The sequence below is a fragment of the Amborella trichopoda genome, chromosome 3 (genome assembly GCF_054954075.1).
Source record: "Amborella trichopoda isolate Santa Cruz 75 chromosome 3, AtrichopodaSantaCruz75HAP2 v2.0, whole genome shotgun sequence".
Taxonomy (NCBI): Eukaryota; Viridiplantae; Streptophyta; class Magnoliopsida; order Amborellales; family Amborellaceae; genus Amborella; species Amborella trichopoda.
In genome coordinates, this window is record NC_142338.1 from 7,146,344 (window position 1) to 7,218,432 (window position 72,089).

Sequence of the window (72,089 nt, forward strand, 5' to 3'; positions counted from 1 at the left end):
TTTTAAACCATATAAGACTTTTTTCAAATGACATACCATAGATTTATCATTACAGTAACCAAGAGGAGGTCACATATATACTGTCTCATTCAAATGTCCATGGAGAAATGTATTTTTTATATCTATTTGAGATATAGTCCACTAACGAATAACGGAGAGGGCAATTACGGTTTGTACAGTAGTCATTTTAGCAACAGGAGCAAACATTTCATCATAGTCTATGCCATATGCCTGTTTGTAACCTTGAGCAACTAATCGTGCTTTATATCGCTCGATCCTTCCATCAGATTTAAGCTTAACAGAAAAGACCCATTTACTGCCAATAATAGATGTGTGAGGAAGACACGGAACAAGATCCCAAGTATCGTTTTTCAACAAGGCACTGATTTCTGCATCCGTAGCCTCTTTCTAACAAGGCATAGTCAAGGCTTGCTGGTAGGAGGGAGGAATATCCACCGAATCTAAAGGGAAAAATAATGATTTAGGGAGTAAACATAGATCTAGGTCTTTAAAATGAACCTTAATTGTATCAAAAAAAGTAAACAAAACTCTTGGTTGTAGTGAAAAGTCAAAATCATCAAGGGAGAAACCATATCGATCAGGTGCGTAAGGTACACGTGAAGAACGTCGTAACAGAGTAGAGCTATCAATAGGAGTAAAAAAAGAATCACTTGCAGGTAGGGTGGAGGTTTGACCTTGCTCTGGTTGGTGAGATGGAGTGTGCGTGGATTGGTGTTGTTGGCCTTGCTATTGAGGCACTAAAAGGTATGATGGTTTATCAATGGAGAAATCTGGAAAGAAAGGAGTAGAGGACCCTGATGATTTTACAGTTGAAGAGTAATAAAAGATGCTTTTCAAAAAAACAACATTGCAAGAAATACGTATACGACGAGCTGTTGGATCATAACAAAGAAACCCCTTTTGGTTGGGGCAATAACCCATAAAAACACAAGTGACTGCTTAAATCGAAAATTTTGTTCGTTTATCTGGTGGAAGATAAACGAAACATACAGACCCAAAAACATGCAAGAGTGAATAATCAGGATGAACATGAAATAAGAAATAATAAGGAGATTGTTTATGCAAAACCAAGGACGGGAGGCGATTTATGAGATAAGCAGCTGTTGATACAACTTCAACCTAAAAACTATGAGGAATACAAGAGTCATGCATAAGGGTCCTCACAACTTCTAAGATGTGGAGGTTTTTCCTTTCAGCTATGCCTTTTTGTTGTGGAGTATATGGACAAGTTTTCTATGATTGAATACCATGTGTCTTCAAAAAGTCTTAAAAATCATTAGATAAATATTTCCCCCGGAGTCTGACCGTATTAAACTGAGTTCCATTCATGGCTAAAAACGTTTTAAAATGGGAGAACACTTCTGATTTATGACGCATAAAGTATATCCAGGTATAGCGCGTACAATCATCAATGAACAGAACAAAATACTTATATCCCATTCTAGATAAAGTTGGAGCAGGACCCCACACATCACTATGAATGAGATGGAAAATTTGCAGTTGTTTTATCTACTCGAGTCAAAAAAGGCAAACTGGTGCTTTTATTTAAAGAACAACTAATACAAGATTTATTGATAGAATTCAAATCAAGTACTTTATTAAGTAATGAACCAGAACGAAACAAAGTATCTAATTCATTTGCATTCGGATGACCAACTCTCTGATGCCACATATGCCATTGTTTATTGGAAACAGAAAAATCAGAATTCGATGGTGAAAAGAAAGAAGTACCATGATGAAACTTCTGAATCCTCCAGGAAAATCATTGTGTATTCATTAATTATCAAGAATATACAGTGTCCCCTATACATATAGGGCTAATCAGTTATTGATAATAATGAACTAATCTAGGCTTATCAAGAGAGATATCTAGGCTTAAGAGAGATATCTACATCAAAACAAGATAAACTTAAAATTAAAAACTATCTTCAACTATTTATATCTCTTCGACTGTCTCTAGTATCTCTATCTCTACACGAAGGAGTTCTTCTTTGCTCATTTCAGAAGTTTTATGGTCTACAAATCTTATCTTAGACCTTTGAGATTTGTTTGGAAGCCTCCCCTTGTGGGTTGGGTCAAGCATAATTTCAATGGGAGCGTCAGGGGCCTGATCGCAAGATATAGATGCATCCTCCGTGACCACTTGGGGAACACGATCTCGTCTATCTCTGGTCGTCTTCATTCTTGCGAGATTAATGAGGCAGAGGTTTGGGCCTTAAAGATGGGTATCCTTCAACTCAATCTTTGCTTCCCACGAGTGGTTATTGAAGGTGACTCAGCCAATGTTATAAATTGGTGCTTTGACCCTGACTCCACCAAGTGGCGCCTTTATGGCCTTATGGATGAAATCATGCTCTTATGAAGAATATTCAAGTCCGCTTTAGCCATGTTGTCAGAGGGTTCAACTCAGACACTGATTCCTTAGCAAAATTAGCAACCTCTTAGTTGGTTTTTGGTGCTCTTTTCCCTTGCTTTCCTTTTTGGTTTTTGCTGCTTGTATTTCTTTTCATTATCTTAATGAAGCTATAACCTTATCAAAAAAAAAAGACATCTTATGACGAAGTTTTGAGGCGTACCTTGCTTTGATTGTTTGAGGTTGCAACCTTATGCAAATTGCACCCTTTAGTAAATTACCATTAGCTAAATTTATCATTAGTAAAATTTAGTAAGTTCATCATCATCACCATCATCAGCAGAGCCTTTTTCTAATTATTTGGGATCGATTACGCCGGATCTGCTATTTAGCTTTATCAAGGGTCATACTTTTAGTAAAATTAGTAAGTTGTCACTAGTAAATTTGCCATTAGCTAGAAATAGATATAACAAGTCATTACTTAGATATAGCCAATAAAAACTCCCGTTAAAGAAAGATAAAGTAATGGCATCCGTCGATTTCCAAAGAGACAAAAATAACTCTTTTAAATAAAAAGAAAAGGGATTGTATACAATGAGACCATTTATCTTTAATACAAAAGAGGTCACAATTAGTTACAACCACCCGATATGAAATCTGATGGCTTGGATGTGTCTCAAAGTTCGAAAAAATTTCTTTTGAAGTTTAAGCTTGGTCAATGGAATAAATGTAACCATCTAATTTCACTTCCAATGGTCAAGATCAATTGTGATCACCTTGTACCAAAGGTAAATATTCTCATTGAATACTTTTCCAAAAAGAAAAATGGAGCAAGAAAAGAAAGAAAAGCATGACAATGTAGAAAGCACCAAAATAGTTTCCTTCTAGCCATTTAGCAAGACGATTTTTTGACCAAATTCGTGAGATTTTTTTGATAAAGTATTTAGAAATAAAAATAGGAAAAAATTTATATAAGGGCGAGATCCTAAACAATCAAAGTAAGGTGCACCTCATAAATTCATTAGCAGATGGTGTTTCAATGCCCAAAAATCCTCAAATTGATCATCTCAACCTCCAGATGTATGAACATGAAAAAACAAAAGAAAAGGATTTTAAGTCTTGGAAATAATGCATCTTGTAATGTATTTTTGGACTGTTAATTTTTAAGATTTAAGTGTTCATAAATATGCTTGATCTACACTATTTTTTAAGCTCTAAACTTTATAATTAGAGATGAAAATAAAGTTTCATACCATCACAAAGATTTCTAGTATTGAAACAACATCTTTCAATACTATTCAAAGCTCGCCTTACTGTAGCGGTTTAGAGCATCAGGCAAACCACACCCATGAAAATATTATGTACAATTAAAAAAGATTGGATAATAAAAGGTCAAAAAGCAAGCCAAAAAATAGAGAGAGATGGGGAAAAGATAGAACTGGCTTATCAAATAAAACGGACCACACCCATGAAAATCTTATGTACAATTAAAAAAGAATGGATAATAAAAGGTCAAAAAGCAAGCCAAAAAATAGAGAGAGATGGGGAAAAGATAGAACGGGCTTATCAAATAAAACGGACGATCAAATCGGTCAAACCAATCAACCATCGGTTTTGAGTAACTCTCAACAAATACTGATTTGTTGCTTGTATCTGACTGGGCAAGGGTCCGATCACCAATTCAGCTGCCGAACTGCTGTCTAGTCCAATCTTCGTAAATTTGGTTGAAAATGCTAACTTGAAAGAGTTCAGAGAGGACACGTTTGTACACTATCTACATAAATAAAAAAAAGAAAAAAAGAAAAAAAGAAAAAAAAAAAAAAAGCCTTTATGAGATGTTGCATCAGTGTTGACGTGCAAAAAAAATATCATGAAAACAAGGGTCCATAAATTACATAGCACAGAGACATGAGTACCAACTTATGCATGACACTTTGGAAGCATTCTCAAATGTAACCAAAGACAAGGGGACTATGCCCAAGTCTCCCAAGGATCGGTTGAGTCAAGCTATTTTTTGTTTTGTTTTATACAACAAATCTGGAAAAATATTGGTTTCTCTTTCTTCTCCATCAAAATCTCTCATATCTTTTCCAATTTGTTCTGAATCTTGTTCATCTACACTAAAACATAAAGAAAAGTTTCCAATGGAAGCCCGAAATCTATGGCATCTCAAGATTGACTCTTTTTTTCCTACTATTTTTTAGGACTCGATCTGCCTGTCTTTTCATTTCTCCCTCAATTCTACAACAAATTATTTGAAATTTGTTTCAGAATGATATTTTTGGATCCATATTATTATTTATTTAAGACCAGTCAATATTTTGGGACTTTTCAAACTTGATATTGGATATGTTAAATTTCTCACTAATTGTTTTACCAAATTCATTAAAATTTGTCCCAAAATGTTCCTATTACATTGATCTACAAAAGCCCTAAGAAAACTTTTGGGACCAAAACCACAAACTCTAAGATCAATTTTTTGCTTTGTTAATTATTTTTGTGACATTTTTTCCCCAAATTGTTTTATCATTTATATTTCTGATTTTGACAATGATTTACAACTCCCTTTAGATGAAATCAAATATTTAGTCTTTATTATCATGTTATCGATTTTCTCTTAAAAACATTTTACGGACCTCGAATGTAGGTTCTAGAATGTAGGTGAGAGAGAGAGAGAGAGAGAGAGAGTTGTAACATGTTACGGTCCTAGAATGCAGGTGCTCTTCCATTGCAGGACCTCTCACGCAATCAGTCAGAAGAAAAGATGACGATCCTCCCCAATACACAAGAACAAGGATACCAATGACCATTAAAAACTTATTACTACAATTCTATCAAGATGAGAGAACAAATGGCACATCCAAACACATCTATAAACAAATCTCAAATTTAAGGAAATACCTCCTTAGTGAATATTCATAACCAGCTACTGTAACTTTAGCATTACTCTGCAAGAAAACGGTCTTTTGTGGGAACACTTTGAGTTCCTTTGCCTTCCAGTGGTGAGCTTATGAAAATATTGAAGAGTACATTGTTGACAATAGTTAGGACAAGGAGAACAACAACAGAATATGCAAGAAATGAGCTTGAAAACTGTGGCACGTCTTCAGTTCCGAAACCAGCTTCTCTCAAAATCCTCTTACGGTCAGAATCTGAAATCTCAAGTTATGCCAAAGAGAATCAACTAAAAAACGAGATGATGTGATCCCAATAAAGGCCAAATTAAGAGTCATAACTTTTCATGTATATTTTGATTAAATAACTTTTCAACAATACTTTTATTGACTTGAATTATGGACATTTCCAAAAAGTCGAGAGAAACAACCACATGTTGTACAAGGTAGCAAAAATCCGTAATAGGATTTCAAGAGGTTGCTTGGTTAGAAGAATATTCTCAGATATAAAGTAGGTTAATTTCTATAGATAATTATAGTTGCTTCAGTTCAACATGGGCATCTCCAAAAGTTTAAGAGACTGACAACCACAAGTTGTACTGCCTGTGCGAGGTTAATTTAAACCGCTGTATGCCAACAGAAGAGGTTGCACGGCTAGAAGATCATGGAAGAATCTTTCTCAGATAAAGTCACATAAAATTACCAAAGAAATGAACTTGAAGACTTCTTCCAGAGTCATCTTTTACTGATCAGTATAAAAAAGTGCACATGGGAGTTATCACAATCATAATTTGATAATAAAGGGCACAGAATAATTCTAAGCATTTTAGCCTTAGAGACCAACCATTCAAACAGCCAGCCGATAATGCTTTAGTTCTTCAATTAATTACCTTATTTTCATTGTGATACCCTTGCATTCTAGCAGTACTATTATAGACTGCATGGTATAATGAACAAAGTATATGGTATATGTACAAACGAGCATATTCATAAATGTATTGAGTAAATAGATCTGAAAGGCATTTTTGTAACTTATTGGTGTTGAAATTGTATATTAGCGTTTGACTCATCAGTGCCAATGTGGGATTCAGGATATAGTAGGAAATTTTATCCTCAGTCTCTGTGCTATCTTCTGTCAATCTATATTCTATCGAAACCCTTATCTTATTTCTTCTATATGAGAAAAAGCTGGATTTCACCAAAATTATAAAAGTAAGGAAACATAGTTCCCATAAGGGAAAAATCTAAATCTTGAGTCTTCTTCTTAGTTTGAGCCATATGTGAATATACCGATCAAGCATTTTACAAGAGCCACAGGTTGGGTCTATACTCCCATTCATTAATTGTGTGTCATATTAAATCATTTTTTATTTATGCTTTCTTTTGTTGGAAGAGTAGTGGAACAAAATTGTGAAAGGAATATTTTCCCCCAACCGTTCTATGGTGCAATATCATTCAAACAATGAATATATCGATCAAGCATTTGACCAGAGTACTCTCATTTATTGATTGTATGTCATATTAAATCATTATTTATTTGTGTTTTCTTCTGTTGGCCCAACAGTTCTATGGTGCAAGATCATTCAAACAATGAAATATCGATCAAGCATTGACATGAATATTCTCATTTATTGATTGTATGTCATATTAAATCTTTTTTTTTTGAGAATTTATATTAAATGATTATTTATTTATGCTTTCTTCTGTTGGAGAAGCAGTGGAACAAAATGGTGAAAGGAATATTTTCCCCCAATGGTTCTATGGTGCAAGATCATTCAAACAAACAAAATTAACTCAGAGAAGGAAAAAGGGACAAATTCCAACAACTTTCAGTTTAGTTAGGGCAGAGAAACAGCAATGTAATGACAAGGGTTTCAATACCACCACTAACCGAACTGCTTAAAAAGAAAAAATTGTTCTCCCACACACTAAAGATATTAAACCTACTTGTCTTTGCATGGATTTGGTGTATTTTGGAACACATTAAATCCAAACAAACTCAAACAGAAATTGACCAAGGTCAACACATGCCTGCAAGGCTGCAAGTGATAAGACTAAAGATTAGTGATATGTGATCAGCCCCATGGTACAAAGCTTGAGAATCAATGTAACATCCCTTTGGATGTAGCTCACAGGAAGCCACATGAGGTGTCGCAACGGGCACACTGATGGTCAATCATGGCCACTAAACCTGATCACTGGTCAATCTAGAATCTCACCATATTGGATTCAGATCCACTTGATACTTGTGTGGTTGATTGGCAGTGGCATGATAAGATTAGGATCGAAATTCCAAAAAGATTAGATCACGTTTGACGCAGCACCGAGGTTCATCGGTGGTCAAACATGACCATTAGTGTCTAGAGTGCTGGTCAATCTTGAAGCCAATGAATGAATCAAGGCTAGATAAATTTGAAGCCTCATGGCATGGGCAATTGGAGTTTTATTCCAAGAGGCAAGAGCCCATTGATGCGAAATGAGGGTGAGAAGCTAAATCCACCTTCTTTTCAATCCTCAAGCCAGCAGAATTCAGCAACAAAAAGTAGAAAAAATGACCCAAAATCAAGCAAAAAACTTCTTCTCTTCTTTTCTTCACACCAAAAAACAAAAAAAACAAACCATTCAAACAGGTCCGAAAACCTCTTACCTGGGACATCTAATTCTTTATACAAGCCAATAAAATGATAATAACAACCCAAAAAAAAAAATCCAAAGTTTCCTAACTCCCTTGAAGAAAAATTATGTAACTCCTTACTTCTTTGCTCCACAAGTTTAGGAAAGACTCCTCTCTCTATCCCATATACTCTGTTTCCCAGAATGCCCCTTTTATTTAGGACTTCTAGATAGCCTATCAAAACAGGCTTTTCACAAAAACTTCTCACCTTTAAGGGAAACTAATCCATCCTAATGAAATAGAATTGTCAATTACTACCCTCCCCCATAACATTCAATAAAAATCGCAATTTAATCCCCTCTCACTATGAGTCCTAAATCAACTAACTTTACTTAGGACATCCTCGAAGAGATGTCTTCTTATAACATCTTTGGAACATGACGTCCTCTAATAACATCATGAACTCACTTAACTACTGTGTCCATCACAAGGCATCTTCAGAGATTTGTCAAGAATAAAACCCATTCCCCATTAACAAATCACTGGCAACACTCACAAGTGATCCAGCTACCAATAGATCAACTGCCTTCTTAGGTAACTACGACAGTTAAGTTTAATATCGATTTCCTATAGCAATAACCAAGATATTTTGTAGATAGGATATTTCGTCATTTTCGGAACAAATCAGGTACCCATGAATTTTTCCTATGGTGTGCATGTTTTGTGGAAATCCTCATTCTTGACATGGGAATCATTACATGAATATGGGTTACCTCCTCTTCAACAATAAGCGAATAAAACTCCAGAAATCAGAAAGTACCAAAACAAAATGATATTAGGATAAGCATATACAACGTACAACATCCACAGTAGAGCAAGGTAATGATGCCTATGAATATAAAAAGATGCATAGGAAACGCATGAAAAAGAGTAGAGAAAATTCATATAGACAAGCTAATATTTTTTATTTTTTATAGTAAACAATAGTGGAGATTTCAAGCTTCAAATAGTGTTGTTTCCATTTTGTACAAGGGAAGTGGAGATTTCAAGCTTCAAATACTTTTGGGCATTTAAACCAAGCTTAACTTCCAAAAAAAAAAAACCAAAATTCAGAGTACAAATCAACATGTACATGGAGGCTCAGAAATCTCCCTATGAAAATGTGAAAATAATCAATGACTGAAAAAAAATCTGAAGATTCTATCATCATCTCCATTAAGAATCTGAATTCTCCATATGACTCGTTAAGAAGATATAGTGATCAAATGATGTTTCATTTCTAAGCAGATGTATCTAAACAACAAACTTTGACAAAAACTATCCGGCAAATCTTTCAGATTTTTAGCAGAAATCCACAGAAATTGATGACAAACCACCATTTTGCTTTTCCAATTTCTCTTCATAACCGTGTCTATTTCTTAAGAAATCTGGCCAAAGTTGGGAAGCAATGGCTGATTCAGTTTGAATTTTAAGCAAAATTGAACAAAGCATTGGGCCAAAAAAGAAAAAAAAAAAAATTTCTTGACTACTGTTACTTTCAGACTCCGCCAATCCATCTCCATGTTTTTAGCTTGTTTGTTAGCATCATCGGAAGTGTTTTGTTCTATCAATCATATCATCGTGTTGCCAAACATCAAACGAACATTCTAATGCTGTTGATTGGTGAAGAAAAAGTAGTGTAATCACCTATATATGCTGTGCTCCTTTTTCTTCTGGTTTCTCTTTGTAATGAGCTCTGAATCTGGTTATCGAGCTGTTGCAGAGCCTCTAGTGCTTTTTCTCTCTCTACATTCAAACTCTGCGTTGTCTCCTCCTCTTCACCGTTCCTTGAAAATTTAGTTCGCAGCCCTGATATGTCTCCTCCGGAAGAAATCAATCTCCATGAATTTTTCTGTTGACGTGTGGAGCGAGAAAGAGGGGTCGAGAGGAAGAACAAAGGGTGAGTGTACGGAAACCCTAAATTGAGAACAACCATTTCAGGTCACAGAACGGCTCACTGGGTAAGGCGTGGCAGTTCGAATACTAGAGAAGTGGAGATTGAAAAAAGTCAAAACAAAAATACAGAGAAGGGAGGAAAAAGAAATTGTGCGGGGGTTCCGATAGATATAGTCTTAATTTTTATTCCGTACTAACGAATCCCGAGCCGACCTTAGCTCAGTTGGTAGAGCGGAGGACTGTAGTGCTGCAGATTTGATCCTTAGGTCGCTGGTTCGAATCCGGCAGGTCGGACTTTTGTTTTTTGTTTTTTTTGTCTTTAGGGCAAGGATTTCATGCGACCGAGTTATTATTATTATTATTATTATATTTCTTTTTTTCTTTGGGGCAATGATAAAGAAGGCGATGATTTCATACAACCGTGTTTTTTTTTCTTTTCTTTAGGGCAATGATTTCATGTTTTTTTTGTTTTTTTTTTTTTTTCTTTTTAGAGCAATGATTTCATGCAACCGTGTTATTTTCTTTTTTTTTCTTTTGTTTCTGTTTTTTTCTTTAGGGCAATGATTTCATGCAACGGTGTTTGTTTTTTTTTTTTTTTTTTTCTCTTTAAAGCAATGATTTAGGGCAAGTCGGACTTTTGTTTGTTTGTTTTTTTTCTTTAGGGCAAGGATTTCATGCAACCGTATTATCATTATTATTTTGTTTTTTTTTTTTGGGGCAATGATTTCATGCAATCTTGTTTTTATTTTTTATTTTTTATTTTTAAGGCAATGATTTCATGTTTTCTTTGTTTTTTTTGTTTTTTTTTTTTTTTTTCTCTTTAGAGCAATGATTTCATGCAACCGTGTTATTTTTTTTTTTTTCTTTTGTTTTTGTTTTTTCTTTAGGGCAATGATTTCATGCAACGGTGTGTTTTTTTTTTTTTTTTCTCTTTAGAGCAATGATTTCATGCAACTGTGTTATTTTTCTTTAGGCCAATGATTTCATGCAACCGTTGGCAATGATTTTATGCAACCATGTTATTTTTCTTTAGGGCAATGATTTCATGCAACCGTTGGCAATGATTTCATACAACCATGTTTTTTTTCTTTAGGGCAATGATTTTATGCAACCGTGCTATTTTCTTAATTATTTTTGTCTTTTAATTTTTCATATTATTATTTTTTCTTTATTGTTTTTGTTTTTTTTTTCATTACTATTTTCCATGTGCAGCATTATTATTATTTTTGTTTTTGTATGTTTTTTCATTATTATTTTCCATATGCAACATCATCCTCCATTTTTTGTTTTTTTCCTTACTATTATTTTTTTCTTATTATTTTTGTTTTTTGTTTTTTTCCTTGTTATTGTTTTTCATGAGAAAAATACCCCTTTGTTTTTATATTTTCCATATTATTATTTTTTCCTTATTATTTTTGTTTTTGTTTTTTTCCTTGTTATTATTTTCCATATGCAACATCATCCTCCATTTTTTTTTCCTTACTATTATTTTTTCCTTATTATTTTTGTTTTTTGTTTGTTTCCTTGTTATTATAATCCATGAGAAAAATCACCTTATGTTTTTTTTTTTCTTATTAATTTTTCTTTTTCCTTATTATTTTTGTTTTGTTCCTTATTATTTTTATTTTTGTTTTTTTTCCTTGCTGTTGTTTGCCATGCACAACATCATCCTCTAAGCCTTTTCAAACTATTTTTAAGTTCGACTAGAGTCGACTATACAAATCTTTTTTTCTTTTTCTGATAGAAGTTCAGAGCTTTATTAATCAACGATTAAAATGAAATTACAGAGTCCGAGACCAAAGTCTTAGTTAAAGCAGTACCTCCTTTGGCCAGGAAATCTACTAATACATTGGCCTCACGGAAGACATGTACAAAGGAAAAAAGGAAAGGCCTAGACAAACCCCAAATTTAAAGATGGACCGAAATTCCGAATGTGAGTTTTGCTCGCTATTACACCACTTTATGACATTCAACGAATCACATTCTACAACACAGTAAGACCCTAAATTTCTTGCCACGAAAAGTTTTAAGCCATTGAAGAGAGCCACTAGTTTTGCCCAATTTACAATTTTCTCTCCCAGGGGGTCTGCATAAGAAAAGACAACAAATCCATTCCAATCCCTTACCACTCCTCCATACCAGCAGGACCCGGGTTTCCTAATGAGCTATTATCAAAATTAAGTTTAAAAGCCCCTACCGAAGGGGGTACCCATCTCCCCTGAGGCCTGCACTTAACTGATCTCAAATGGAAAAGATTCGATAAGTTTCTCCTACCATCCACTTCAAGAAAATCTTTCCCAACTTTTGTAATTGAGCATGAAAGGCAAATAGAATATAAAATTTTCTCCAAAATTCTTTCCATAGGCATACCGATCCCCTCAAATTCTCTTATATTCCTTTCCTTCCAAACTTCCCAAAGAATCGGCCCTCTCGCAATTTGCCAAATCGTCACTCCAGTTTGTGGAAGCAAAGATACCGCTAAGTTTGAAATAATCCCCTTGACGGCCGTAGGCATGACCAAAGCGATCCCAAGCTGGTAAAAAAACCACTGACAAATTTTAAACGTAAAAGAACAATGCAAAAACATATGAGCATGTTTCAGCATCATTCTTATCCAATAAGCAAATATTAGGCAAGATCTTACCTCTCTTGATAAGATTATCAACAGTGAGAACCTTATTTTGCACTGTTCGCTACAAAAAAGCTGGAATTTTAAGCGGCAAAGGCCACTTCCAGATAACAACAATTTCAAGCATCGACCACCTCCAACGGTCATGAAAAAGTAAACTATACATTGACTTCAGGGAATATAAACCATTTGAGTCAATCTCCCAAACAACTTCATCAGATGTATTCTACGAAATATACACCTCCTGAAGAAGAACTATTAGACCAACGTCGTCTTGAAAAATCTAGCTTAAGTTCTATTATAGTGGAGAACTATATTCCAAATAACCTAATTGCCCTTGATTTCAAAAATATCAAGGATGACGGTATTGGGATCATCCATACGCTGAAAAACTAATGGGAAGACATATTTCAAAGGAGAAGAACCTAGCCACTTATGATGCCAAAAGGAGATATTACGGTCATTTCCCAAATTCCATCTAATATCCCTATGTATTAAAGATTTACACGAGTTAATGGATCTCCAGCAATAAGACATCGCCCCTGTATCATTTTTCATTCCAAACCACATTTTAAATCTATCATCTCCATACTTGGCATAAATAATTTGACACCACAACTGATCTTTGAAGTTTAAGCTTCTCCACCACCATTTACAAAGCAAGGCTTGGCTAACAAGTCTAATTTTCATAATACCCAATCCTCCTTCCTTCCTATGAGTGCACACCCTATCCCCTCATAGAAGATGGTACTTTTTGGAGTTTTCAAACTAACCCCAGAGGAAGTTTTTCATCAGCGACTCAATTTTCTTAGCAACCTGAGGAGGAATCTGCAATAAACACGTATGATAGATTGGTAAGTTTGACAAACAAGCTTTAACCAAGGCAATCTTACCTCCCAACGAGAGGTATTTATACTTTTATAAATCAAGCTTAACTTGTATCCTTTGAATAACTTTGTCCGAAACAGCCATAGGTAAACGTCCATCTGAAATTGACATCCCCAATTGGAAAAGCTTCCACTTTATAGCCAAGCAACTCAACAAGTTAAAGGACCAAAGAAGCATTACAGTTAATACCATTCATTGCAGATTTCTCAAAATTAACCTTAAGCCCCAAAGCTACTTCACAACATTTCAAGAACGTAGCAATATTTATAACCTGATTACATTTAGCCTCACAGAAAAGCAATGTAACATCTGCATATTGTAAATGCGAAATACAAAGACCATTATTAGGCGTAAGAAAGCCCACAAAATGCCTTTTTGCTTCAACATTTCGAACAAAATGACTGAAGCACTGTGCATAAATAGTGAACAGAAAAGGGGACAAAGGATCACCTTAACAAAACCCACGTGAGGCTCCAAAAAAACCTGAAGGGCATCCTTTGAATAATACAGAAAAATATGCAGATAATAATACGCACCCATAAATCCAACTTCTCTACTTTTCACCAAAGCTCATAATCTTCATAATTTCTAGAAAAATACTCCATTCAATCATGTCGTAAGCTTTTTCTATATCCAATTTGATCACAATCCCAGAACTACCACTCAGAGTTCTCGAATGAATGCACTCCTGTGAAATGAAAACACTGTCAGTAATCATTCTATCCTTGATGAATGCAGACTGGGGCCCAGTGATAATCTCCAGTAAGACCACTTTAAGTCTTTCTGCCAATACCTTATTGATAATTTTATAGAGGCTCGAGAGGAGGCTAATGGGCCTAATATCACTAAGGTTCGCAATTACAGACTTTTTTGGAATAGGAGCTATAAAAGTGGAATTAACTCTTCTAAAGAGCTCACCACTGCACAGAAAACCACAGACCATTTCTAGCAACTTACCACAAACAAAATTCCAGAATTTGTGGAAAAGGAAAGAGGAAAACCGTCAGGGTCCGGTGCCTTATCACCAATAAGCCCAAAAACAATTTTTTTCAACTCTTCCATAGAAACATCTTTATCAAGAAATGCTATCAATTTCGCCAGAAGATATCTAAAGCCCACTCTGGTTAACCAAGTTGTAACCTTTACCTCAGTGGTGAAAGCTTATTTGAAATGACTAATGATCGCATTAGACATTCCATCTGCATCATCATGATTAATTCCATAAATCAAACGTCCAGAGACATCATTCTGACGTCTCCGAGCATTTGCAATGGCATGAAAAAATTTGTATTTAAATCACATTCTTTTAGTCATTTGACCCTGGATCTTTGCTTCCAATAGACATCTTATATCCTTCGAAATTCATGTAACTCATTTATTTTAGAGTTCCTCTCCAAAACCAACTCCTTAGACAAAACTCCTGTATTTTGAACAATTGAATCCACCTGTTAAGCAATTAAGCACTTCATCAATTTTTTTTCCACATTAAATCTCCTATTGTTTTTCTAAGCAATAAGCTTATGCTTCACACTTAAAAGCTTTTTATGGAGTTGAAAATCCAAAGATCCAATGGAAATAGAATTTTCCCAAGCACTTTAAATAAGGTCGGTTACCTCCTTCTTTGCAAGCCAACCAGTTTCAAACCTAAACGGTTTAGGTCTTACAGGAAGAACTTTAGAACATAGCAAAATGACAGTATGATCAGAGGAGAGTCTGGGTAAAGCCTTGACCGAAGCAAGGGGAAAAAAATGTGATCACTCCCCAGACACAAAAAATCTGTCAAGCTTAAACATGGATAAATTTAAAATGCTACCATTTGACCAAGTAAAAATTGTGTCTGAAATCGGCAAATCTAACAAGACATGGGACTCAATAAATCTATTAAACAGACGCATAGTTGTCGTAATGGGTCATAACTACTATTATCAGGCCATCTGATAAAATTAAAATCCCCCCAAAGAAAATCGGGGTGATTAAAATTATTAATAAAATCTAATATCTCATTAATAAAATTATCTTTTTGAGCCAAAACTTAAGGATCATAAACATTCATTAAACACCATCGAAAGTCAGAATCAGGTCCCGCAAAACCAACCATAAAAAAGTTTTCTTTTTTAAGAGAGCAAAAAAACTGCAAAACAGTAAGATCCCACAGAATCCACAAACCCCCAGAAGCACCCATTGAGTCAATCCCCAAAAAGTCAACTTACCCAGGTCCTCAAACTTCCCCGACACCAACAATGGTGGGGCTAGGAAGTTTAGTTTTCTACATAATAAGTATGGCAGGCTTAAAGTGAGAAAATAAAAACAATATGTCTTTCTTACGATTGGAATTAGCACGCATGATCCCCCGAGCCCTCAACCTCATCGAGGACCTCGTACTCTTCACCGGAGATTTTCCTTTTTCTTTGGTTTTACCTCCTACAATAGGGTTATTACTCACATTCACCAACTTCTTGTTCCCAGCATCTTGCTTTCGAACCTTCTTCTTCGCGAGAATATTATTAAAAATCCCTCCAATTGGAATATCAAAATCTATTCCACAATCAGAGACGATGAAAGAAATCACCTTCTCCTCTGTGTTACTTTGGGATTTCATCTCAGGAACAGACTCTGCCTCTGGACCACCAATCGAACGGGTATCATCAGCATGGAATGCAACAGACATATGCAATAGCAGAGGCCTATCCTCTTGTTGAATGACATTAAGGGGGGCTGGAACCTGCCACTTCCACTAAAGCAAGATCAGGATTTTGAACCACAGGCTCCTCAGGCCCATCATCAAAATCAGCTTAAAACTCTTGTTCCATCAGCTCATGAACAAACTCCCCATCCTCTAACTCCAATAGCACATCCCCTTCGTCGAGCACCACCATAGCCAAAGGATCAACCTCAAGAGGGTCAAAAGCAGGCCTAGGTGAAGAGCGAGGCTTCCTAGCAGCACGACGATGGAAGAGGGGATACATATTGGCCACCGAGAGCAGCACCAGATTGAGGGCTAATGAAGAACACTGTCTTTGACCTGCCACAATAATAGCAGCAAACCAAAAAAATCAGCTAAAATTTTTAGTTTTACAATCACCAGTGATCGACTTAACTTCTTTCACCAGGAGGAGATATGGCAAAGAAAGGAACGCCATTCCCCAAATCGAAGCCGCCAGCGAGAAACGCGGGGAAGCCTCCACGTCTACCAAAACTTTTCCCAGGGATGGTGCCTCGATACGTGGCCGAGATATGCCGCTAATCTTTTCTCCCTCAGAAAAGTTGATAGGTGAGGCCATCCGAACTACATTACCGCATGCACCCTCATGTTTATCAACAACGGTTGACTCCACAATCGCCAAACAATCTGTGAAACGACCCACCGGGATCCAGCGTTTCATAATTTTCAAATTTCGAAACCCCTGCTTCTTCCCATAAATTGCGGCGCTTCCTCCTTCTCGAAAAATTTCTGGTAAGGCTTGTCGGAAAGACTTGATCATGATTCACGGTAGCAATTGGACGGCGAGAAACCTCTTGATATCCCCTATTGTCACTAAAATGGACCCCAACAACCTCCAGTTAAGGACAAACCTCCTTCACCTCTATTGAAATCTTAATAGAGAAAGATTCTTGGCCTACCAATTGGGAATGGAGCCTCCTTTCCACTTCCAAATACCAACCCGCACAAAACTCAAATCAAACCCCTGAAGGGAATCCTCATCAATATCACAAAACTCACCACAATAATTAGCCAGCTTTCGAAAAGTATCTATCGACCAAGCATGGAGTCGAATTCCTGACAATTTAATCCAAAGACTCTCCTTTCGTAAGTAAGATAGATGAGAAAAGGGTTTCCAAAGATCTAAAGGTAAAAGATTTCCCCGGATTCTGACAAAACAATGAGCTAAAGCCCTCGTAACATCCTCCTTAGCACACAAGAGAAACGCAATCTTATTTTCCCCCAGCACTTTGACCTTTGGAGCATATGTTAATCCCCAACCCCTTTTGGCCCAGTCACTCAATACAAATATATCATTCGATGGTGGGGAGAATGAACCCACAATAGGCAAAAGAGCATCAGAGAGCAATCCACCTAACAGATCATACCGAACTGATACCACCGGTGCCTCAAAGCTGTCCTCCTCTCCATCTCCATCACCCAAGTCCATCTCATTAACCCACAACTCTACTCTTGCCATTCTGCGCTACTAATATTCATGCAGTTGAATGGGTAGAAATTTCAATTTCATTTCATTAAATATACAAAATATCAGAAAGCGGGGCACATTGCCATCACAATGCTTTGGAATTATAATTTCTTTTCTTTATATAAGGTGCATCTCTATAATGTAGAGGTAAGATGCGCCTCGAAATTCCAATAGAAAAGAGTGAGCACTTTGAAGTTGGAAAACCTCTCAATTAATCATCTTGACGTCAAGATCTACAGATATAAAGAAAAAAAAAATTAAGCCTTAAAAATAGTGCATCTTTTAATAAGTTATGTAGACCGTCGATTTTTAGGATTTTCATACATTAATAAATATGCTTGATCTATAACATAAATGGAATTTGAAATATCAAACTTAGCGTTAAACATAAATTTTCGAGCCATTATAAAGTGTAGGATATTGAAACTACGTCATTTGGCAAAATTTGGAGGTGCCCCTTACTCATACAGTATAAGGTGGTACCTTGTACAAACTTCAACCTCCTATATTTGTTAGAAGCTTATAATTATTTTTTACCATCAATTGTAAAATCGGAGGGCTCAAAATGAAAAAGGAAAAAAAAAGACAAGGCGTCTGTGTCACGCCCCAAGATTTCTAACATTCCCGAGGTGGGACAGACTATTCTTATACTAGGAAAAATTCAAATTCCTATTAATATATATTGTAACAAAACAAATTTTTCTATTAATTAAAATTTGTACAAAGTTTGCTCACAACTGGTATTAACATGAAGGCTAGGTATATATTTGTTGATAGAACAAAAACTTACAGTGGTGAAGTTAAACAAAAGATACAAAGGAGAATTTAGTTATGACATGACTATATCTTCTTCACAAGCTGAACCTAATGTGCATTTAACTATGATACTACAATTACCCTGAAAAATATTTACCATAGTTTGGTGAGTTTGGCTACTCAGTAAGTGATCATCATGGTCCTAAAAATAATCGACGTTGGAAGATATAAACATTTTCTGAAGAATGTATGTAAAAAAAAAACAACCTGAGGAAAAATTTCGAGCAAAAGGATTTATAGATAACAATTGCACTTTCATAAATCCACAGTTAAACATAATTCAAATGATGGAAATGCATATAAACATTTTAACAGAGATGCATAATTCAAAGGATTTCACAAAAGACCCTACTAGCGTCCCAAGTAGGTCACCTATATACCCCACCAGCTTCATGATGGGTCCAAACAATCCCTGCAGGTCCAAACATACCTCACCGGATAAGTCCAAATAGCCCCTACCGGATAGGTCTAATCAATCCCTGCAGGTCCAAACATACCTCACCGGCGTCTCGGATGAGTCCAAATAGTCCTTACCGGCGTAACCGGATAGGTCCTAACAATCATTGCAGGTCCGATTATAACTCACCGGCGTCCCGGATGAGTCCAAATAGTCCCTACCGGCATAACTGAATAGGTCCTAACGATCTTTACAGGTCCACTTATACTCAAATTATCTCTGAAACTCTTTAAACATCAAAAAGCAACACTATCATATATCCAAAGTATCATTGAGAACATTAGCATAAATTCACTTGAAGCAATTTAATAACAATCACTTCCATTGAAATATCTCTAAGTAGCCATTTAAACATTTTGTGCAATAATTTCTGAAGGTAACAGTTCTGAAGGACATTCTTGAAATCTAACATGATAACCGTCTAGTATTAATAGACGAACTTTTATAAGAATCCAAAATTAAATACGGAATTATCACAATTTATGGAGTTGCCAATTCGTAAATAATCATTTTATAGGCAATACTACAATCAAGTGCAGAAATATCAGTTTTTCAAATAATGCGGCTGTCATTTGCATATGAATTTTATAATGTCTAAATATTCAAAACAGTAGGAGGAAATCTCACAATTTTACTAAAAGCGGAAATATCACATTTATTTCTAATAATTTATAGTAAAAAAAATTCTGAACAATAGATAGGAAAAATAAATTTATTTCTAAGAATTTACAGCATTTAAAATTTCTAATAATAGATAAAATATCATAATTTTACTAAAAAGATTATTTTTCAAGAAAATAAAGTCCCTTACGCATAAAATTTAAATAGAAAGAAGGTAAGGACTCTCGCCCTACAGAACTTCCTTTCTCGCTCTCCCTCTTACAAACGCAGTGAACTCCTTCTCTTTCTAGCCGAAATTTATCGAAAGTTCCCTCTCAAATATTATAGGTAACTGACTTCATTATCTTGAAAAATAATTTGTTCTTTTTTATAAAATGAAATAATTATTTTGTTTATTATCATGAATTTTAAGTACGATAAAATCTTTAAAACTTATTATTATATTACTTTATTAAACTCCACCTCATAGAGGTATAGTATTACCATTAAACGTGTAATGTTTAAAACCCATGACGTGGCAATGGCAATTGAAAAGAAAAGGTGAAAGTTAAAAAGGCCTAAGAGTAGTGATGGTCCCTAAGGATCATAATGCCTATATAGACCATCATACTATAAAGAGCTTTTTTTAATTATTTTTTTTATTTTTAATTTTTTTCGTTCTACAGTCTTGCCAGCCGAGCTTTGACATGGCCCTAGCCTAGTCCCGGACTTGGCTTGACATCCCAGCACATGGCCATCCCTATCAACCCTACCCAAACGTATTTTCACCCTAAGGGAGAGAGCCTGGTTCACTCAAGGGGTTTTGTGGCCAATTTGCAGTAATGAATATCGTGAGCATCTTCCAGCCTTTCTTGCCCGTCTCCAACAGTGGCCGGTAAAAGCCACGCGATTTCCATACCATTAGCAATGAAAAAGCAATCCAACTAACGCATCGAACAGGGCCCGACATACCGACCCACATGAGGCAAGTGAAGGCCAAGACAATGGACAATCCGGCCCCCTCCTTGAGGGTCAAAAGGTCCCCTCGAATGAAAGCGGCAGAAGCGAAGAAAGCCATCACAATGGCTACTTGGCATAGGGCATAGAGGTGAGAGTGATGAGTGAAGGGGTGTTTCCCCAGTGCTTGGAATTGCAGGCCAAATAAGCCCATTCCAAAAGCAAGGGCCGAGCCTATAATGAATCGGGATGACTCATTAGCCATGAGTGAGCGAGAGTATGAGACCAAGGGAGGGTTAACTTGCGGGAGCGATCACACAGATATCTAGGCTTTGGCAAAATAAAACTGTTCATTATATTATAAAGGGTGCGGTTTGTGTAAAGCCTAGGCTCTCAAATTAGAGCCTACCTTCAAATAGTGTTGAAAAATATGGTGTTAATATTACAAATCTTTGTGATAGCCATAAAATATATTTGTATATTTATTTATGAAGTCTAAAGTTTCAAAAATATTGTAGATCGACAGATATATAAAAACTTGAAAATTGATGGTCCAAAAATACGTTATAAATTACACTATTTCCAAAATTTGAAATCTATTTTTTTTTCTCATGTTCATGCATCTTGATGTCAAGATGATCAATTTGAAGATATTTGGGCATCAAAATAACCTCTTCTAGTGAAATGTTTAACATAAGTTTAATTTGATTGTTTAGAGCCTCGGCTCTATGAGCCATAAATTGCTCATAGTTGAGTACCCTAATGTTTTTATTTTTTAACACCACAACCGTGACGTCCATGGGTGCCCTTTCGATCCTCTAGCCTGACGTTTCTATTTTTTGACACCACAACCTTGATGTCAATGGGTGCCCTTTTGTTCTTTTCAACTACCCTGATGTTTTTATTTTTTTACACCACAACCCTAATGTCGATGGGTGCCCTGATGTTTTTATGTTTTTTGACACTACGACCCTGATGTGGGGAGCTACCACGACGACCCTGAGGTCCCGATGCCTTTTGTTCACCATGTGCCTTTTTTTTTTTTTTTTTACAATGTCATCATGTGGCTTTCGTTCACCACGACTAGGGGTGGCAATAGACCCATACCCGACTCGGGACTCAATGAGTATACCCAACCGGGTTCGAGTATGAGTCCAACATTTGGACCCTACAGGTCGGGTCCGGATGTAAAACTTTGACCCAAACACTATACGGGTCTGGGTCTGGTTGGACCTAACCCCATACCCGTAAATTGGTAGAAATAAAATATTCTTCAAGCCCTATTTGTTTGGGTGTATTATTGATTGTATACAATAAGAATTCATAATCATCTTTAGCTATTAAACGACAAATAAGACGGCTTGAAATCTAATGACGGGTTGTGACCTTGTTGCCAATAATTTGAGTATATAATAGCACAAAAAAAAAAGAAGTCATAGTGATGGTGGTAATGGACCAGACCAGACACGGGACTTGATGGGATAAACCCGAGACCCGATGGGCATAGGTATGTATCCAACTTTTGGACCCGACGGACTGGATCTGGGTCCAAAACTTAGACCCGAATACATTCGGATCTGAATCCAAGTCCTACCGGACCTGTTACCACCCCTAGGCTTGGGGATGCTACACCACAACCACCACAACCCTGATGTCCATAGGTGCCTTTTCTTCTTTTCCCTTATAAAGGGGTGCTACTACTGCCACGACCCTAATGTCAATGGGTGCCTTTTGTTCTTCTTGATCTAGATATCTAACCAAAGAAAAACACGGTCCAGATATAATTTTTGCTAGAAAAAGATGGTCCAGATATCTACCCAAAAAAAAGGACGGTTCAGATCTAATTTGTTTTTATTGTTGGCATCGCCTGGCAGTCTTCGCTGCTCGTCGCTTCTAGTGATCAACCTTCGCTCCTTGACTTTTTTATTCTTTTTCTTTTTCGCTTCTAGTGATGAACGTTCACTTTTTTATTCTTTTTTTTTTTCTGAGTTAGTGGTTATTTTTTATAAGGAAAAAGGTTATATGGAGCTGAGGCTCTAAAAAATCAAATTATAGCCCACTATAAATCTTCTTTGGTAACCATTAATTGTGAGGCCGATGTAACGGTGAATCTGGCAAGAGTTGTGCGCTGTAAAATAGCAAGTATCCCCATTTTCTATTTGGGCTTGCCTATTTCTGATACCAAGTTTCTTATTGCTGTATGGGATAAGGTTATTGAAAGGGTGCAAATTAAACTTGACTTATGGAAGCACAAGTATCGATCTCTTGGGGGGAGGGTCACTCTATTGTGGTCCTGCTTAGCTAATCTCCCTGTGTATCAAATGTTATTGATCTAAATGCCGGCTTCGGTAGGAAGAAAGCTCGAGAAAATGATGAGAGATTTCTTTTGGGGCTCGAATAATGACCATATGAAATTCCACTTGGTTAAATGAGACAAGGTTTGTACTCCCAAACACGAAGGAGGCATGGGCATTCGAAATGTTAGAAAGTTTAATGAGGCTCTTTTATGCAAATGGTGGTGGTGGAGAATTATTTCTAAGGACCAGCTCTGATATAATGTTCTCATTGCTAAGTATAGCTTGGACATTCATAGTCTGTGGATTGGTGGAGGTAGAGGGAATGTGACTTCTTTTACTTGGAAAGCCATCTATAACTACAGGTCTATGATCTCTGGCTATTTCAAATGGAATGTTGGAAGTGGTAGCCAAGTCATGTTTTGGCATCATAAGTAGATTGGTGAATTTCCACTTAAAGTCGCATTCCCTGAACTTTTGCGTATGATTTCTGAACCAAATGTGCTCATTGGAGATGTTGTGCAGAGAAGAGGGAATGGTTTCTCCTGGAATATAAAGTTTAGATACAAGCGACTAAGTGAAGTTGTTTTTACTCAATGGTGTACTCAGCTGGAATTGCTGGACAAAGTATATATTTCACATGATGCGGTTGATGAGTTGATTTGGGAGATTAAGAGTGATGGATTTTTTTCAGTTAAATCTTGTTATAATTTATTTTTCCACGACTGTTATAGATGGTCTTTCTTTGAGATTGTTCAAATTTCGAAGTGGCTTATCCTCCATAAAGTACAAATCTTTATTTGGTTGGCGGCACAACATAAGATCTTAACCATAGACAATCTTATGAAGAGGGAAAAATTTTTGCCTAATATTTGTTTACTCTGTAAACAAGATGGTGAATCGGTTGCACATCACTTGATGCATTGTCTTTTTACTTTAGGGATTTGGCATTGGCTCTTCAGATTGGTTGGGATTTCTTTGGTTATGCCGCAGAGGGTTTCAAGGATAGTTACTCAGTTTGTGCTTCCTTTTCTGCCCAAAACTGGGAGAACAATTTGGAAGATAGCCATAGGTATGGTGATGTGGGAAGTGTGGAAGAAGAGGATAGAATAACCTTTGAAGGTGTGACTTTGCCCCAACAAAAAGTGATCCTTTTAGTTAAGCAGTCGATATGGTCCTGTATTTATGTGACCAGGGAGGGATGGGGCATCACAAAAGTAGATGTGATGGTCAATCTTTTCAATCTATTTTCTCTTGGGGTTAAGAGGCATCAACCAAAGGCTTTGTGGTTAGCTCCACCCTTAGGTTACCTTAAGATTAATTTTGATGGTAGCTCTCTGGGTAACCCAGGTCCGGCGGGTATTGGGGGTGTAATCCATGATTGCTATGGGAATATTGTGCTCTATGCGTGACCGATTGGTGTTGCTACTGCAAATTTTGCTGAGATGAGTGTTGTTCTTAGATGTTTGCTCATTTTTATAGACCATAACTTGGGGACAACCTATTTAATTGAAGGCGATTCTTTAAACGTTATTAGATGGTGTAAAAAGGAGCAGTCTATTCCGTGGGAACTTCGATCTTTATAGTTGCAGATTATGGATGTTACAACAACCTTGATTGCTACTTTCTCCCATGTTTATAGAGAGGTTAATGAGGTTGCTGATGCTTTGGCAAAAGGGGGCGTTGCGCTTGTTTCTCTCTTTATATCTCCTGATGTAATTTCCTTCTAATTTATCAACAAAATTTTGAACATTGGTAAAAAATAAAAAAAAATTCACTAGAAAATGTTTTTTTTTATGTCAAAATATTCTCAAATTGATCATCTCGACATAAAAAATGCATGGACATGGGAAAAAACTGGATTTTAAGTTTTGGAAATAGTACATCTTGTAATGTATTTTTGGATCGTCAATTTTCAAAACTTTCAAGTTTTTATAGATTCCCTTGATCTACACTATTTTTGAAGCTTTAAATTTTATAATTAAAGATGTAATTAAGGTTATCACAAAGATTTCTAGTGTTGAAACCATATTTTTTGGAGCAATGATCCAATGCAACGGTTGTATCATAGTATAATGCAACCATACTTCTAGAAAACCATATTTGTGGTATTTGTATGACCTCAAATTTTGCACATACACTCTCTTCATCTCAATAATCAATCCCCCCAAAAAAAAAAAACGTTCAATTTGAACTCTAGATATGGTCAAAATGAGTCCCCTCTAAAAACAAATCTATACCATTCATTTTGTGAATTTCAAGATCTTAGACTTTATAAACTCAAAATCATTTTTTTCTTTTTTAACATTATTCATCTAATGATAATAAAACCATCCAAAAAAATTGGAAATGAAAAAATCCTTCTAAGGCCTAGATCTAAGCTTCTCACCAAAATGAACAGCCTATGTTAATTGGGCTAAAACAATACTGTCTAGGTTGTATTTTCAATTTTTTCTTTTTTTGTAATTGTTCATTAGAATGAAAAGAGTGTATATTTCAAAATTGGGAAATGATTTCATACAATGGTTGTATAGCAGTATAATGGAATCATCTTCAAAAACCATGTTAAAGACATTTGTTTGACACAAAATTTTAAATGTACACTCTTTCATTCTAAAGAACAATCACTAAAAAAAAAAATTTGAAAAAGAAAGTTTTCATTCTAGCCCAATTAATATAAAGTGTCCTTTTATTGAGATGGTTAGATATAGGCCTCATAAGGATTTTTTTATTCCCAAAATTTTTATATAGCATTATCATCACTTGATTAATAATGCTAAAAAATAAAAAAATGACTTTGACTTTGTGAAGGCTTAGATCTTGAAATTCACCAAATGGATGGTCGAGATTCATTGTTGGATGGTACTAATTTTGACCATATCTAGGGTGCAAATTGAATTTTTTTTTTTTTTTTGTAGGATTGATTATGAGGATGAAGAGAATGAGCGTGCAAAATTTGAGGTTATACAAATACCAAAAATATAGCTTTCTAGAGGTTTGGTTGCATTATACTACTATACAATAGTTGTATTAGATCATTTCCCTTCAAAATTTGGATCAAACAAATGACCATAAAAATAATTTTTTGTATTTTTGTACAAATGTTACATGAAATCATTGCCCTAATTTTCAACACTATTTGAAAGTGCTCGTCGGCTCAATACAAACCGCACCCTTCTTCAAAAATACTCTAAAACAAGCTACCGCACCCTTCTTCTAAAATACTGTAAAACAAGCTAAGGATCCATATGGATTCACCCGTTAATAAATTAGGAAAAGTTCATGCGTGACCTCACTTGTGTATAAGGTATGCCTATCAGCCCTCCTAATTGAGTAGAATTAGTTATTTTCATATCTTGATTCGATAAGGTACAGTATTTTATTTTTAGTTTTTACTCTATAATTTATTTTCTAATAAAATTTAGGACATGCATATATCTAATAGGGGAGCACATTAAAAAATAATATAAGAACGTTTCTGGTGATAAAAAAATTATCTGAATACCTCTAAAACTCACAAGTACGTTTTGGTCAATCATTTTCTTTAGAATTTTTTTTAAAATTTTTTTTAGGTGGCCTCCAATGAAGGGATGCCCCAAATTTCACTCACAAATATTTTATAGAAAAAACTAAATATCAAATGGTATTGTATCATGACATTGTGATATGAACAATCCTAGCCATCCATTCATATCAAATAGCTTAGAAGTAGGGTCACATACAATTTATGTGTTAATGGCGTCCTAAATTATTTTGTGCTCCCGAGGGCAAACTGTCCATTTACTCCCTCAAGTAAAAGCCATGCAAGGGGTACTTTTAGGACCACAATTTTATGGGGCTTCCCCAAAAAAAAATAAAAGCCACACTCTATGGCCACTTCTTTTATAGACATGTCTCTCAAGAAATATGTTAAGAGGTTATTTTTTGCCTTAGGCAACTAATTGAGAAGTTTAGAGTGAAGGAAAAAAACCTTCAAATGGTCTTTAGTGATATGGAAAAAACTTATGATAGAGTATATTGAGATTTGATTTGGTGGGTGTTGAGCAAAAAATGAATCTCCAAAAACGGCATCGACGTGGTGAGAGACATGCAGGATGGAGCGCTAACTAGTGTACGAACAAGTAGTGGAGAAGTGAATAAGTTTTTAGTGACAATAAGTGTACATCATGGGTCAGCATTGAGTTCATACCTTTCTGTCTTAGTTATTGATGATTTAACTAGGCACCTACATGACAAGGTACCGTGTTGCATAGTTTTGATCGATGAAACCCAAAATGACGTCAACACAAAGTTAGAAATTTGGAAGGATGCTCTAGAATCTAAATGTTTTAAAATCAAACGAACTAAGGCAAAATATATGGAATGCAAGTTTAGTGATAATAGAAGTAGAGATGAGAAAATAATTAAAGATTAATGGCCAGAAAATACCAAAAAAGCACTCTTTTGATATCTTGGACCAATAATATAGGAAAATGAGAAATTGAAGAATATATAAATATCTCAATATTTTTTAAAAACAGTGATAAATTCTTTTATAAAAGGTTAACTTCTTTTGAAAAAATTGATATCTAAAACAAGGGAGATTCAGCAAAGTATCCATAAGTCATGAATAATACCGAATTCAATTTTCTATTTAAAATTTAAATATCTGATTAATTAAATAATACAATTTTGAAAAGTATGTTGTGTAGAAGTATTTAATTCAAGAAATAGTTTGCTCATGAAAAAATAATATATTTTATTTGAACTACAATTTATACATATCAAGTTCTTCCAACTATATATTTGTATAACAATAGAAAAACAGATTGTATATTATGAGACCATTTATTATTAGTACAACGAGGGCACAATTATTTTTAGGCTTTAGTCATTGGATGTGAAATCCAATAGATTGTACATTAAAAAAAAATTATTTTGGACTTTGTGTCCAATAAATGACATATCCTCAATCGTCCAATTTCACATATCTAATGGTCGATAACAATTGTGACCTTTTTATATAAGTAAATAATATCAGTGAATACATTTCAATAAAAAAACTCCAGAGAGAGAGATTTTAGGTCATTAATAAATTCTCTTGAGATTATACCACTTTTGTTTATTGTCAAAAAAAAATAATTTCACATTATGAGATGCATTCAACATATACATTTACACATTAAACACAAACACACAGTGAGAAAATACTTGTTTAAAGGGGGCAGACAGGGGTTTCGAGAGAGAGAGAGTTGAAGTTCACTCTTTCGATCGAGAGAGAGGTGGGGTTGGAGAGATAGGGTTCAAGAGGTCTGAATTTGGGTATGGGTATATACTAATTTCTTGAAATCAGCTTTTATGCTCGACTACTAAAAAATTGGATTGTCTCTATTCAATATTAGGTTGTTATTATTATTTATGCATATACACAGAGGTAAAATTTAAGCTTTACCTATGCTCTCCCATGGAAGTTTCTAAGTTTTCAAGAAAATAACTACATCATCTCTTAACTTGGTACCAGAGAAATAATTTTTTGTTGTTTGATTTCCCTAGAGCAGTAATTTTTTATGTAAATTGGTTGAGATGTGCAAAAATCTTATTTATAAAAGTCCAATTTGAATAGAAAAGATTATTTGTATTGGTAACTTACAAAAATTGAAAGAGAGAGTAAATAAAGAAGCAAATAGCAAAAAAAGAGAAATCAAAGGAAATATATGGGTCGAATCATTGGGATTCCACCAGACAGAGAAAACCTTCACATTTAACAACCTATTAGTCTACATTGAGAACTTTAAATGTGCCTTTTGGGACGTTTGTATGTATAAAATGTTCATGTTAAAAGTTGTCAAACTTTTCACACTTTTTGAAAAATAAAAAAAAAATAAAAAATAATAAATAAAAAATAAATAAATAAATAAAGGGAACTGTAACTTATAAAAATAGCGCGTGTTAAATCATGCAACTCACGTTCCATTACTGGTAGTTAAGGACGCGAGGGGTACCTAATGTGTATCATTTGTAGCAGTACAATTTGTGTCTTTCTCTACCGATTGACACTGGTGTGGGCTCAGGGGACATGGAATTAATACTTTTAGAAACTAGTTGAATTAGCCCCTTGTGACCGTACGAGTCCGGATCGGTGAATGGAGAATACATCTTTGAAAGAATAAAAAAGAAAAAGTAAAGTAATCTTTACGGGTTGCATTTATTCCATTGACCAAGCTCAAACTTCAAAAGAAAAAATTTTGAACTTTGTAAGATACCCAAGCTATCAGATTTCACATCAAATGGTTGTAAGTAATTGTGACCTATCAAGCATGCTTTAAATAATAATTTAATAAAAAATAAGACTTTCTCAAAGATATATCACAGCAAAGTTAGGGTAAATCAAAATTATACCAAATAGCAGCATATTCTCTTTATGATTTCATTGGCAAATTAGTAGTTCACATCCCTTGACAAATGTAACATATCGTATTTAAAAGGTGGTAAAGATAAATGGTCTCATAGCATAACACAATACAACTGTTATACAATGATACAACCATTGTACTTTCCAATCAATCATCTCAACCTTAAAATGTATGAATATAACGAAGAAAGAGAATTTTTAATTTTAAAAATAGTATTTTTTGCAACAAATTATATAGACCATCTATTTTCAAGATATTCAAATGCTATGGATCTGCACTTTTTTTTAAAATTTTAAATTTCATAATTGAGGTTGAATATGGATTTTCAAGCCATCATGAGGTTTTCAACGCTGAATAATATAACGTGGGCACCATATACAAACCTCACCATGTGTACGTGTGTGCATTGGGGGAGAGTTTATGTGTCAACCTTGTACTATCAAAGTAAAGCGCACTATAAAAACCAATAAAAAAAAGTTCTTCTGATGCTTACAAAACCCCTCAAGTTGATCATCTCAAATTCGAGATGCATGAATAAGAGAAAAAATATGATTTCAAGTCAATAATAATAGTGCATCTTATAACGTATTATCGGGACCATTTATTTTCATAATTTTTAATTGTTTATAGTTATGACCAGATCTACATCATATTTTAGCTTTACATTTTATAATTAGGGGTAATAAGAGACTTTTCATGCAATTGCAAGTTTTTCTAACACTAAAATTACATCTTTCGGCATTGTTTGAGGTGTGCAATAGTATAAGGCTGTACTTTATACAAATTTGACCAACCTTTAAATTTCATAATTAGGGATAATAAGAGATTTTCCATGCCAAGACAAGGTTTTATACGAATTATATATATATATATATATATATATATATATATATATATATATATATATATATATATATATATATATATATATATATATTTTGCAACGCTATTAAAATATTTTCCTTCTAAAAAAATATAGTGAAAATCCATTTTTCTTTCTATTAGACGGCACTCTCCAATTAAACAACAAAAATGCCCTTTATACTCACATTAAGCACTAGAGGAAAAAAACAAGAAAATTACTCCCTAACAAGTATATATATATATATATATATATATATATATATATATATATATATATATATATATATATATATATATATATATATATATATATGGAAAAGTTTATACAAGGTTGCAACCTTAAAATGTAGAATCACATATGCACCTCGAAAATCTATTGGAAATGTTGTTTTAATGCTCTAATCAATCATCTTGACATCGAGATCTATGAATATGAAAAAAAAAAGTTTTTAAATCTTGGAAATAGTGTATCTTGCAACACATTATCTAGACCATCCATTTTCATATATTTATAGATCTACTTGATTTTAACCATTTTTAGAATTAAATTTTTTTAATTAGGTATGAAAATAGATTTTAAGATAATACTAAGAATTTTTTACACCAAAATTATATGTTATGATAAAATTTTAAGGTGTGCCTTAATTGGATTGTTTAAGGTTGCAACCTTCTAGAAACCATGCATGTGGTTTCTATAAGGTTGCAACCTTAAACAATCCAATTAAGGCGCACCTCCAAATTTTATCATAACATATAATTTTGGTAAAAAGAAATTTATTAGGATAATCTCAAAATATATTTTTATATCCAATTATAAAATTATAAGCTCCAAAACTAGTTAAAAGCAAGTAGATCTATAAGGATATGAAAATCTTGAAAATGAACGGTCTAGATAATGTATTGCAAGATGCACTATTTCACGGTCAAAATCTTTTTTTTATATATTCATACATCTCAATATCGAGATGATCAATTAGATTTTTTTCAACATTAAAACAATCTTTTTTGATGGATTTTTAAGATGCATATGTATTTCTACATTTTAAGTTTGCAACCTTATATAAACTTTTTCCATATATATATATATATATATATATATATATATATATATATATATATATATATAGCATGAGGTTTGTATAAGGTTGCCTCCTTATACTGTAGAGGTCAAGTGCACCTATAAAATTGACTTAAAGGTATCGTTTCAACATCGAAAATCTTATGATGGCTTCGAAATCTCTTTTTAAATTCAATTCGAAAATTTAAAATTTTAAAAGTGGTACAGATCGAACATATTAATAAAAACTTGAAAATCTTGAAAACAAACGGTCCAGATGACTTTTTACTAGATGTACTATTTTTTAACTTGGAATTCTTTTTTTTCTTCTTGTCCATTCATCTCAAGGTCTAGATGACCAGTTGGATGGTTCTCCTATGTAGGAACACTCTCCACTGTACGTTTTTGAGATGCACATTTCCTCAACAGTATAAGGTTGCAACCTTATACAAACTTTTTCCATATATATCTGAAAAACACTACCCAACACCTATAGGTGAAAATGAACAGTGATTCACATATGCTCATCATTGTTCAAAGTTCATCGCACGGTCACAGTTATCCGATAGTGTTTTATTTTTCATTTTTTTTTCTACAAATCGGAATGATCTGAAATTCAGAACGTGTGTTCATTAAAAATAGAAGAATCTAATAAAAATATAAAAAAAATAATTTACAAAATATAAATTGATCAAAATATCCTAAAATTTTATGGGGGTATTTTGGTTAATTTATATTTTACGAAATAATTTTTTCACATTTTTATTAAGTATACCTCACTCAGATGTACAAACGCTCCAAATTTCATATCATTCAGATTTATATAAAAAAAATGAAAAATGAAAAACTACCGGACAATCATGACCATACGATGAATTTTGGACGGTGATGATCATAAACGAAATCACAGTTCAATTTCACATGCATTGGGAAGACTTTTTTTTTCTCTCTCTCTCTTTATATATATATATATATATATATATATATAAGAAACGATATTATCAGCCCATGGGCTGATGGAACGGTGTAAGCTCAATGGCTAAGATTGAATTTGGACTATTCCGACCAACACAATTGCATTTTGTATTTAAATATTTTTTTCTACAAATCCGCATCCAATCTTCTCACCAAAGGCTCATCTAATAAAAATATTAAAAAATTATTCACAAAAAATTAAATTGACTAAAATAGCCCTAAAAATTTTCAAATATATTTTAATCTATTTACTTTTTATGAATTTTTTAAAATATTTTTATTTACTCAATTTTTTTTTAAGAATAGGCACTTCAAATTTCAAGTAATTTAAATTTGTATATAAAAAAAACTAAAATTCGAATACAAAATACAATTGTGAACATTGGATTTACCCAGGTTCAATCTGGACCATTGAGCATTTATTGTAGTTGCCAGGTAGAAGGCTGACCTTAGACTCTCCCTATATATATTCATGCAATGGTTGTATAATAGTATAATGCTGGATACATTTGTTTGACACATTTTTAAATGTACTCTTTAATTCAAAAGAATAATCACAAAAAAAAGATTGTGAAAGAACGCATTACAAAGTGTTTTTTTAGCCCAATTAATATAAGCCATCCATTTTAGTGAGATATTAGATATAGACCTCAAAAGGAATTTTTTCTTCACAAAAATTTAATATAATATTATCAGATTAACAATAGTAAAAAAGAAAAAAGTGATTTTGAATTTGTTAAGAACTAAATCTTGAGATTCACCAAATGGACGGTCGAAATTCATTGTTGGAGGATACTAATTTTGATCATATCAAGGGGTACAAATTGAAATTTTTTTTATAAGATTGATTATGAGAATGAAGAGAATATGTGTGCAAAATTTAAAGTCCAATGCCAAAAACATGGTTTTCTAGAGGTGTGATTGCATTATACTCCTATACAACTGCGGCATGAAATCATTCCCATATGTGTTACATTTAGCAAGGAATGTGAATTGCTTATTTACCAATAAAATCACAAAGATAATTGCTTCAATTTCCTCGAATATATAGATATATACATATATATATATATATATATATATATATATATATATATATATATATAGAGAGAGAGAGAGAGAGAGAGCTAACAGAAGCAGCTATAATAAATGATAATATAAGTGAAATCTCAACCGTCAGATATTCATCATGTGGTTCAAAATGTATATCACTATATAAATTTTAATAATTTTTCTAAAAATCTGATTATAATGAAATTTTAAACATGTGTACTAAAAAATATGGCGCACAATTAAAAAGTATTTCCCAAAATATAAAATGGCCAAAAAACCCCTAAAAATTGACGGGGTAATTTGGTCATTTTAAATTATTAAAAATAATTTTTTTTATATTTTTATATGGTGCGCAATAGTATTAAGTATATACATCCTAAATTTCACCTTAATCAGATTTATAGAAAAAAAATTAAAATTCATAAATTGATATGCACATTCTAAACCACTCCATGAATATCTGACGGCTGATATTCCACTTATATTACTATTCATTATAGCTGCCCAGCTATATATGTGGGTGCAAGAATTTCTGCAGTTACATATCTAGACATAATATATAAATATAGGCACCTCCGGTGATCCCACCAAAAGTTAAACTGGCATACTTAGGCCCAATGAGTTGAGTACGACATCATCGGCAGCGACTTGATTCCGAGCAACTCAAAAATACTTTTCAATTACTCAAATAAATAACCAATCAAGCTTCAAATCCTAGTGTATCCATACCAATTATTAGAGACAAAACATTCATATAATCAATGAGAGAGACCTCATGATCTACCATAACATAAAAGTTTTATATGATGAATTATATACAACTGTGATTCAGGCAATAGCCTTGATATACCCATAAAATATTTTGCATACCTTCCCTTTTATGCTGCCATGGAGAGCCTATATTCTCTCCATTCAAGGTTTTGACGTTGGCAGGTCAAATGCATAATTAACTGCAAACAGAAATTAACACTTGAAATATGAGGCAAGAATCTGAGTCAAATTCAGTCAAAACCTAAGTAAGACAGGCCTAACATACAACTAAGATGGGCACGACGGTACGAACCATGATTTAGAAGTCTCTGCGAATGGTAAAATGGCAGTCCCGTAAATGAAAATTCTTATTTCTTCTTTGACATTTTTGGGTTTTTGCACATTCGTATGCTTAAAGGAGTGACCTCCACAAGTTCATCTTCTTGAATGTACTCTATACAGTCATCAAGGCTATAACTCAAGGGGGAATCAAGGACCACTGCAAGAAAATTCCCAATTATCAATATTGCCATCATCATTACCATTTCCACCACCATTACTATGGTTGATAATAAATACTTAATGCTATTACTATTATTGACTTGTTCTCACTATTATTGTTTGTATTTGTAGGGGAAGTTCAAAGACAACCTAAAGGTTGCCAAAACAAGTAACTTGAGCTATGTTCCAGAGTACAATTCTGTTGCTCTTACATTATTTTCAGTGTCATTGTTTGAGTTCTTTCCTCTTGCATGTGAGAAAAAAAATAATGAAAACCTGGATGGACATGAGTTTCCCAAGAAAATATCAAGAATTACTTCAATGAAAAGTTGAAAACCAGATCAGGTTGTCTAGTACTGGCCAGCTCAATGGTTCAGACAGGGATTCCAGCCCCTTCCAAAATATAAAGTTTAACTTTTTTAATATATTCATCGTTTATAAGAAATGATTCTCACAATATTTTAAGTTAAAAGTTAAGATTTTTCAGGGAAAGTGTACTCCAACCCAATTAATTATTGGAAAAGCACAGTTCGTTGGGTCATCATCATCATCCAATGGAGTGATAGATGGTAATGGTGAGAAAGATTGGGTCCCACCATGGGGACCATTTCCTGTTCTGGTGGATCTTACTGTATCCCCATTATTTCAATGGATAGTGATGGCCCAATGTCCAAAGGTTTGGCAATGGTCCATCAGATTATAGTAAAACTTCACTTTCTGTATAAGAGAACGATTTGTTCACATGAGAAAGAAAAAACTGAACGTTCGAGAAAGGGTTGGCAAACTGGGCACTAGTGCCAGCAGAACAAATAAGGTTCAGTTGGACCCAAACTGGTTTAAAGAACTCAATTCAATCTGATCTAGATATCACATTAAAGAAGAAAGAATCAATTTTAGGACCTAATTATGCAATAGATCAAGGAAAAACAATTATTATGAGCTAGTTTGAGGAATGACGATCACAATAGTTGATCACCTGTCTGCTCCTTATTTGAACGTACATTCGTGGCAGCCTTCTTCTTGCACACATTGAGAGACAAATCGCCAGGACGCTGATGGATACCAACAATTTGTCCTTTGTACACATCTAAGCCAGGACTCACAAACATCTGACCCCTCTCTTGTGAACTGGATAGAGCATAGGAAGTTGTGGTTCCATCCTCAAAGGCTACCTGCGAATCAGATTGACATAATTGGTCTCAAGTGATGAAACCACGAAACTCAATCCAACGTATTAAATATAATATAGTCCACTGGATTATGTAGAACTACAATACATTGGTTTCATTACCACCCTGAGGCAGGGGAATCCCAGTCTCTCCATCTTTGATCATCATTCCCTTCGATGGTGATGAGACCAAATGGACTTTAAATTGCATCACCCTTTGGTTTCCTATAAAAGAAACCCAAAAAACTAAAAGGGTAGAGTCTTTACCAGGGATCCTTGATCCCTCGTGCTCATATCTCCAGCCCAAGGTCCATAGCTATCAAATACTGTGTTGAGAATAGCAGTGCCACGGGAAGCAGTTAATATTGCATTCCTCAGACCAAGAAGGCCACGAGTCGGGATCTTATACTTGAGCAAATTTGTGCCCTCGGATCTACAGTGACCAAATCAGTAGTAGTTAGGATTAGCAGAACCAAGGAAAGCCCATGATGATCGGGTACGCAGCTAAATTATAAATGTTTGTGCATGTGCATATGTTTTGTAGACAGAGAGACATCAAATTCAAATATGGAGGAAACATATGAGTGAATTTCAACCAATGTTAAAAAACAAGGATCCGTGACCTGGATAGGCAATGAATTGACCTCTAGCCTTAAAAACTTTTCAAAAAATAACTAAAATTTCTTTAAAAATCTAGGGCCAGTTTGGATATCAAAGAAAAAAAATATTCACAGCGAAAAAAATGCAAGTTTTTTCTACTTCAATTGGAAAACATTATGGTCTTATTTTATTATGTTGGTAAACTGTTTGGATGTCTAATTTCATTGATTTGTCAAAAAAAAACTACCGCATCTCCAACTGAGGATTTTCCAAGACAAGAGACGGGTCCGGAGTTCTTTCTTGGGAGGAAAGGAGGCAGCAAAATCCATTTGCAGTCAATGAAACAAAAACCCATGCCATTCGGTGGGTTTCGATTAGTTCTTATCAGCTTCTCTCTGCACAGGTCTTCTCTTGGTTGTTTTATCAGCTTCTATCTGCATTATTTGCCTAGTCAACAGAGGATATTTATCAGCCCCTCTCTAGCAGTTCCTCTCAGCTTTGCAAAACTGAGTTTCTCTCTCTAGTCTCTCTGCTGCTGGTTGTTCTCAATTCTTCTCTATCTCTCTCTCTCTTCCATTAGCATCAAGAAATTGAGTCTCTCTCTACACTTTCTATTTTGTATAACGCTGTTGTTTTTATTTTTAATCTCTCAAGTCTCAACTTCAAGGAACAATTTGTTTTTTTAAATATGTTCAGCCCCCTTTTTGTTTTGCTTCTGTTTACTTTCTTTCTCTAAACTTCCCTGTTTCTTTTTCAAAGTTTTTTTCTTTTTTACTTTCTGAATGGTATTTTTCTTCGATGCATTTTGTTTCCTCTCTCTCTCTTCCTGTATTCACTCAATATTGGGGAACTTTCTCTCTCTACAATCTCTGTAAATCCCCTCTCTGTCTACAATCTCTGTAAATCCCCTTTGTCTTGCTGTATTGCTCATCAAACCTTTTGGAACCAAGTATGTGTCCCTAAACACTTCGCCAGCCCTTCTTCCCTTTATTCCCTGCATTTTTCTCTCTCCATTTTTGCTTCTCTAACAATGGACAACTAATTTTATCTCGCTAGGCTCTGTATTAAACATCCATTCTTCCAACCTTGGATGAATATACTTCTTTCTCTAAACGTTTCTGGACTTTCTCTCTCTAAAACTCTCTAGAAATCTACTTTGGCCATGTTGCTTCTGTAAAATTTTCAAATCCCCCTCTCTGCCCTGAAGTCTCTGTTCCTACTTCCTCTTCCTCTTCCTCTTTCATCTACTCTCTGCTAAAGATCAGTGGGTTCTCTCCTCCTCTCATTCTCTCTCTGCACCACGGTTCACAATTCTATTGTTTCTTTACTGTTTCTTTACTCTAGAGAGCTTAGGGTTACAAGGAGAGGGAGGAGAGAGAAAGGGTTGGCATAGGAGAGAAAAGGCTCGCATTTTGAACGGGTGAGAGAACGCCGCACTCTCATCTTTCATCAGAAAAAATTCAAATCCGACTTGAATTTTTTTTATCGTAACTTTTTTTTTCAATCTAAAAAGATTATAATTTTGGATGGTTGTCCAAACGGATCAAATCTAATTCACAATATTTTTGGATTGCAATCCAAAAATATTGCAATTTTGGGTACATCCAAACTGGCCCCTAGTCTCCTATGTTTCCAGAGAAATTGGGGTTACAGCAATTTAGATTTTCATTATTTTATTATAAATATATATTGACAACGCATTTCATCCCTTAGTGTTTGATGACCGTTATATCCATTTCACACTCAAAATGAAACTCATAGCAATGAAATGGATCTCTATAACTCAAATTATTTTCTTTGGTATTTTTATAATCTCCACTACCACCTGCACTTTTAAATACAGGGGATCTTGCCTGCACATTCATTCTTTTTCCCTTTTCTTGAAAATTAATTTATTGAATTACTTATTTACTTCCATTCGTGTAATGAAGTTGCATAAAGATGAAAGCAATTTTTTCTGATTTTTGGCCGTCTTTTTTTGGTGGAACTCCCTCATTCGCCACATTCCTCCATTAGTTTTTTTTAAAATTTCTTTTGCTTCATTTTAACTTAAATTGTTTCTTGCCGTAGAGTAGCCGGTTAAAATGAAGCATTAAAATTAGTCTTTTCTTGATTTTTTAACCAGCTCATAAACACCTACCTCTTAACTTTATTTTTTTCTTTTATTTTGATTTAATTTCCCTCGAAACAATTCAATCCAAACAATAAATATGTAATTTAAACAGAAAATCATTTCAAAAGAACACAAAAAGGAGATATTGAAAATACACATGAAGTTTGATTTCACAAGTGCTTTTGGTGAAAGAAGTTTATTTGGTCCACGGAGTATAGGAAATGAGACATTCAAAAAAGTATGGAAACGAAAAGCTAGTTATGGCAAATTCCAGTTAAGACGAGTATCATGTCTGGTGGCAGGGTGAAATCCTCCCTTTGCTCATGGGTGCGATGGGAGAGAAGTGTTACTTATTTCAGCATTATTAAGATGCTGGAAACGATTAACTCCATTCATACTTTGATATTCCAACTCCAAGGAAATGGATTATGCATTATCATAAGAGATGGTGAAATGAAATTTTAAAAGGGAGTATATGACCTGATGCAATCCTATCATTGTTATTAGTAATAACAATAAAAGAGGCCCTTCCTTTTATTAGTCCCACATCGCAGACAATAGGAAGTGTGGAGGGCACAAGCTCATGAAAAGGGCATGTACGGAAACGATGATTATGTGGCTTCCCACTAAGAGGGAGGGGGTGGGCCCTTTGCCACCCCTTTCTAAATGAAAAAATATCAAATTAAAAAATAAAAATAATGAAATAAATTTTTAAAATAATAAAAAATAAAGCTGGGTCCAGTCATCCAGCCAGTTCCTCGACAAAACCCACCAATTCCTGGCCGGTTCCCAATATACAGTGGGAAGTGGACAGGCTCCACCAATTCTTAATCTCGATTAGCTATTTTTAAAACCCTGATTTGAACCATAAAAACTACATTCAGCATGCAAATGACCAAAATTTTAGTAATGTAACAAACACACATACAAAAAGAGCAGAGGTGCAAAATTACTGACCCTGCTCCCTGCATATCAAACATTTGTCCACGTCTCTTCCCTAGGAGTTCGACTACAGGACCCATATATTCTTCCGGTACCTCTACAGTAGCAATCTGCACGGTATATGCAACAAAATTTGGAAAGAATCAGGAGAAGATCTGCTAAAATCAAATTGAAATATATCTTCTAATTGAAAGGAATCTTTCCATTCCTTCAACTTTAACCAAAGCTAAGTTGTTGCAACTTGAAAGTGCCATGAAAAGGAAACCAAATCCAAGTTACAGAAAATGTGGAGAGCAAGTACCTCAAAGGGCTCAAGCAACTTTTCATCCACTTTTTTGTTTATGACCTTTGGTGGCCCCACCATGAACTCATATCCTTCTCTACGCCTGAAAAATCAACAGCTTCATCACAGTTAACAGCTTAAAAAAAAAAAAAAAAAATCAACATCTTCATCAGAGCATGTACCGCAAAATCCTAAGTAACAGGATCCAATAAAAAGCAACTCACATGTTCTCAATTAGTATCGTGATGTGCAAAGTACCCCTTCCGCTGACAATGAATGTATCAGCTGTTTCACCATCTTCAACTCTCATTGCCAAATTCTTCTCAATTTCCCGGTAGAGACGGTCTCTAAGGTTTCTACTAGTTACATACTTTCCCTGATAAAGGCATAGAAATGAAAAACTTTAGCCCAGATCACAATCATAAGGAATAGCTTTGCTTAAAGAAGTCACATACGCACATGCATCTGATATGTATATGACAGCAACACAAATGCGACAAGACTAAGAGAAAATGGAAAGAGTTTTGTTGAACTATATAATGTCACAAAGACATGTATAATACCAAATATCAAGGTAAGGAAAGTTTTATTGAAGGATTTTGAGTAGTGAACAAGCATACCTCCCGACCAACAAAAGGGGAAATATTGATGGAGAATGCCATTTTCACTGTAGGTTCCTCCACCTTTATGGCAGGCAATGGCTTCCCAGTACTTTTATCAGCAATTGTCTCCCCAATCTGCAGGGAATTGAAAGTCATATTCTTTTGCTAGGTATGCTGTAATATTTAGATGCATTACTATTATAAGTATTTTCCTGACCTAATTTGGTGCATTAACTCATGATTTTTTATGAAGAACATGTAGGTAGGACGCTTACAAGTATGTCATTGATTCCACAAACAGCACAAATATCTCCAGCCTCTACAATCTCCACAGGAGCTCTTGAGAAGTTTTGATACACAAAAAGCTCGCTAACTTTACCATATCTACAAGTTTCATCAGTCGTGCATACCTACAATATCCGACAAAAAAAAAAACAAATGTAAACCAAAAGCATCTTGAATTCAATACAGTGACTGGTACAACAAAGTCATCAAAGAGATAATAAAAGAAAAATTAGCATTTTGTTAAATCTCATAATGTATGCATAAGTAGAACTGAACAACTTTTTGCAGCTATGTGGCTTGTATGTTTGGCATAGATACATCTTTACCTTCACTTCCATGCCTTTTTCCAAGACCCCTGAATGCAGACGACCAATTGCAACTCGCCCTTTATGCTCATCGTACTCAACATTTGTCACCTGTAGCTCATAAAGTTTATTCCATGGACATAGGCGGATACAAAACATAAACATAAGGTGCAATCTTCAGACAATATTGTTGGGAAACATGCAGTTATGATCATATGTACTCAAGTTAAGAAAATGTGCAAAGTACAAGTTCTTACAAAAGAAAATGTTCAAAAACAAAATAAAGAACATGGAAATATCAATAAATGATTGGGAAAAAAATATATATATATCCAGTTCTTGCTCCTGTCCAACATATGAATTGTCTGAAGGATTTCAAATATTTACTCTGGGATCATAATACAGAAGCAGAAAGAGGCATAATGTAGATGATGTACACAAGCATAGAGCTAACAAATGGTATCCAGAGAATACATGGTAATAAATGAGGGATGAAGGTAGATGACAAGAGGATTCTTAGATGAAGACGAGAACCCCAGTAAAAGATAATCAAATGACAGTTACTTAGTGGTAAAGTCTGCCCTTTAAGGGCAAACATATTTACGAAAGGGGCTGGGGTCGTGGTGGTAGCATCCCCACACCCAGTTACCACATCGTTGTATCCACTCCTACCTCTGACACCCCCAATTAGCACCTTCAAAATGTAACTCCTCCCAATCTATTGAAAAAACGGGTATTCCCCACTGAATTACCCAAAAGAAAAAAGGACAAACATATTCATTAGATAACTCTTTATGTAAACCCTAGCAAGATGAGCTTCATGATTTGAATATAAAGTGAAACTCCAATAAAGATGATATGAGCAAAGCATTTCATTCATATGTACAAAATACAGATCCAATCAAAAATACAGATTCAATAGAGAGGATCCAAGAAGGGAACTTCACAATATTTCAAAGCATTGCTCAAAGAATATGGCAACGAGAGCAAGTTGCATGAATATCCCAAGGTTAGATCCTTAAAGGATTGAGACAGAAAAACTTTAATCAGAAAGTTAAATGAATGGGCTAGTGAAGAACAAGTGCATGAAACTATACTATCCAGCAAGAAGGTTGAATGTGGCAGAAAAATATGCAGGGAACTTGGATCTGAAAAGGCTGTGTACATAGAAAATGTTTGGGCTCACTAGCACAAGTAACAGCGTTCAAAGTGTTTTGATGTGATGCCCCAAATATTCCAAGCTCATGCTATATTTTATTCCTTTTCTTTCTGGTATTTTAGCCAATCCTCAGAAGAGCTTATCCTATTAGGTGCATCTCTCTCTTTGATATGCAAGTCTTTATAAGATGAAATAAGATAATAACAGTAACATACTTTTTATTTGGGCGAAAAAACAGTGACATACTTGTTATGACCAAAGGCTCTCATGTACCTGAATCACATGTCAAGAATCAAGATTGTAAATTTTTTTCGTGCTTTGATCGTTTAAAATTCTTCTTTATCATCTCTCTGATCTAGGCAAAAGGCATTTATGAAGGAAACGAAGAGTTCATTGGATTAGATTATCAGATGGAATATGGCACAGCCCTGAGAGAAATGGTTATTGGAAACTTCTCTAGGAGATTAAAGATATTTTACAATGAAGATCTATATAAGCAAAAATAACAATGCCTTACAAGCATTTGCAATGCACCATCTCTATCAATAACAGGCTCAGGGATGCATCTGATAATTGCTTCAAAAAGAGGTCCAAGATCATTTGCAAGATTGTCAGGAGCTAATCCAGCTTGACCCTTAAGAGCACTTGCATATATTACTTGAAAATCACACTGAATTGCCATAGACAAAAAAAAGAACAGTTAGAATAAAATTAGATATGGTAAAAAATTGGCTTAACTCTAGTATTCTGTCTTATTAAGAAACCTAGATTGACAGGATAATATGGTATGATAATGGGCACCTGCTCATCTGTTGCATTTAACTCAATAAACAATTCAAAAGTTGAATTGATAACATAATCAGGACGAGCAGAAGGCCTGTCAATCTTATTCACCACAACTATAACAGCATGTCCAAATTCTAGAGCTTTCTTTAAAACAAATCTTGTTTGGGGCATCGGCCCTTCTACAGAGTCCACCTACAAGAAAGAGAAACAATAGTGTCCATCAGGAAATGCCAACTGTCATAAAATGCATGGAGATCATGTGTAATGGAACTTACAGCAAAAGATACATGCATAACAGTCTGGAAGTGTTCAATCCTGGTTGTTTAAAAGATTATTTTAGATTAGATCCTCATCTCAGTAACTACCTTACTCCATTTTTGCACTTATGTAACATTCATGTTACAAAAACATATTTTGTACAATATATTTTCGTAACTTTGAAGCACATAAAGGAATTGACCATGGATTACCAAACATACCCATAGTTTCAACCATGCTATGAGGCTCTAAACCAGTCAACCCATATGAATGTCTTGTTTAAATATTAAACTGCATTTGACCCCCAATAAATTGAAGATTAGTCAGCAAATTAGCTTTACAACCCAATGTTCTTGATTGTCGATTTGGATATAAAAGGATCACTTTGAGGTGGTTTATCTAGCCAAATCAGGCACCATGAGGGAAAATAAAATTTAATATTTAATGAAAAATTGGACTATGCTCACAGTTACTGCAAATTGTTTACAGCTATGAGCACAAGCATGGGTCAAAAGAGAAATACCACCAAAAGAACGCCCTCAACCATGTTAAGAACGCGTTCCACTTCCCCACCAAAGTCTGAATGACCTGGAGTATCGATGATATTGATCTTTGTGTCCTTGTAAGTAATTGATGTGTTCTTGCTTAGTATGGTAATCCCTCTCTCTCGCTCTAGATCATTTGAATCCATTATCCTCTCCTGAACAAACTGGTTTGCACGGAAAACCTGTAAAAGACAGCCAGAGAATAAGTACTACATGCCATTTTGTATTTAATTAATTATGCCATTCAACACACGCTCCATAGATTTAATGTTGCAATCCTAGATGCATGCATTCTTTTATATGTGCACCTGATATTAGAATCTTAAGGACCCAAAAGCGGGTCATAATGTTACAAATACAAAACTTAGCCATCAAAAGCATCTATTGTGGAGTAAGAGTAAGGGTGAGGTCCAACTTGTTCGAGCAAAGCACTGATATGCCCCTCATAGGTGACATATAGCCAGTGAATAAAAATTCAGCCGCCTGGCCGCCTAGGCGGTGGGTCTGGGCGAGCATGCCTGAGATTAGCACCTAGGCAGTCTGGGTGCCCACCTAGTGCCATCTCTTAAATAATAATAAAGGAAATTCAAATCCACCCAAACAAAAATATGGCCTGGTATTGCCCTTCTCTCTCTCTCTCTCTCTCTTTCTCTCTCTCTCAGGTCCATGTGCTCTCTCTATATATGAGAAGAAGAAGAGATGATGGACTCCAAGTGTTTGATGCGCGACCTCTCTCTCTCACACACACACACACATATCCATTCACACACAAAGAAACACATGGACCCATATGCTCCCTCTTTACATGTAAGAAGAAGAAAAAGAAGAAGATTACCTCCAAGTGCTCGATGCAAGGTCCCTTTCTCTCACAAACTCTCTCTCTCTCTGTCTCCATATCCTCCAAATGCTCAAGACCTCTCTCTCAAAAATACACATCCAAAAGAAAAAAAAAATGGAAAAAAAGAAGATCTTTAAGAATTTCATGTGAGACCTCAAGCGCACATAAACGTGCGCATGCACACACACACACTCATACGGCCCCCGCCCCAACCCCTTCCCTTAGGGCCACCTTTGTGTCTAAGGCTCTGGGTGCCTGCCTAGGCGGCCACCTCCGCCTTTTTTAACATTGCACATAGCTAATAATTCCATATCTAAATGCTATTTGCAGTGGTTGCATTCTCAGAGTTTAGATCAATATGACAACACGATGTTTTTAAACTCTTTGCATATTATTTTGCTATTTACTTAGACCAAACTGTTATACTAAACACGGCACCATTTCATTTGTTTCTGTACAGAATTTGGTTCACTACATATTTGATCAAGTTCATAGATTATTACACGTGGGTCAAAGGAAGTCTAACCTAGTCTATTGCTGGACTTCTCAAATGAACCAAGCATCACTCTTGTCTTGAACATATTCTTTTACCATTTCTTTATGGATCCTTACCATTTTCTGATGCTGCATATATTCACAATGTACCTAGGAATCCTTTTCAGCTCATTTACAACATAAGGTGAGCATCTTGTCACTTCTCTCCAACATTAAACAATTCATGTTAGTTACATATCTCCCATTTATCCTTATTGTTGGTAGTGCACATCGTTTAAGATGGATCCACGCCTCCCAATCATTTTATATCAGATAGCCTTTCATAAAGCATTACTTGTTTCTTTTGATTTTTACCATGAAGTGAAATCATATTTTGAAGCAAAGGCAGAGCCAAATTTGGAAAATGATTGTGCGGATGCTGTTGGGCTTAGAAACATAATCCACAAGGAACTTTTCAGTCTAACTGTTTCAAAATGTGAACAACTCTCCATCGAGCTATAAAGGTAAACTAAAGTGATGATATTTTAGCAGGAAGGGGATACTCGTAGGACCATAAATTCAACTATCTTGAGTTTTTGCCCCCATGGTAAAGATTGCAACAGTGTAAACTTTATTCAAACAGTCAAACATACTCACTAATATCACTAAATCTTAATGGCTGTTGTGGTCTATTTTATCATTGAAAGCAATATACTTCAGTTTAGTGTAGACTTTTTAGATCTACTCATTTTTTCAACTTCATGCATGCTTATGCTGGTTCATGAATAAATACATATGTAGAAATGGAGCAGTGTCTGTTACTATCCTTGTGTCAGAATTCACCAAGTTGATCCAGAGCTCACCTTAGCCAATTTAGCCCAACATGAGAATTAAAATCATTAAGCTTTCCAAATTATGAGAAACAGAAAAAGTATTCCGGTTTCTATTTTTTCTTGGGGTTTAAGAGTGTTCTCGGCAAGTAAGAGACCCATTCAAGAGTATATACATACACACATGCATATACAACATATATACACAGAATATTTTCTATACACATGCACATAGATTAATATACATATACGAATACATAGATATGCACACATATACATAACCAAATGAAAATGCATTTGCTTCAATGTATGCTTGTTTATGCAAGAGTGTATAGGAACACATGTTTCACTATGAGTGTTTTCTACGTATATGCCCATGTACTCGTGGAAATTGTTAATCCTGTGTACTTATGGTATGCCTGTATGTGTTTATGCACCTTTAACTCTATTTATGTATACAACTATACATGGAACTACAAAAGTATGTAAGTCTGTGTGTGTAACTGTGTGCATACTGATCCAAAAATAATTCTGCAACAGATGTAATATGTTGGAAAACTAACTTGTATATACATAATGCCAACTGAACACAATAGTCAAAATTCCTTCAGATCCTAGTTGCATTCATATTAGATTCCTAGCAGTTACCTTAGCTTGCTTCAACATGGCATCCACTAATGTCGTCTTTCCATGATCAACATGGGCAACAATTGCTATGTTTCGTACATCTCTTCTCGTCTTCAGTTGGCTCTTTTTTTCGACTGTCCAACAATCCAAACAAAAGGAAAAACAGAGAATCAAAAAGAAGTTGAACACTTAACAAGCAAGTGTTGCATCATTTAAGTATATGTACCAGTTAGGGTTCATAATGATTAATCATATGATGCTTCCACGTAAATATTAAACAAATCGCATATCTTCCGATGGGTGTATCAGTTCTCTTACCCATTTTTTAGGACAATTTTTAGGGTGGAATTAAATCTCACCATTAAAACAATGTAGTTCAAATTAAAGGCAAAGTATTTGGTGCGTCAGGGATTATACCATAACAGAGGCGTCCCCTGGCATCTGCACTGTCCAAATAATTGAACGGTGTAGATTGCACCTAAAGTCAAAGGGAGGGTAGCAGTGACGAAAGCCCCAGTTCCCCTGGATAAAAAATCGCTTTTTTAACCATTTTCTTATTTCTCCCCAAATCCCCCCTCTCTCTCTTCCCAACACCCCCCCCCCCCCCCCCCCCCCCCTCATTCACTCCCACTCTCCCCCAAAAGAGAAGTAGAGTACATCCCAGAGATGCACAGGAGATCATGAAGCTACACCAAGGGAGAGGAGAGACTAGTGGCTCTAGCAAAGCTAAGAGAGACTGCATGGTCCATGGGAGGACCCAACTCTACTGTCCATCTAACCTAGAATTCGTTTTCCAATCCATACTAAAACTTTCTGCTTCCACTGATGGTCTCAATCTCAAGGTTCAGATTAGTGATATAACAATCTTAACAAGAACAATAATGGGGCTAACAGTGAATTTGTAGGGAGGATACTCCTTCCATCTCATCATCTGTTATGGTTTTTGGACCTCACTTTCTGGAGAGGGAGGACAAAAGCTCCTATTTCTGTCATCGCTGTTTATATTTTTGGTACATCCTTTGTTTCACCCTAAATTATTAATGTGAAAACATTTTTGTTCCCCATTAGTTCAATGGCTAATAGAAATAAGAGGATTGTGAATATTGTTATGAGGCCCGCGTTCGGGAAAGGAGAGAGAAAGTGTGTGTGTGATGAGAGGAGTTACATAGGTTCTATTCTTATTCATTCTCAAGGAATTTGAGTTTGGGAGGAGGTGGGTTTTCGGCCTGTTTTGGAATCTGGTATTTTTACTGTGCACCTTAATAACTCTGTGATTCAGCCAAATAACACACTACCATTGCTGCTTTCTCGTTCATCCATGACAACTAAAGCCCAACAAGCATACCAACCAGAGCCCAACAAGAATACCCCAGAGCCCAAGCTCAAATTTGGGGGTGGAGATGGGAGGTGGGAATGAAGAAAAAGAAAAATTACATTTCATTAAAACTAGAATTCATGGACGATTAGTTAATCACTACCCTCTTTACAGATCAGTAATCTCCCAAGAAAATAACAAAAAAAACACATAAAGCCCGTTAATACGAGGCTCCAAGACCACCATTATATCTTACCTTCCTGGAACAAATCAAAATTTAGACCTAGCCCTGTTCCTTTTACAAAATACATCCTAACCATTTCACGGCAGCTGGTTTTTTCTTGCCCTGGTACCTTTCTCACTCTAAAAACACCACCAGCCATGGTTTTCTTGCAGCTGCTTCTGACTCTAGAACACCTGCTTCTCTGTCCAGAACACCACTCGCTATGAGAGGTTTCCTTAAAACCGGGGCTTTGGGTCCCTGATTACCTTGTTTTGGAATTTGGATGTAACCTGAACCTGTGCCGTTCATGCAATAGGCGGCACATATTGCAGGGCACAAACGGTAATAAGTGCGTCCCCTGATGCACAAAAGCGTGACCCAAACTAGTGATGAACCGTTCATTTCTACAAAACCATGAGTGCAAATTCTGCAGTATTCAATTTTGTGATTCATGAATGGTTGGAAATTCAATCATAAGTACTATCTTTTGTAATTGAAATCTTCTGGATTTCAACTTTATTCCAAAACCAGAGGAAAACTCTTTAATATGAGCAAATTAGTTCTATTGGAGAGGAAGATTATGTTTATAGCTGTAACAGTGACCAGCACTGAAGTTTCCATAATGCTTTTCCTTTAATTATCATTCCAATAACAACATAAAGAATAAACAGAATATAAACTCAGAAAATTACAAAAAAAGAATATAAATTCAGAAAAAAATTAATTCAGCAAGATATTAATAACTATTAAGAAACCATAAATAAAACAACAAATTTTAAAGATTTTAAAGCTTCAAATTCACAAATTTTCCTCCAAAAATCCCACTAAAGCTATGTAATAGCAAAAAAACATTATTGGAAAAGCTAGAAGCGCTATCAAGTATCAAACCTCACCTTTCGAAGTTTCAGTAGTTGAAACTGAGCAATGGATGACTCCCCCCTTCTTCGAAACTTCACGACTCCCATATTTCACAGCAAGATTAGGGCAACAGCTCTGCCCGCAAATGGATTTAGTGAGTCGCACGTTTGAGAGCTTTTTGCTAGAGAGACAATTGGGAGTTATGAGAACTGCTCGCGGTTGGAGAGTGAAAGAAGAGGAGAGAGAGTGAAACCGAGCTGCCATTTCCATTTACTCCACTGAACAAGCAAATGGATTTGGCGCGTTCAGGTTCAATACAGTGAAGAGAGAGAGAGAGAAAGGAAGTATTGTCGTGTGCATTTATACTTCTCTCGTCGTTGGTTTCGACCACGTAATGAAATCCGCAGGTGTACAAACGAGGAGCACTCAACTCTCGCGTGAACATAAAAGGTTCTAAACGGTTACACGGGTTGTTTCCGTGCTCTCACGGGAGCAAATTGTAGAAATAGCCTTACGAAGAAATCAGGTAGTTTGTGGATTTTTCAGTTGTTTTTATCAAAATCTTGTAAAACATCTTCTATTCACATAAGAACAATTTCTAGAAAATAAATAATTTTTTAGCTCTAAAAAAACTTCTATACAATCCACATATTTAATATTACAAGGAAAAATATTGGAATTATATATATATATATATATATATATATATATATATATATATATATATATATATATATATATATATATATATATATTCTTGATAAGATAAAATGACTAAAACATACCTAAAAGTTTTAGGGATATTATGATTATTTTATTTTTTAAGTTTTTTTCTTTAAGGTGTATCACATTGAGATGCTGAGACTAGTCAAATTTCATGTTTGCATGGTCTAAAGAAAAAAAAAATCAAAATAAAATACTTTGAGATGTTATATCTATATCAAACGGTTAGTAGCTCACTCGTGACGTTATGGCTAAAGCTATGCCAACCATCCATTCAAATTAGATAAAAGATGAAGGATGTAGATAAAATATTTATCGGTGGGGATATACAGTAAGATTTACCTAATTTTCTACGGTCCAAGCCATCAATTTCCACCATTTTAACATACCACCCCAAAGACCATCCATTTGTTGGATGGCGGCTATCACTCTGAATAAATATAACTCAAAATTGTCCAACAAATAGACAACAAGATCTAATGATTTAAGTGCTCAAAATTTAATTTTAGAAGTTGATCACAACGTAAATTAAGACATGTTTGTAAAACTCGAGGTCCTATGAACCCTCCTAGCCTGGTTTTTGCGAGGTTATCATCACTGTAGCAATTGATGCCACCTTCATTAAGCAATTTCTCGAGCAAACATTGATTCAGATTATCTACGGACGAAATTGATTTTTGTTTTTTAGATTTATCACTGATATGAATAAAGATGCTATGAAAGTCATGGGGTCAAACAATCCCTTAAGCTGATGAGGTTTTACCTACAAGAGCAAGTGAACCATTGACGCAAAGGAGCACTCAAATCTTTTTTTAAACTCAAATATATTTTTTAAAGAACCCATTCTGTTGTGACGGATATAAGCATCATTTTATAATAAGAAGAAAATAGACAAATAGGCTATTTACTTTCAATATAAAGAGGTCACAATCAATTTTATCTATTACATTTTAAATTGAATAGTTGTAAGTCATTTACTAGACTCAAAGTCTAAAAAAAAAAATTATATATACACCAAGCCATCCAATTTGACATCTAAGGACAAGGAGTGATTATGATCTCCTTATAATTGTAAATGGTCTTATAATATAAGATCCCCGTATGATAAAAGAGAGTGAAGCATAGTGCAAAGGATAAGCAACAGGTTTGAATACTTTTGGGGATGACGTGCCCTTATCCGTTTTTTAAATCATTAATGGTTTTTTAATGTGTTAGGTGAGAATAGAAGCTTAGACCCTACCTAGGGCACAAGTAGTGCTACCACCACAACCCTAACCCCATTCCTGATAAGTTTGAATATTTACAAACATATTTGCAAGACCCCAACCCCATTCTTGATAAGTTTGAATATTTACAAGCACATTTGCAAGGGGATCCATATGGTCAAAATAAAAGTAAACTTTTGAGAAGACATGATATGAAAAGAAAACTTCTTGAGTATGGGCGTAATTTGCATCGGCTGAGATCCTAAACAATTAAAGTAAGGCACATCTTTAAATAGTGTCGGAATATGTTTTTTGGTACTAGAAATCTTCGTGATAGCTTGCAACTTTATTTGCATATCTAATTATAAAATTTAAATCTTAAAAAATAGTTAAGATCAAGGCAGATCTATGAACACTTGAAAAATCTTGAAAATTGACAGCCCAAATACATATTATAAGATGGACTATTTCCAAGACTTGAAATCCCTTTTTGTCTCATATCCGTACATCTTGAGATTGAGATGATGGATTTGAGGATTGTTTAGCATCAAAATAACATTTTCTAGTAGATTTTTAAGGTGCACCTTAATTTAGTTGTTTAGGGCCACGCCCTTATATAAACTTTTTCCTTTAAGTGTATGAACTTAGAGAAGGGAGCGTCTCACCAAAAGTATATACATGTGATTCTATATGCCATTTAGGCGGTGAAACATTTTGAGAATCAGCAGGTAGGAGAAGCATAATATGATTGCTTTTGATTTTTTAAAGAAATCAAATGTAAGTTTTGGAAAAACACTGATGAGAACAAAATCAAAGAGAAAACAAATTTAACTCTCCAATCTATTAAAAAACGGGCCAATCTTCCCCACTGAATTATCCAAAAAAAAAATTTAATTAATATTTTTATTATTCAAATTTGAATAAGAAATATAAATCTTTTGGCTTCAACGATCTTCATAGCAGTTATGGTGATAAGTCTATTTTTTTGCCCTCGACATGAGTTTTTGATACCAAGCATGCTCTCTAGGAGATGCACTTCCATAGAGATGGTCAATCTCCTCAATTTGGATCACAAAAGGGACCTAAATATGCAACTTCCATGGATGGCCATCTCCACGTTTTAAGGGCCAAAACATGGAGGTGTTTCTTCCACCCAAATAGGTGGAATTGGTGACTCTTGGAAATAGAGAGCGGGCCTTTTATTTCAATTCCACCTAAATTGTGTTGAGGTCCACTTAAGAAAAGGGTTTGAAGCCTTAATCTCACAAAACACCCCCTTGGACTGCCACTCTTACATTATCTTGCCATAGCCTCTTAGGGGTGGCAATGGACCCGGACACGGACCCGCCCGGGATCGGGGGGGTATACCCGACACAGGTCAGGTATGGGTCCAATATTTGGATCCGACGAGTGGGGTCCAGGTCCAAAATTTGGACCCAAACACTATTCGGGTCTGGTTGGACCCAACCCATACCCATAAACTATTGGAGATGAAATACTTCAAGCCTTATTCGTTAGTATCTATTAAAGATCATATACAATAAGAATTCATAGTCATCTTTAACTATTAAACAACAAATCAGACCGCTTGAAATCTAATAGCGGGTAATTGTGACATTGTTTGCCAATGTGGATATATGATGGTAAAAAGAGAGTAAAAAACAAAAATCAAGTTTTTGCATCATTGGAATAAATATTTCTCTGCGAGAGAAAGAGATTTAATTATTCCATGCATGATGTGTGATCTTTGGGTATTTCATCCAAAGAAAAAGATTGAAAGAAAAGAATGGGTATGTACCGACGTATATCCCTTGCTTATAATTGAATATTGCGAAATTGACCCGACTAGATCTGAGACCTGACAAGTATGGGTGTGGGTCCAACTTTTGAACCCAATAGGTTGGATCCGGATCCAAAACCTGGACCCGAATACCATTTAGGTCTAAATCCGGGTCCAGCCGGACCCGACCCATACTCGAGCCGTTGCCACCCCTATTGCCTCTCACCTCTATAGGCCTCTCCCAGCCCAAGTATTCTCTCTCTCTTTAACTGTCCCCTTTCCTTCCCTCCTATTACAACTCTCTTTCCTCTTTCCATCTTGATGCCTCTCTTTCTCTCTCCTCCCCTCTTTCATAGTGTTGATATGTGTGGGTGGTCATGGGGCCTTACATATGTCATATGTTTTTCTCTTAATTTAATCAGTATTTATCTTAATTAATACATTTTAATATATGTCACTAAAAGGTTTTTTAGAGCGAGAAAATATTTTTATCAAACGGGTGGAAGATAACTACCTATCTCTCAAAAAATGAATGTCACATTCCTACAGATTCCATAAGAAAAGCCGAATGTTAGAGAACGGTCTCTTCCCATCCATATATAACTAAAGTTCAGTGAAAACAGAGAGTTCTCAATTATTATGGTAAAACTTGATCTCTGCAATTGTTACGACATTGCCTTCAATTTTTGGAACTTTAGCAAGTTTATCTCTTCCCCTCAAAAGTTCTAACATATAACTCCTCAATGCTTCTCTCACTAAATACCATATTTCCTCTTCCCTTTTGCTGCATCTCTCTCTCCCCCCTTTCCCCTCGTCTCTTTAATGCCTCTCTCTCTATAACTATCCCATGTCCTCTCCCCTTCCCTGTCCTCTTCCCTTCTACTGCAAAGCCTCTCCCCCTTTGCTCTCGTATCCTTGCTGCCTCACTCTCTATCTTTTCTCTTTGTCTCAAACTCCGCCTTTTTTATTTGGCGTGTAAAGTGTGGAAAGTTGCACTATCGCGGATGTGTGCAAGATGGTGACAAACACACAATTGGATAAGCGCACAAAAAAATAAAAATAAAAATAAAAATAAAAATAAATAAATAAATAAATAAAAGATAAAAGTAGATACGACAAAAAATGGAAATTGAAGAATATATTTCATATCTTTTTGTTTTTTTAAAGAATCGAACAAGGTGGCTTAAAACAACCGAATGCCGATAACTATTCAGCAGTGCATTGTGCACCACTGAGACGGTTTAGTGGCGCACTGTGCGCTGCAAATCTTAGCCACCTAGTAGTACATTATGTGCTATTGAACAGTTACGGTCCCCTATTGGTCTAATTTTCCTGGGCACTTTTCTTAGGGTTTTCAATTTGTTAGAAACAACCTTTGGGTATGATTCTAGTTGTTTTTTACTGGATTAATGAAGATGTTTTGTGGGCGCCAAACTTGTTTCAAATTAACCCAACAGAACTCATGACCCATAGTTAATCGCATGGGCTCATGATTGATCTATAAAAACGTTGACCAATAAATGTAATGACGCGAACCTAGTATGTAGATTACAAGTTTCCCCACAAAAAAGTTATATCCATCAGGATGAACACATAGTATTGTAATAGTACAGGGGTGCTCTCTTCAGTACATGTGCATGTACCCTTCCTACGGAACTTCCCAAAATACTGCTATATGTATGCATGCCATGCGGTGGTCGTTCAAATTTTGGTATTGCCCTCGCAAGCGTCCAACATCACTTAAGAGACCACCAACGTCCTGGCTCCAAAAATATCCATGGCCATCGCTCTGATCTAAACGAGGGATGGCGCTACAATAGAATCCTCTCTGATTGTGCCACATATCCAAAGTAAGGATTTTGGACTCTTTCCCAGACTTATACTGAAAGAAAGACTCGTGTGATCTACCCGGAGTATATAATATACTTTTTTTCTTTTCTTCACGGCCTAGATCACTTACAAGTAGTCATTTTACAATAAAATAGCTTCAAATAAAATACAAGAATACAATAAGATCTCAAGAACTTGAAGCCATTCAAAACCTCTTTTTATTAACAAAGAAAAGACACAACCTATGTTTGGGAATAAAGAAGACAATAAGTAAATAAACAAAAAACAAAAAACAAAAGAGGGTGTCGAATATTACTTCAACCGGGCTTTTTACATTCCATACTGAGTCACTACCTTCTGATGGCACATGATCTAATGGTCAACCTTCAATCTCAATCCAGAAAGCAAGTTTTAGATAAGCCACACTAATGGAACATGAACACCCTTTCAATCACAAAACTCAACTATAAGTGAACCCCTTTGATAACCTAGTTCAGAGATAGCTTCTTTTTCTATTAAACCCTAAATACCTAACCCCATTGTGAGATGGGAGATGGAAGAGATGAGACAACCACCATGAGAGAGATAGAGTGGGATATGCCCCTTTGATTTCAAGAGAGAGAGAGAGACATGGTACACCCCACCTCCTCTTTTTTATAGTGTCTGAATAGATTTAGGGTTTTTTAGGTTTTTTCTTGGTTTGCCTCCCATGTGAGATTAAATATGCATAATTGATCTTGAGGTGACTTGTGCGGTGCGAGATATGCACTGTCCATTCTATAGATGGGCCATCAACATCATATGGAATGTGCTAGAACCATTATTCTCCACTTCCTAAACTATTTTCTCATCAATTAATTCAAATAAAAAATAATTTATGATAATATTTTCCTTTCTTATTTTATGCTTAAACCTTCTCACACATACTAAAATTTTATTCAAAATTTTTTCAAGGCTTAAACTATCTTAAAACAACACTTTATTTTCTCTCAAGTTTTAGAGCTTGACCAACAAAATTGAAAGCCACCTAGGTGGGACGTGCCACCCTTTGTAGCATATAATGGGCCCACCTAATTTGCCATAGTGGGCCCATAAGTCCTATTGGACATCCCATGCAATTATAATATTTTTTATTTAAAAAAAACATAAAATCATTATTTGAATATTCAAATCAATATAAAATCAATATCTTTATTTTTATAGATTCAAATTTGATAAATAAAATATCCAGAGATTTAGAAAAATTCAAATAACAATTATAAATATCACATATTATTAAAACAAAATTAAATACTATGATAGGAAAATGATCCATATGGTCTAGGAATAAATGTGCACTGTGGGGCACTCCACTTTCAACTATGGACTACAGACCACACAATTCATGCAGAGGATCGTTAGTGGGTCATCAAATTCTAGCCAATAGGCAAGGGGTCGCAGTCTTAATCTATGGATTTCAGGTTGCCCCTAGAGACGAAACCAAGGTCATCATGACCTGATGCAATCCATTGCTCGATGGTGCATACGGGTTATCTCTCGCACATGCACACATTCACCCTGAAAGGTGGTTCGCTTCCTCGAAGACAACTATCAATGTGCATGTTGTGTGATGGTACACGGATGAGACTTTGGCCCCATTTTTAAAGGCCTCCATCACATACAAGGGTCACACAGTCCTTCGACTCACGCTTTCAGCCATACTCCGATCTCATCAAGGGATGACCCATCTAGCTCTTTATCGATTTGTTTTTCTATGCCCAGGTAAAATCAGTTTTTCTCAACCAGACTAACCTAGCACGTTATACAGAGTCCAATATCAGCAAACATTGTTTGCTTAGTATGATGCATACAGGACCCCACTCCCACTGAATTCATGTTCCATTATATAATTCAATTACTAGCACTTATAAGGTTTTTAATAGCCACACACACCCAACATAAATTGCTCAACCTGGGTGAGTCAAATAACACTAAGCAACGTATATCTCTTATCTTATATGGACCACACTTCCATTAGAGTACAAATCCACTATGATCATGAGTTTTTACATGTTCTGAAGGCCCTTGAAAAGACCAAAAACCCCAATTTGCTTGATTTGGGACTAAAGAATAAACAAATGTCTACGAACCTTTTCTCCCTCAAACTCATAAATTTGACTACAAAAGCAATGTAGATGTGTGATTTTTAATTTTTTTAAAGGAACGATCATGAAAAACGGACATCCCAGTGGTTCAAATTCAATGGTTTTTTTTAATTCATGACTGTAATGGTCAAGATTATAGACTTACAAATTGTGGATTTATCTCCAACTTGGATTTTAGAAGCCCAAACTCACAACAGCAGGTGCATCCAATATAGACATGCATGTTTATAATTTTTTTTATGCTTATCGACATGCCAAAGATGTGTTGCTCCCCTTTGATATTTAAACATGGAAAAAGTTCATATAAGGTTGCAACCTTACACATATAGAAGTGAAGTCGCATTAATTTACATTGTCTATTGTTTTGGACAGTATAATATTTGATTACACCTTAAAAGACGTGTTTATTTTTTTTGTTTTGTCTTAAAAGACGTGTGAAATCTATAATATTCAATTAAAATGAATGTTGTAAAACATTATAACCTTACTTCTACATATAATGTCACCGCTTTATACAAACCGCACCCTTTAAACATTATTCTTTCTCCCTAAAGTAAACAATTTATATAAGATGTTGCAATGTTGCAATAATCTACACTGTCTATTTTATTGGGATTGTCTAGATTTGATGCTATCTTCAAAGAAGCGCCACTTTTTTATATTGTCACAGTTTCTATACTTTTTTATATTGTCACAGTTTCTACCAGTCATTTGCATAAATGAGTCCCCTCTTAAAAATCTATTTTTGATATAGATTTGGACCTAATTTTTAACGAATAAGTAATCTCTAATATGAAGAAAATGAATATATCAAAAAAATAAAATTTGTAAAAAATAATAATCGATAGTTTTATAAAGAAAATATTTAGACAATTGATTTTAACTTTTTTTTAGAGGGACCACCCATTTACATCCATCTTCGACATTGATGTTTTATGCCTTAGGGAATATAAATATAAAAGTGTGTCTCCCAACATATACAATAATTTTCTCGCTTTAAAAGATTTCAAATCTATGCCATCTACCTAAAATAGAAATAAGAGAAAGAGAACATGACAACCTTACTTCTACCTACAATTAAAGTTACGGCCTAATAAAAACCATACCCCTCTCTAGATTATTTCCAAATAAATTACCTATGCCATCTAGAAGCCAACCTCTCAGTTGTAGCATAGAGCATAAAAGGATGGAATTTCTATAAGGCGTAAGTTTTATAAAAACAAAATAAAGCCTTATCTCAAATCCTTGTTTAGAAAGCACTTTTGATAACAGAAAATCTCCATGATCGATCTAAAATCAATGATGAATCTAAAATCAATTTCCGATGCCAGCAATAAATTTTGAAACTCAAAAAATAATATCGAACTTGTGGATCCATGAACACTTATTTTTAGGGGTGAAATGGATGATCTAGATAATTTGTTATAATATAAATTATTTTTAGAGCTTAAAATATTAATTTCTTTTTTACAACTATAATGTTCAAGCTGAGATGATCCATTTAAAGATTTTCCAATGCTTGAATTATAATTTTCAATGGATTATGAGGTGAGGCTTTACTTAGTTTGATAGGGCCGAAGGCCTATCAAACCATTTTCCTTGTTAGCACGAAGTTTCTAATTGGAGATTTATTTTCAAATGTTGGGGCACCTATTTAGGAAGCAAAGTTTGAGGCCTTCTCTCCTTCTTGTTTCCTCTCTCTCCCTGTCAAACTCAGTGTGTTAATAATTCATACGAAGAAACTTCGGTTCTTGTGCTTTCAAGATGGATATTGAGATTCCATGGAATCTTACCACGAATTGGGAAGTTGCCCTAGGATCCCTTCACTCTTCACTTCGCATAGAGACAACGCCGCAAATCTCATATGAAACCTCAATTGATGAAGATCCTCTGGTTCTTGAGCCATCTCAAGAACCAGAGCCCTGTGAAGTCACGAGTAAGATGGTTTTCGACTCCCTTTCAGGTTTCATTTGATGTTTTGAAATGCGATGCTAGTTAATTTTAGGGGATGTTGCAATGAGTCTGTTTTTGTAGAGTTTGTGAAATTTGGAATTTTGTTTTGATGTATGATGATATGATCTGATTCATGATTTGGTGAATTCTGGTTCAGTTTAGGGTTTATTAGTGTGTAAATCAGTTCATAGTTCAAGACTTGCCTTTTGATTTTCAGTCTTTGATATTTTCAAAGTACGGTAACCTTTATTTTTAAAATTTCTGGCTATTTTACCATTTTCGGGGTTGCATTGGGTGCAATGGTCTGTTCTGGTTTGCTATAATCTCAAATTTCTTGATTCTAGTGCTACTTTAAAGATTTTCCTCGTAATATTAATTCCGGATAATTGTAATTAGAGTATGGGAATAATTTGATGTTCCTAAATTTCCTTTTTTGAGTTTTGAACTGGAGCTTTATGGTTTCTTTTAATGGAAAAGTAGTAAGCAAGATTAGTTTCCACTTTCATTAAGATCCCTTTAGTAATAATTTTCTCTATGGCTCTATAATCAAAGTTCTAGTAATTTATTTGCTTTCTTTATGAGGTTTAATTTGATCAACAGATTCTCTCCCTATGTTTCCATACAGTAACCCTCCAAAATCAAAACATTGTTTGCAAATATGGAAACTACGTCTTTATTGAACGTAGCTTATCTGAACTAGACATTATCTTGTTTCTGAATGATGGACAACTGAAATAGAGACTCGTATAAAAATATACATGCACCTGCTTCAGATGTTTTTTGAATAGGGAAACCAATAGTTTAGATTTTGAATAGATTGAACTCTCTATAATAGTGGAGAATGTGTTTGAAATTAATCTCAGGTTTTTGGATGATAACCGAAGTACAAACCAGTTGACTCGGTTTGGACTTTGAAATGAGGAATTCATGAGAAGGGGTTTGACATTTTTTAGTTTAAAGAAGCATTTACATGAAGGATCTTTGTTGACTTGGGTATTACTTAGGCATATTGCTTTATCAGAAACGAAGGCCACCCATGTCTGGAATTTATGAAGAATTTATTCAGCAAAATCGATGCACAGAAAATTTGGTGATCCATTGTAATTCTTTGTTCCCACCCCATATGAAATGGAAGGAGGAGGTTCCTGTTAGTAGCTTCTATTTTATTTTTCCTTTTTGGTACTTAGTCACTTAACCAATCAAGCCCAAGCCCATTTCCTTTTCACTTGCTTCTTTTATCTTTGATAAAATAGTTCTACTGATCATCTACAGCACAAAGATTCTTGGTTTTCTGCCTTTTCTGTTTTCTGTAACATGCAAAAGAAACCTGAGGCCACCTCTTTCTTTATTGCAATTTTATACAAAATATGGACAGGAAGTCTTGTTCCAATGGCAACTCCTTAACTAATCCCTGTTCAGGATGTCTTGCTCTGTTTTCAACTTCTCACGTAATCCTGTAGAAAAATATGAAGAATACAAAATGTAGCATTAGAAGAAAGATGATGGAAACTGCAGTTGGAGGATAAAACAGAGGATCTCCCTATGAGCTTAGCTGAATCAAGTTCTTGAATAACAATGAGAGGATAGAAGGGATCGTGGATAGACATTGTGGGGGAGGAAGAGAAAAAAGAAAAAAGGGGGAGGAATCAAATTCTAACAGATCGGCAGACATGGTATTATGTAAGAGAATAAGATAGCCATGCGAAGCCTTCCTTTTAGGATTGACGATTTATTAGTCATTGTGGTTTATGCTTATGTCAGCATTTCATGATAGTCTATGGAAATATTTATTATCATTGTTTGACAACAAATGACTCAATGAGTGAACTTTTGTACATCAGTAGCATTTAATCTTGCACATGCAAGTCTTCAGTCTTAAATTCTTTATGAGAACTCTTAGTTGTATAAAATTCATTGAGTAAAATTTTACACAAGCTTTGGATAAGTCTTTCGGTTTCCATTTATAACCCTCCTACCTGGTGTATGGTTCAAACAGATAAAGTAGGTGGTCCATAAAGGTGTTCTTTATGTACAATGAATTGGGCCTCAATGGAATAGCATTTAATACTAGCTATTGGCAACTATGTAGATTTTCTGCTTTCAATGATTCTGGTGTGCCGAAAAACGCTGAACACATTATGCACATCTATTTTCTGTAATTTGTGCTTTGGCTAGTTCCTGCTCTCGAACTTTTCTTAACTGGTCACTGTAACAAGAACATTGGCTTTGGTAGCTGTTGTCATTGTGAAATCTGAGCTTTCAGTGGCATCAGGAGGGGATTAGGGCATTCATGTTGCTTCATAGATCACCTTGCCTTTATCTTATTACTTTGGGAATCGCATACCATATAGCAAGGATCATGTCACCAAGTCACATGCTAATATGTACAATATTAGTGAGTAACCATAGATGCATATGCCTTTCTATATGTACCTATTTCTCTGCCCTTATTCGTTTGGTTGAATGAATTGAACTTCCATATTCAAACTAATTGACAAAATCATGGCAACTGAATCTTACATCAGCTCTACACAACCACGATGAATACCATCGTCAGCATGCTCATTATTATTGAAAGCTGAATTGCTTGTCTACTAGCCTTGCTGCCCCTTATCCTGAATATTGATCCTTAATAATTTACTAATATCTGAGGAACTTCACGATTGCTTGTTATTGCAGAATGCTGGTTATGTTCAACAGAAAAAATCTAATTTGTTTTTTTTTTCATGCATATGTACTTTAACAAACTGCAGTCAGTTTCAAGCAAAGGCATGTCATAGAACGTGTCTATGTCTGCAGTACTGCTCGGGTATATGAAATATATTATGGAACTGATCAAAACAATGTAAATGAGTATCTTTGTACTGTTCGATGTGGAGTTGTGTCTAGAGAAAAGGAATCAGTTCAACCAATCGAAGGTCGGTCATCTTCTGATTGCTCTAAATTTTCAACAGAATTTATGGAATCACCCATAGAGCCAACTAAGAATGACATCCAAAGTGCCGACGAAGATAGCTGGGTTGAAGTGAAGGTTCGTGATTCTATTGTTCTGGAAGAAGTTGCTAGTTCTGGGTCTAAGAAATCAGGTGAGAAAGGGTGCAAAAGTGAGCTCATCTTCTATGAGGCAGCAGCAGAGATTTCAGATGCAGAGCCATGCATGTGTCTCAAACTTCGATTGCTCTCACTTCAGGATAAGGCATCTGTTTGTATAGAAGATATATCTGTTACTGCAGAGCCTGTCCAAACGATAGAGGCAGAAAGTCCTCCGCGACAAATGGAAAGCTCAGCAGGGTCACTATTGGCAATGCTTGTTCCAAGCCTTCTGCAACTAAGGGGAACTGGATTCACTCGAATGCAAAGTAAACCATTTTCTGATGTCAGAGGAAGGCAGGAATTCCCAGAAAGTCCATCAAGAGCAACGGAGTCCATTGCTCCTTTAAGGAAAATGGCAAATGGGACATCTTCAACACAACCAGAAGCTCAAGAGGAGAGACATAAGGAACAAGCAGGAAATCAACATGGCAGGATAGGGCCAGAACTTGGTGAGCAAATAACATTAATTTATGATACAATCACACATAAGGAGCAAGCAGATGATGAAAACGTACACAGGGGATCAGAAGCTGGTCGACAAGTACCACTTAAAGAGATATCAGAGACACCAAATGCAAGAGAGATCAATGCTGATGGAACTGTACAATGTGAAAGATTATCTGATCGCTCATATTTTGAGCATGCATTGGAGCAGCTGTCTCAACGAGTGGACAAGATCGAGGCTTTCTGTTCAAGGGTCGAGGAAAGCATGTGGAAGCCACTTGGCATCATGGAAACAAGGCTTCAACAAATTGAACAGAAGCTTGAAGACCTAAGTTTGGCTCATCAATCTTCTTTATTACACTCGAACCCAGGCACTGCAGCCCACGAAGCTTCTAGCTCTGCCTCCAATTCAGATTCTCCTTCAGTTTCTGGGAATCCCAATCACATCAACAATGGGATAAGCCCCATAAATCAAAGCTTTTACAATGGTGATGACCATGATGTTAGCCATGTTGATAATGTCAATGGTGTTGTTGATATTGGTGTTAGGAGTAGTGATGGTGTTGATGGTGCTGATGGTTTTGATGTTCATGCTAGTGTTGGTTCCAGTGATGGTAATGGTACTTGTAAGGAATTGGTACAACAAGATGCTGTTGATGTGTCTGATGAAATTGTATTGAAACCCCGTTTCTCTATTGATGATGCATTGGTTTCTGCTTTGACTGCATTTTCTGCATCAGCTTGTGCCTCTACTGAGATTTGCAGTGAAGAACTCGATAAGCCTACATTGAACTGCTGTGATGATAGGGTAGAAAATGAAAATCCTGGCACAACCGATTCCTGCGATAGCATTCAACATCAAGAGCAAGAGGATCATTGTGTGGGTTGCTATGAATACAATGGATTGGGTTCTGATTCAACTTCAGTCCAGTATGTTAGTCAGGGGAGTATGGTTTCTTCTCCCTGCAATTCACCTTCCCATAATGGTCAAGACCGAAACCTGAGTCAAGAACAGTGGCCTGATGAAGTTGATATAGATATGGCTTGTACTGTAGATGTCCCGGGTTGCAACAGCAGTGAAATAAATGATCTGAATTACCCACATGGTCTGATTATTAATGAACCTGCCCCTAGTTTCTCTCTCTTGGATGTGGAATTCACTTCAAGCAAGGATTTCCAAGGAGGGATTTCACTAGAAGCTCTTCTAGGTGATTTTTCTGTGAATGAAGGAGAGCCCAAAAGGGATTTTCAAGGAAGGCTGCCACTTGAAGCTCTTCAAGATGAACGTCCTGCAAGTGAGTTTAACAAAGCAGCTATTATTCAGGAAGTTGACCTGTTCTATTTGGAGGGTGAAGTACAGAATGATGATCGAGTGGACAAGCTGTTCTTTACAGAGGATCAAGAGCTGAAAGATGTCAAAATAAGCAATCTGTTCTTCATAGAGGATGAAGGGCTACAGGATCCTAGCGTATTCAGCGTGATATCCCAGGCCAGTGGATTGAATGTGGATCAAGCCATTGTTGCCGAAACTTTTACGAGCCTTATATAGCAATGTGAAGTGGAGAAAACAATATGGGGTAAACCCTGGCTATTTGTCTTTGCAGTTATTCCTACTTTCTTATATGTAAATATTCTTTATGCACAATCCCATAATGAATGAGCTTTGAGGTGATGGTATGCATATAAAGGCATATGATCTTTCTGGAACTCTACCACTCCACATTTCAGGATTCAATTTCTTAGTCACTGTAGATTAGAACAGACAAAAAATTTCCATTCCACCTAAACTGTCATATCGCCATTTACAGTTTTACATTACAGAATACACAGCAACAGTTGTACAAGGACTTTCATCTATATATGAATGAGGATTTCTCCTTTATCTTCTTTGGAGTAGATTGTCAAACTCACCAGTGCACATGCCATTTCTGTGAAATTAATATAATTATGATGCAGATTAATTTCTTGTAAAAACTACATAAAAGAGGTTAAGTATCATTTAAAGGGTTAAGACCTCTAACAAAATCATTAAAGGGGTCAAAAGATTCCAATTAACATTAGACGGTTTACTTGTTAAATTTTCATTTTACTCAGGTATCTCTTTAAATAAAATTTTCAAAAATACCCTAATCAACTTTGTTCAAGGTTGGGAAGATTAAACAACCAAGAACATTTTAGTAATTTGACCTACCTAGAACAAGCATGGTACCCTTGTCCTTTGATTGGTGCCTCTTGGGTGGATCAAATTACCAAAATGTCCTTGTTGGTTTAGGATCTTACCTTGGAAAGGGGTAATTTGGGTATTTTAAAAATATTTTTTGGGACGTACATGAGTGAAATGAAAATTAAAAAAAACCAATCCTCTAGTATTAATTGGGATGTTTTGACTCCCTTAGTGACTTTGTATGTGGTTTTGACCCCCTAAATGATTTTGTGTGAGAGAGAGAGAGAGTTACTCAAGTTTACCCTCATTGACGTTCTAATCTTGGGGAGATGGCCAAAATTCTTGGCTAGCATATGGCAGCATGGGATTTCCACGATGGTCGGTTCCCCAAGAAAAAGAGGGTTACTAATTTTATTAACCAGCTTGCGACTGTGGCTTGTACAGTACATTGACTATTCCTGTGACTTGCGTAATTGTTATTAAGTGATCATCATTATCCAAGCTTTATCCCTATTATTTGGGGTTAATTATATGATTTATGTTCCTCTATTCTTTTGTATTATGGATCATACCTTCAATAAGATCAAGAGTTACCATATATTTTCTCACTACTTTTATCTATGACTTTTGAAAAAGGCTTTCCCCTTGCCCTTTTAGAGCCTTCCATTTGAATTAAACTTGCTAATTGGTGTTGTATTAGGTCTACATTGCACACAGTCCACTTAAGTCTACTTTTCCTCATCTTATTGCCTATTGAAGCTACATCTAAGTTTGCTCATATGTATTTATTTCGAATTCTATTTTTTCTTGTCTTACCACTCTTCCATCTCAATATCATCATCTCAGCTACGTTCATCCTATGGTTATGTTGTTTCTCGACAGCTCAACATTCTGTCTTGTAAAATATGGTCGGTCTTACAGTCGTCTTATAGAAATGACCTCTGCCCTCATTTATATCAAAGGTTCCTCCAAACATTGTGTTTTCATAGTGTTCGTTATTTAACAATTTTTTAAAATAAATTGTCAACCTTTCATTGACTTCGTCATCTTTCACTTGATCCCTACACTTCCTCTTTCTCATTTTTGTTAGTTTGAAGATATCTTTTTCACATTCTCTTGTCCCTAGTTTATTGTATAGATTATCATATGCTTTAAGTTTTAGCCTTGCTATTTTCTTATTGTGTTTTATAGCATTTTTATATTCTTCTGAGTTTTCATCATTTTTCTTATATTGTGAACCTTTACAACATGACCTCCTCACACTACCATCAGGTTTTTTTGGCGAATTTTGTTTTCCTCTAGTTTTTTCTAGAATTTCGTTTGTCACTTTTTTAATGCAATTGACTATCTCATTTCACAACATTGACTTCGTGCTCATAATTCTGTTTTCCTTCTTTTTACCAATTTATCCTTAAATACGTCTATGTTATATTTTTTTAAATTCCACTACCTAGTTTTTGGACACCTATTAGTTTTATTCTTACTCTTCATCTCTTTAAGTATATGTCCATAACCATGAGATTATGTTGCATGGTCAAACTTTCTCCTGGGATAACCTCGTAGTCTTTACATGATGGTCTATTTATCTTATTGACTAGAAAGAAGTCTATCGAGCTTTTTTATGATTAAGGCTTAATGAAGTGTGTGATGGGCAAGAGGCTAAGTTGTATGCATCTTATTTGAACTATCACTCCTGAAATGTCTGGTTTAACTTGATTCTATTTCTTTAAAGACTTTTTTTAAGGGAAACCAATGCTCTACTTCATAATTGACACATGATAGAGCCCAATCATTCGGCATAATGATTGTCTTGTAAAATGTAAAGCTCAATTATAAACACCATATGTAGCTGTGGAGAATAACACTTTTCCTGTCTCAAGAATAACACTTTTCCTGTCTCGATACTTCAATACAAATGGGTCGAAAGCCAAGATGTGAGCTGTACAAATCTACTTATCATGTTGCCTATAAAAGCACCATGGATGATGTGCCAGACTTAACACTAATTATTTGTATGGTACAAGCATAAGGGGAAATAATCATCTTTAATCATCTCTCTTTTTTGTTTTGTCATAATGTCTTGCTGGATCTCAAATGCGTGATGGGCCTCCTGTAACAATTTACCATTTCCGTGATCCATCCAAAATTTTCCGTGATCTATCCAATATTGGAAAGCGCCGGTCCTAATAGACACAAGTTCAATTAGAATCAGGGTTTGAAAACTCGTCGAGTCGAGTCGAGCCGGACTCGTCCGGTTCGATTTGGGAATTGTCTGCAACCGAGCAGGTTTCACAAAAAATCCGGGAATCGCCCGTGTCCAGAGAGAACCGGGCTATTCCCAATAGTGAATCGCGAGTCTCACCGAAAAAACCTGGGCATTCTAGTAATTTTTGGGTTTACACGTGGCCGCCTCACAGGAGCAATACGCGGCACTTATAAATCCTCCACACGTGGTAACTCACCTCACATGTATGCCCCCTCGCTTTTCTACCCGCACAATGCAACATATATTACACAGGAATTTATAGAGAACAAAACACGCTCATCCATCGACGTGGGATAATACCCACAAAAAATCATTAAAGCAAGAAGATTGAATATAAATTATTATAGAAGCTAATAAAATCACATTAGGCGACGTGGCTGTGTTGGTTGACATCTTCGATTTTTCGGTGGATGTCTAGAGTTTGAACTTTTTAGCGCGCGTTCTCGTTTATATTTTTGTTATAAACAAAAGCAGAAAATACTGTTGTAAAAAAATAAAAAAAATAAAAAATAAAAGGCTATTCAAGATCAAGATAAAAAAGATAATACAACATTTTTTTATCTTGTAAAAAAAATACAAAGTAATATAACAAGTATTTATTACAAAAAAATAAAACAAAAAGCATAAAAACAAAAAGTGTACTTTGGCAGCATCATTCTTTTATTTTTCTTGTAAAAAAAAAAAAAAAGTAATACAACAAGCAAAAAAAAATGTAGTACAACATCTTCTTCTTTTGTAAAAAAAAAAAAAAAAAAAAAGATAATCAGCAAGTATCATATTTTTCTTGTAAAAAAAAAAAAAAAAGATAACACAATAAGTATTTCTTGTCAAAAAAATAAAAAGTATTTCTTAATACAACCTAAGAATAAATGGTCTAATTATATTTTTTATTTTTATAACATGATGGTCTCTAACATAAATTTAGCAATATTAATTTAAAGATAGGATTCATACAATGAGGCCATTTGAAATCTCTCTCTTTCTATTAACAATCTCTTCCACTAATTTATTCTAGAAACCTAAAAAATTAAAGAAAATTGGTACTCATTCTAATAATTTCTACATTGATAACCAAATCTTTTATTTTATTTTTTAATTTTTGTATTATAAATCATGTAGTGTACTATTTTTCTTACAGTTGTCAATAATACAATTTAAATTAGATTATATTAGAAAAATATTTTGGATTTGTTATTATTTATATAATAAAATAATTATAAAATATTGTTGGTATATAATATTATAGTTAGTTAGGTTGTAATAATTTGGGTTTTTTTAGCAGATTAGGGTTTTCCGTTAATTCGATATTTTAGTGGTCAAATTTTCATCGATTTAGTCAACTCTTTATTGTAGTCCATGATAATTCTATGATTTCTTTTGTGTGATGTAAATTTAATGGTCAACATAAGTTCATATAGGGAAAGAACATCTCAATATTCATAAATTGATGAAAACAATGAAAGTTAATAATGTAGTAACCCCATTTCTTATTGGATTCCTAAAAAACCATATTTATAATGAATTTTAATAATTTTTTTGAATTTTTTTAAGGCTTAATCCGAGCGATTCGGCCCGATTTTTTATCCGAATCACTGATTTGTTGATCCGGATCGGTTATTGGTATGCCCGATCCGGGTCACCAATCCGTTTTTTAAACCACTTATTAGAAAGTTGTTTGTGCTACTTTTCCAATTAAACATAGATACTGCCAAACCCTCTCCAATTAATGCCCACATTTTGTTGAAGAATAAGAGCATTACGGAAGAATTCCGTTAGCTTCGTGAGTCTCTCACAAAAATGGAGCCATGGAGAATTCAATTTTTGGTCAAAGAAGGATGCATAGGTGAGATCAAATCATTGGAAATTTGCAGTCCTCTCTTCTAATTTCTGTGTTAATTGTTCCATTATGTATTGGTGCGTCTGAATTTTAAAATTTCAATGAAAAGTTAGTTAATGAAATAGGAGAAAGAGAGTTCTTGCTCTATCCTTGTCTCCATGGTTATTGGCAGTATTGTGGAGCTTCTAGGGGACTTCACTGCATGGATTCTTGGTGTCTTAAGCATACACCAGTGAGGTTCTCTTCCACCTTCCATGACTCAGAGAATGTAATCCTTTGTGTGCTGCATCATTTATATCTTGTGACTTCTTGTATTCCTTGTTCAGAGGGACTCGATGCCTCAAAAAATTGCAGCATTTTTGGAAGGTGGTTTGGAATTTCATTTTAAATCCATAGCTTCAAATGCTCCCTAAAATTATTTAGGTGGATAAGACTCTCACCAAGACAATAGCTATTCCAGTCTTTTTGAATCTCTGGACATGGTTCAAATATCATTAGATAACAATCATAGGATCTTTTACACTCTTACTGGTGGCCACCTTTAATGTCATATACTTGGCGCAGGTGTGTTTGTTGTATATAGATGACTGACATAATGGCCATTATTTTGTCAAGTTGTGTTGTGTAACACTGAAAAAAAAGAGTTATAATGGCCTTTGAAAGACAATATTCTAGAACAAATTTTTAAAGGAAATCTGCACTATTTAACGCTTTTAGTAGAATGAGGTCACAAATATTATTGACCGTTAGATATGAGATGCGATGGTTGGGGATACGTCATTGTCTGGGCACAAAGTTAAAAATAAAATTTCTTGAATGTTGTGAAATATTTCGATATGTGGGATTTTACATCCAATAGCTATTGTAACCAATGTTATCAAATTCGTTTCGTTTTGGCCGAAGCCTTCGAATTTTAAGCATAAATCAAAGCGAAGAGAAGCGTTGTATTGTCGCTTCGATCAGATTCATGCCGCTTCGGGCTGCTTCAGGTCTGTTTCGGCCAAAGCTACGAGCTGCTTTGGTCAGAAAAGAAACACCTATATAAAAGTATTTTTTTTAAAAAAAATTATATATATATATATATTATTTATTTATATTAAATTAAAAAAAAAAAGGTACAAAGTCTTTCTTCAAATTGGTTGAAATATCGAATTGCTTCATTTTTCGCACCAAACCGAAGAGGACTCCAAACTGAATCCGTCATTGAATGTAACCACCTTAAAATAAAAGTAGAAGATCTTATGTTGTGATCTCATTTTCAAAATACATTTCAATATGTAGAATAAAGGGTAAATGACTCGTCTGATTGAACTTGGAGCTCCAAAAGAATCTTCCCTAGTGTTCTTGATCTATGGCCTATTTTGTAATGAACGGTCCATATTTGATTTTAGGAGGTCCTAGTGGATTTTGGGCCTTGTTGGGGATTGGTTAAACCCCGTGTTTGAAAAATCGGCCGAGTCAGCTCGGACTTGATTGAGTTACTCGGGCTTGGGCAGTAATTGAGTTGTGTTGAGTAAGGGGTCCAACTCGAGGAAAAGAAGTTCAGGACCTATGGGCCTTCTGCCTCTACTCGGCATTACTCCAACAAGCTTTCACCCATTGCGTTAAAAAAAAATTCAAAAAAATAAGATATCTATTTATAACATGTTTATTTATGTGTTCTATAATTTAGGCAAAGATTGGAAAATAATTTAGTCAAAATACCCTTAGTAGTAACACATTGCTTTTTCAGAATTTATTTTTACTACTTTTTTAACCTCATTTAGATGGGCTTTGTTTTATCTTACTTTATATATATATATATATCTATATATATATATATATATATATATATTATTTTTAAATTAACATTTTTTTGCTGGCATGGGCCAAATACTCGGCTCGAGCTCGGGCATGGGCCAAGTACGTAGCTCGATTCATTCATTCCAGCACTGGTTAAGCTCATCCCGCACCTTAATAATAATGGTTTTTGAGGTGGGTAGTTTGGTGTGCCGGGTTACTGACCAATGAGCACATGTTATAAATAGATTTTCATGGGTATTTCTTAAGCCATTGTTAAAGTAGAGCACTAAGTGGGTAGAGAACTAGTTTTTACAGTACTTAAGCCATTGGGTTCATTGTTCCATGGCGATTATGCAAAAATACGGGTTACTGACCAATGAAAATAAAAAAATCTATTTATAACATGTTTATTTTTGTGATCGAAAAGTATTTTGGCCGTGAATACTTTTTTATTTTTTTTCATATTTTTTCAATTTTTTCAAAAATACCTCCAATTTTTCATATTTTATCTACTTCTTTAACCAGACTTTTTTTGTCTTATTAAACATATATTTCTTATTTTTAACTTTTTTAAAAAAAATTAACACTTTTTTGCTGCTATAGTACTCGGCTTGGGCATGGCCAAGTACTTAGCTTGAGTCGTTCATTCCAACACTGGTTACGCCCATCCCGCACCTCAATAGTGGCTATGAGGTGGGTGGAGCACCAAGTATGGTGCGCTGGGTGGAGCACGATTTCATTGCCTAAAATGAAACAAAAGCAAAGGCCTTTCAGCAAAAACACTAGTTACTTACCAATGAAAATAAGAAATCTATTTATAAAATGTTAACACTACTTACTTACCAATGAAAATAAGAAATTTATTTCTATCATTTTGGCAAAGATTAGAAAGTATTTTGGTGATGAAAATAAAAAAACTATTTATAATAAAATTTTTTTTTTAATTATTTTAAAAATACCCCAAGTCAAACACTGATTTTTCAAAATCTATTTTTTTTTTAACCTCATTTAGATGTGTTTCGTTTAAGGAAAAAGTTTATATAAGAATGCAACCTTATAATGTAAAACTACGGATGCACCTCAAAAATCTATCGGAAAATATAGTTTTAATGTTGAAAAACCCTTTGATTGATCAGCTCGACATCGAGATGTATGACCATGAAAAATAAAAAGATTTTAAGTCTCAGAAATAGTGCATGTTACAACATATTATCTACAACGTCCATTTTCAATATTTTCATGTCTTTATAGATCTACTTAATTTAAAATTTTATAATTAGATATAAAAATAGATTTTGAAACAATCCTAAGACCATTTTACATCAAAATTATATAATATGATAAAATTTGAAGGTGCACTTTACCTCTACAGCTACGGATTTGTTTAATCTTACTTTAAACATATATTTCTTATTTTTTATTTTTTTTATTTTTATTTTTTATTCAACTGTACCCTTTGTTTAATCTTACTTTAAACATGTATTTCTTATTTTCTTATTTTATTTTATTATTATTTTTATTTTAAATTAGGATTTCATATATTTCTTATTTTTTATTTTTTTTATTTTTATTTTAATCAGGGTTTTAAAAATTGACGAGTCCGAAGTCGGGCCGATCCTACAAGTCAAGGCGAGTTGTTACCTAAGGACATTTTGGTAAATGTTTTTTAAAATATCATTTCAGGTTAACCTTTATCTCCATCGCGCTCTCATTAAAGCTTTTGTAAAGGTATTTATATCTTATTGACTTTCTTCAATTCTTCGATGTGAGACTTGCACTAAGCCACATTATATCTAAAATTTATATAATATATGTAATTATTGTACAAAACTTTTTAGCAGTGTGTAAATGGCTGTTGTGGTTAGCAGCAAAGGTTTTATGCGTGATCCAAGTTTGAATCTCAGTTGGGACGCTTTTTCAAAATTCACTTTTTGTCTTCATAAAAAAAATTTTAAAAAATAATATCATAAAAAAAAATTTAAAAAATAATATCATAAATTAATAATAATAATATCATAAAAAAAAAGAAGATAGGTTTTTACTTTGGTCTTAAAAAAAAAAAAAAAATTTATCTTCATAAAAAAAAAGAAAAGATAGGTTTTTACTTTTGTCTTAAAAAAAAAAAGAAGATAGGTTTTTACTTTTGTCTTAAAAAGAAAAAAGAAGATAGGGTTTTACTTTTGTCTTAAAAAAAAACCTAAAATGAAGAAAATAATATGATAAAAGAAAAAAATAAAATAAAAAGTAATACACCAAGCAAAAAAAAAAAAGGTAATATAACATCTTCTTTTTTTTCTTGTCAAAAAAAAAAAAAAAAGTAACACAACAAATATCATATTGTCTCGGAAAAAAAAAATACAACAAGTATTTCTTGTCAAAAAAAATAAAAGTACAACAAATATTTTTTAATACAAACT

The 72,089-nt window shown here is 34.8% G+C and overlaps 2 protein-coding genes and 2 non-coding genes across 8 annotated transcripts; 2 read left to right on the plus strand and 2 right to left on the minus strand.

Annotated features, from left to right (window-relative positions):
* Window positions 1–3,796: 3,796 nt before the first annotated feature.
* LOC18428980 (uncharacterized) lies at window positions 3,797–9,620 on the minus strand. Of its 2 annotated transcripts, XR_016052919.1 has the most exons (3): window positions 9,569–9,620; window positions 5,276–5,526; window positions 3,797–4,148 (listed from the first exon to the last, which is right to left on the minus strand). It is a non-coding gene; the product is annotated as an uncharacterized LOC18428980 (transcript). The 2 variants fall into 2 exon arrangements; XR_016052918.1 differs by lacking the exon at window positions 3,797–4,148 and having other exon boundaries at window positions 5,156–5,526.
* Window positions 9,621–10,025: 405 nt separating this feature from the next.
* TRNAY-GUA (transfer RNA tyrosine (anticodon GUA)) lies at window positions 10,026–10,111 on the plus strand. The gene is given in 2 exon segments: window positions 10,026–10,062; window positions 10,076–10,111. It is a non-coding gene; the product is annotated as a tRNA-Tyr (tRNA).
* A 23,530-nt stretch (window positions 10,112–33,641) lies between these two features.
* Window positions 33,642–48,782, minus strand: SVR3 (elongation factor family protein). Its single transcript, XM_006838272.4, has 15 exons — window positions 48,487–48,782; window positions 46,077–46,189; window positions 43,265–43,468; window positions 42,499–42,675; window positions 42,215–42,367; window positions 40,560–40,649; window positions 40,224–40,358; window positions 39,967–40,083; window positions 39,571–39,722; window positions 39,365–39,449; window positions 39,079–39,173; window positions 35,676–35,841; window positions 35,217–35,412; window positions 34,053–34,238; window positions 33,642–33,939 (listed from the first exon to the last, which is right to left on the minus strand). The coding sequence occupies exons 1-14, from the start codon at window positions 48,719–48,721 to the stop codon at window positions 34,108–34,110; spliced, it is 2,049 nt and encodes a 682-aa protein (XP_006838335.2). The 5' UTR covers window positions 48,722–48,782; the 3' UTR covers window positions 33,642–33,939; window positions 34,053–34,107.
* Window positions 48,783–57,805: 9,023 nt separating this feature from the next.
* Window positions 57,806–63,505, plus strand: LOC18428975 (40S ribosomal protein S27). 4 transcript variants are annotated; one of them, XM_088863170.1, is made up of 2 exons: window positions 57,806–58,096; window positions 60,840–63,505. In XM_088863170.1, the coding sequence occupies exons 1-2, from the start codon at window positions 57,898–57,900 to the stop codon at window positions 63,170–63,172; spliced, it is 2,532 nt and encodes an 843-aa protein (XP_088719296.1). In that variant the 5' UTR covers window positions 57,806–57,897; the 3' UTR covers window positions 63,173–63,505. The 4 variants fall into 4 exon arrangements, with proteins under 4 accessions (XP_088719296.1, XP_088719297.1, XP_006838334.1 ...); XM_088863171.1 differs by having other exon boundaries at window positions 61,041–63,505; XM_006838271.4 differs by having other exon boundaries at window positions 57,806–58,069.
* Window positions 63,506–72,089: the final 8,584 nt, after the last annotated feature.

Bases quoted from the DNA above. Each gene is read 5' to 3' on its own strand.
- SVR3 (XM_006838272.4), bottom strand. From the start codon at position 48,721: ATGGAAATGGCAGCTCGGTTTCACTCTCTCTCCTCTTCTTTCACTCTC. The intron at 40,359-40,559 runs GTAAAGATGTAT...CGGATATTGTAG, and splicing joins AAAAAGGCATGGAAGTGAAG to GTATGCACGACTGATGAAAC. The intron at 34,239-35,216 runs GTGATCAACTAT...ATTTTCTTGCAG, and splicing joins TTCAAATAAGGAGCAGACAG to TGGTCCTTGATTCCCCCTTG.
- LOC18428975 (XM_088863170.1), top strand. From the start codon at position 57,898: ATGGATATTGAGATTCCATGGAATCTTACCACGAATTGGGAAGTTGCC. The intron at 58,097-60,839 runs GTTTCATTTGAT...AACAAACTGCAG, and splicing joins GGTTTTCGACTCCCTTTCAG to TCAGTTTCAAGCAAAGGCAT.